General features: G+C 38.2%; 2 protein-coding genes across 2 annotated transcripts; both read right to left on the bottom strand.

The window, feature by feature from the left end:
* Nucleotides 1-14,223: 14,223 nt before the first annotated feature.
* LOC115759267 lies at nucleotides 14,224-14,550 on the bottom strand. The gene has a single exon (XM_030700168.1). The coding sequence runs from the start codon at nucleotides 14,548-14,550 to the stop codon at nucleotides 14,224-14,226; it is 327 nt and encodes a 108-aa protein (XP_030556028.1).
* Nucleotides 14,551-21,025: 6,475 nt separating this feature from the next.
* Nucleotides 21,026-22,424, bottom strand: LOC115759266 (odorant receptor 42b-like). The gene is made up of 3 exons (XM_030700167.1): nucleotides 21,649-22,424; nucleotides 21,225-21,582; nucleotides 21,026-21,161 (listed from the first exon to the last, which is right to left on the bottom strand). The coding sequence occupies exons 1-3, from the start codon at nucleotides 22,422-22,424 to the stop codon at nucleotides 21,096-21,098; spliced, it is 1,200 nt and encodes a 399-aa protein (XP_030556027.1). The 3' UTR covers nucleotides 21,026-21,095.
* Between the last annotated feature and the right edge of the window lie 37,234 nt (nucleotides 22,425-59,658).

Below are 59,658 nucleotides of genomic sequence, written 5' to 3'. Positions count from 1 at the left end.
GAGTCTTTTGTACGTTTAAATTAATATTAAAGATTTCCAAAAAAAACCCATTATTAAATGAAATTTAATTTAATATTCCATAGCTGATAATTAAGAGAAGTTCATGCGAAACTATATCAAATTTTTACTCGGAATATTGGCAATCAGCTCCATCGTCTGCTGTCCTTTGAAAATGTGCTCGCACTCGACAGGATATTGATGACTCTCCCCCTATTTAAATCCCCCTTGATCCTAATCACATAGTCACGTTGGCCAGGTTATTCATCGAAGTTTCGATCCTGTTGAATCTTAAGAGATTTTCGCACATTTTGTGGCCAGTTTCCGTTCAGTTGTTGTTTTAGTTGCAAATAATTAATTTGTGCAAATTGCAAAACTTGGCCTTTGATGGTAAATGCATAATGGAGCACTTTATCGAATTACATATGCGATGCATTTTTTTGTGTACGATGCAGCCTAATTGCACATTAGCTCAACTCGTGCCTCGTGTGGCATGCGGACTGTTAACTCGTTTATCCATTTCCCATTTAATATTCTCCGTGCCACGGCAATATCAATTCTCAGTTTTCGCTCCGTCCGGCGGGCCACAGTTTATGCAAATGAAGCAAATGCGGTTCTCTATATCAGGACTAAAGCTGGGCGTGTGCATTGTCCTTGTCTTCGACTAAATTGTCGGACGTCTGGCGCGTCCTTCGAGTTACGCCTCGAACTGTTTTCATGCCCAATGGGAAACTAATTATTTGTTAACATAAAACGAGTGGCAATTTAAATGCAATTAAGTTCAGCTGCCTAGGCGCAGACACAGACTCACAGACCCTGGACCTCATCTCTTTGAGGCTTAGCTGAGTTGAGTAAAATGGCTCATTAGGAGTGTGTCCTTCAAATGTTTAGTGCACAATTGAATGTGCAGCGACTGAGCTTCAATTCAGAGATAAAGGCAATTCAAATAGATTAAATATATTTAAATCACCGGGATTTGCCGTACTCGAGTACTTATGCGCAGCTTAAATGACAATTTACAATAATATAGCTGGAATACTCACAACGATTCGAAGTTACGAGCTAGCCTTAAGGCTTCAATTTGAAGGTTTTTCTGCGAAAGTTTACTTAAATTTTTTATCAAGGCGCAAGTATATGAATCAATTTCACGACTCTATTAAGTTAAGGTATTTGGAGACATATATATGCATGTCAAATATCTTAGTAAGATAGAATAATCTTAAGTTCAGTGTCTCTCGCTAAATAGAATGCTTCGCTTTTAAAAAAGGATTCTAATTTGCGAAAAGTATTCTTAAAACTTTAAACTTCTTTTAACTAAAACTATAATAATTTGTCCTTCCTCTCTCTACAAGGACTTAATATTGTTATAAAATATATTAGTATGATTCTAGAAAAATGGAATTTAGGTATTCATAAAAATATTTATTAAAGAATTAGAAGCTAGATGTAAACAAATAATTTATATACGAACTTGAGGGAGTTCCCCGGCTATTTAATATTTACAAATAATACCGATTGAGTTTTATAGAAATAAAATAATGTTCGAAGTGCGCATACTAAACACTCACAAATGCAAGGCCAATTTAATCTAAAGTTCTGTCTGGTGTTTACAATTTGAAATGTATTTTTGTAGATGCGAGAAGATAACGCTTTTGTTCTCATGAATTTTAAAAAGGAATTGCAAAAGCTTCTGTGCAAATGTTGAATGCATAAATGACAAATTTGTTAAACATGGATAAAGACTTGTGCTTAATTCAATCTAGAGTCAACAATGCGTGACTTGCAGGTTGCAGGTTGCAGGTTTCTGGTTTCTGGTTGAAATGCCAACTTGACAATTTAATTACCAGCATGCAGAGCAAAAAGCATAAGCTGAGACCTTGACCAAACTGTCTGGACGCAGCGCATTTTGTCCGAAATCCAAATCTAACCCGCAACAGGCACTTAATTTTCATTTTGGCATTGTTTGTTTGCCTTTAGAGCTCTTTTTTTGAGGGCAGAGGCGGCTGCACAAAATCTATTTAGACTACAATTGCTGGCCATGATTTTATTGCATTTGGCCTGCAACTTGGTTAGGCCGAGTCGACAAATGCGATTACAAGGCGGCAGCAGCACAAAGGATGCTGAATGCGAATGTCCAATCTCCGACAGTTGTCTGGTAAATCTTGGCTTATGAAATTGTTCTAGGCATACGATAAACAGGGTTATATAAATATTGCATGGAATTTGCAACGCATCTGAAATTATTTTTAGTTTTAGTATCCGTTTTGATTAGGTTGATTTACAAATGAGTTTAATTTTTCAGTTAAAGATCTATATATATATCTTAATGTTTTGCCAATTATTTATGTAATGAGACTCTCACTCTCAAATGTCTTACTGTTTTTACGATTTAGCTATGTTAAGTCCAGCAACATTCCTTAACGCTGTTTGTTTGTTGTATGTTTCTTATTTACTGCAGACTGGCTATTATATATATCTGGCTTAATTATATATTTTACTCTAACAGAGCCATTCGATTTTGCATGTTAACAGTTAACATCAAAAGCTCTCTCCTATTTTTCACAATAGAGATTAACAGCAATATTTATAGTATGTTAATGAGATCTACTGCGGTTTATTTTTTAAGGCAATCTTTAACTGACGAAAAGTTAAACCTTTTTTTTAATAAATGGAAAGTTTGTACCTGCCCAAGTACTTATAAAAATTTGTTTTATAAGCAGCGGTAAGGGCACACAACTGGCGCTATGCCAGAATTCTCGCCTTTTCTATGGTTTTGAATGTCAAATGCAGACCATAATGCAGATAAGACCCACAAGCTCTACCCTTTTGATGGCCAACAAAAAAAAGGGGGAAAAAAGTAGAGAAATGTGTGTGTTTGCCTGACATTAGACACCGAATGAGTTGCATGCAAATGAGCTGAATAATGAGCAGCCAGATCTGTCTGGCACAATGGCGAGCAACTAGACGAGACACATTTGCCCAAGACTAAACAACCCGTTTAGCTTAGGAGCAGCTTTTGTGCCCCTAATTTCCAGTTGCAACAACCACTCGTACATTATGGCCCAGTGGCAGTGTCAAAGTGTCAGTAAGTCAACAAGAATGCACTCTGGCAACGCTCAAAGTTTGTGCAAGGATGTAGGATGTAAGGCTCCGGCTCCGGCTCCGGGTCCGGTTCGGGTTCTGGCTCGTACTCGGGCATGGCCAACCGGCCACTCGACTTAACACTTTGAATGTCATTAAAACGTCCGTCGGAACGGGCTGCCTGCCCCCCACTCTGCTATCCTGCTGCTCTCCTGTTCTCCAGCTCCTGCCTGACACTCAGTCAATGTCTCACTAACAATTGTCAACAGGCTCAAGCAGCGTGCAGCTCCGAGAGTTTGCATTGTTGTTTCTGTTGTTGGCGCCTTTGTTAACCCTTTTGGCATGTTGTCTGCATTCGCCAGCATTTTGGCCAAAAACGTTTGTCAATTTTACGCTTGTCGACTTTCTGAGTTGTCCTTTTCATCCTTTCAGTCTTTATTCTCGCTGTCGCATATAGCTCAATGCCGGCACACTCTGTGCCAGCTGCAATTGTCTCGGACTCTTGTGCCACTCGTAGGTGTACAAATTTGAATCTAATCTAATTGTTAATCGACTCGCTTTTATTGCATAAAACGATTAGGACTTGCAACTTACTTGTTGGCAATACTTTAATTCCTCTTAAAATACATTTTTGTGCTTTGAAAAAAAAAGGAACATTAATAGGGAATACTCGAATTCCCTCATATACACACAAAGCGATTGGGCTTATTCTTCCTAGAGCCTTACACTATGGAAAAAGCGTTTGTTTTAACCGTTTTCAGGTCTTAAACATACACTATTTTTTTATTATAAGGGGATCGCTTTCAAGGCAGGTTGACTTTATTTGACTTAATTTTTATTTACTTTATTACGTCGGAGCTATTTCCTAGTGCACGTTACCAGTAAACCCTAATTACCAAATTTTAAATGGACATAAATATTGTAAATAAATTCTTGTAGAAAAATCGTTTTAAAATACGAATTCCGCTTCCAGAAAATATGTGACTATTTTAAGATACCAACATTTTGGGTTTATACGATAAACCCGCAGAAATACGGGTCAGAGCAAGGGTTTATCTTCTATGTATTTGGGCGATTTTGGTCGCCAACGTGTCCGCAGAGAGCTGGCGGGGCCAACGTTTAGGAGCTTATTAAATTGCCATTACCTAAGCCGGACATCAGCAGCGCGAATGGACGGGTGGCCGGCTGTAGCCGATGCTCGTCCGGACACTGGTGCGGCATTTGCCACTCAAACGAGGGATTAGCGGCGATGATGACAACAGCTTGACGTCGGCATTGGCGACGGAGCGCGACAGGCGGCAGCTCCATTAGCTGGGCACAAGGGCGGCAACTGCCGTCTGTGTGTGGGTGGTTGGGCCGGGGAAGGTGTCACGCACACAAATACACACACTGGCAGGATTTACGAGGTAAAATGTGCGACTGAATGGGATGTAGGGCGTGCAGGAGGGACGCAGGCAAGTGCATAAATCCTCAAAATATTTAACATTTAAATGGCCAAAAATTAACTGAAGCTGGCAGGCGATGTGGATTGTATAGGAGCTAAGGCACACAGTAAATGCGAAATAATCCACAAAAAGCTGGCAAAGCTGAAACGCAAGGAGCCGTCGCACAAGTGGACACGGACAATGTGCAGTAAAAGTCGAGCCAGCGACAACAAAAGCCCGGAACTCTTGAGTCGTAATATATATATATATACACAAGTATGGACCGAGGGCAAACCTTAATGTGCTTTAAATGGCAAAGAGAGCGAGCGAAAGATCTCTCGTTCGCTGCATTCATACGGCAAATATCAAGTGCATCATCATCAACAAGCGGCGACAGCAGCAACAAGGACGAGACCCAACTACATTAAGCAGCCCGGACCGGTGCCCGTTCCGTCCCGTGCCCTTCGCGACCCGTCTCAATCTCAATCCCATTGCCATTCCCAGAATTCGAATCACAAGCCAAAAGCCAGAAAGCAGTTCGTATCGCTCTCTCAACAGCGTCCTTGGCAGCATCATCGTTATTATCGCACTGAGCACTGTAAAGTACCGAATAATCTACAGGATAATGAGCATGAAGAAAACGTGAACCAGTTTTTTGTTTTCTTATTTTTTTTCTCTGTATTGCTAGACGGCAATTGGAGAGGCTGGGGCAGAAACAACCGAGCCATGAATAGCAATCCAATGAAATAACAGCCCAGTGGCTGCCCAAGTGCACTCAACTAAGCAGGCATGGCATATCTGAAGTGCCATGCTGAATACTTAGAAAATAAATTCTGTAAACGGCAACAAATTCCCAAAAAGCAACCAAAAACAAATTTAATGTGAACCAAATTAAATATCACAAATCGAGCTTGCAACTGGGGTCAACTCAGATTACAAATACAAAGATTAATAATTAAATTAAAATAAGTTTTTTTAAAGAAAAATACCAAAGAGATTGTATTAATTAATTCAATATCGATTGCAATATTAGAGGCACATTGTCTTGGCGCTATTCGAGTGGAGGATAGATCGTTGGCTGGGCAACACTCCAAGTTATCGAATTCCCAAGCACGTTGTTACGGCAAATGCTAAAGGGAAAGTGCACAACTGAAGAAAATATGTATGTTTTTTTACATTATATAAATAATTAGTTACTCATATTAACAAATATAAAAGAAAATTATGTCCTTGGTTGCTTGGGAAGAATCATTAATCCAAAATATATATTAAAGGCTCCTGGAATCTATAAATATTCGCTTCAAATAACTATGCAAACATTTACTAACCTTTTTTCACAAGAATAAGAAGGAATATGAGTTTTAAATTTCTGAAACCCATTGGCGAGTAAAATACTTTCGATTATTAAAATCAATTAACCGACTATTCAACTCGTGTGGGTGTGCATTTGTGATTAGATGCAGTTTTTCCAGTCCAGCTACGATTAAAGGCAATGTTCCCATCAATTCGCTGCTGAATTATGATCCAGTCGAGTCCGAAAACATCCTTAACCCAAAGTACTTCGAAGGGATTTCAAGCAGCAACATGTATTAACTGAAAATCACAAAATAGTTGAAGTGCACATCATTTTAATATGTAAGGAACCTTCCTTAAGGGACTTGTCTTTTAATTTGGGCAAGTAGGACATCGTTCCCAAGACCCTTGAGCCTGCTCCACTATATATATATTATTGCCGATGCAGCTGGTAGTAATTACTTATTGGAATATCTTTGTAATGTGCTTTCAGCAGTATGTCCTAATAACATGCTGGCTGACGCTGTCGGCAGTCGTGGGGACATGCATTGCGAACACAATGTCCTGTGGTCATAGATATTAAATTTAATTTTATATTTTCCATATTTATATAGAATATTTATGACAGGGCCGCTCACAGCACACAAAAAGCAAATGGAGGCAACATTTTGCCTCGTTTTAGCTTGTTTTTTTTTTCCTTTTTAGCATTTTGTCATTGGTTGGTGACCAGTGCGAAGCTGTCCAGAACGGAGTTCATTAGTTTGCCCCATTTTGTTGTTGTTGTTGTTTGTTTGTGGCAAAGTATCAAAGCTGCGCAGGAGAAGTGGCGCCTCTTGGCCCCTGGGTTCATCTCCATTGCAACTGCCATTACTCCGGTACGTCCCGGGATGCTCTGGTTCTATTCATAGCAGCTGAATGAATGAATGGCTCTGAGCTGTTGTAATGAAAAGTTGTGGCAACTTCATGTGTGCATAATTTGAGCCACTGGACTCATGTTGCATGTTGCATTTTTAAAGTTTCCACATGCTCCAGGGGCACGATTAAGTTACATATATCTAGCTGCAGGCGACATGTCCACCCAAAATCCATCTGTAAAACTGAGTAGGCAGAATGTGGCCATGGTGGACACTCGAGGCATGTGATTGCAGAGACAACGATGTCAACTGTTTAATTTATAAGGTTTATAAGGTCAAAGATAACGCATATGCAGACAAATATATGCACACTATTAATATTGAATTTCATATGCCATTTCACGGCTTTTAGGGTAGGGGTGGGTAGGGGATGGAGTGGGCACGCATGAGAATCAAAATGAAAATCTGATAACATCCGCTTCCGGCAGACAGGCGCACACGCACACATGCTGACAAATTCACGCACATCCTGTCAGCATTATCAAACGCACTTGAGTGTTTTTTCATGTTACGCATTTGCAATGTTTGTAATTTACATTAGGCGCCAATGATGATGTCGGCCCAGTCAGTTGCTGATGATGTCACCGCAGCATTCAGCTATGCTGAACGATTCCTGGACCCATTTATATACTCCATGCTGCGCAGCCTTATCTAGGTGTAGGAATCAATAGCTAATGCGATTCTGACAACCCGCTTTCATTGGGGCGAATTTGTTTCGTTTACTTTTTGGCAAAACATGCCCGTAACTTTTGTGGCATGCAGACCCCTCATCGGGGGCCGGCAACTAACTGTTACTGCAAGTCTGGGAGCTACTGACACTGAAACCGAGAACTGTTTACAGCTCGGTGCACACTCGCAGCGTTGCGCTCGGTTCTTTCACTTTGTTTTCAATTGCAAAAGTTTTGCTCGTAATTTTTTTTCCCAGCACCCCCTTACTCTCGCTCTATTTCTTTTTGCAAATGTCTGCCCGGAAGTTTTTTCTCTGACGCGTCCCCCGCCCAAAATGAAGTCGTTGAAACAAAAGTGGTTTAGCGAGGTGCGGTCGAGGGGCTTTTGAATGCCAGTGAATATTCCAAAATGTAGGTAACCTTTTCAATACAACAAATTTCAAAATAAATGATCAAACAATAAATGATTAATAAATAAATTATAAATAAGTATACAAATATTATTAAAATTATTTATAATTCAACCTTGAATTGTAAAAAAAAAATAATGTAAGTTTTTCTGGCAAATAATTATTATATGATATTGTACCCTCCATTATTTTTTTGCTTGAATGGAAATTGATTTAAATAATTATTTTTATTTTACTAATTTTTCATTCCTTAACTTTCCTTCTTTCTGCGCGGAACTTGCCGAACCGCTCTCTAATATTTTTATTTCAATGACAGCGATTGCATTAACTTATCTGAGAAATCATAAATATAAACCTACCGCATTGCATCATTGAGCAAATTGCTGAGTGGAAACAGTGGAGAGAACAAAATCAAACTAGCTGCGACTGTGCCTCGAACATGTGTCCATGGTTTCTAAAGCTAGCCCCGCGTTATCCCCTTACCCATCAACAATGTCCACACACATGCTGCAAACGGCTGACACTTGAAAACCTCAATTTATTTTTATTTCCCAGTTCGTCTCGCAGGAATCCTTTCGCTGGGTATTTTAGTGTCTTTGCGGCAAGTGTGGCGGTGGGGCATGCCCCCATCTGCCGCTCATACCCTAACCATTATGGCCCAGACGAGGGTCTTGCTTAGTCATTCAATTCAATTGATTCAATTGGGATTGTATCGGTTTTTTATGTGCATTTTGGCCAACACTGTCGCACATATCCTGTTGCCAGTTTCTCCCCAGCCTCAGATCCTTGCCGTTGTTGTTGCTGTTGTTGTTGTCACCAGCGGTTCCCGAGTGTCTCATTTATCTGCGGTTAGTGGAGGGCTCTTCCGCTCTGTCGTTGCCGCCTCGCTTTGCACTTTATTGTAAAAGGAAAACGGTTTTGCGTGCCTGGCAGCCGAACCATTTGTAAAATTTAATAATATATAATTTCGTTCTCCCTTTTTTTTCTTTTTGGCCAACAATTTTATGGGCCGATAATGTTATTAGCCTAGGCATGCATATCACCTAGTCAGACAGAACATTTTTGGCCTTCTGCGAGCACCTACCTTCCTCTTCTTTTTTTTATCTCCCCGAGAATGGCATCGATATCAGGCAATAGCCGAAACACTCAAGTGCCATGACTTTTGCAATTTGCATCAAAAATTGTGTCACGACTAGTTTCGTTACACTACATTGCGGCCGCTCCCCTCTCCCCCTTCTGCCAGTCCATCTAGCTGCTGGCTGTGGTTTTGCGGTATGGGCTGTAGTTGGCCCAGGCACGCCAGGAATTTTGTTCACTTTGAGCTTAGGAGCTGGGAGCTTGTTGCTTCTTTGCGTGCTTTTGTGTAGGTTAAAATATTTTGCGACTTGTGACTGGGCGCCAGGCACTCAATGGTTCAGAGGTGTGGGCTGGCACACAGCCTCCCAAGAAACGTGAGCTGGCAATGGGCGGATGGGGTTAGGTAGGCTTCGGGCCTCGGGCCTCATACTCGTATACATTGTGTCGGGTCAGTTGGGTGCCCAGCAATAAGAAGAATTTGGTCTTGCATGTAAAATGTTCAAAACGAAATTGTATGGGCCAAATTCTTGGATATTTCAAATATCTATGCAAACTGAAATGTGGCAACTATTTGTGTTAGCTTTTGAACTTGAAAAGCACAACATTTTAGTGCGTGATACAATTTTATTTAAATTTAATTTTATTAAAATAATTAGAATGAATGTATATGGTATTTGTGTAGTGAAGAGGGCTTTTATAGCAGCAAGATTTTTATTATATATGGCAGAAACAAAAAAGATGGAGCACCTCGTCTGCATAGCTATTTGTAGACCCTCCCGAAGAGCAGACTCTAGGTCTAGACGCTCATCGCCTTTGCATGAAACTTGAACATGTTGCGAATTATAGTCAAGTCGATTACATTTTAAAGTTTTCATATTCAATTTGGGTGTAAAGTCAACTCTTCTGTAAAGTAAGTTAATTTTATCTATAAATGTGCTGCTTTGGTTCCCACCGAAGCCTTGTTAGGTCCTAACACTTTATTATGACTATGCTCCTATTTAAATGAAGAACAAATACCCTCACTTAAAGATATGTCTTTCATAGAACTAAATTTCAATATTTTGCCCAACTGCAATACTCTGCGTATGCGCAATATTCACATGCGACGCACACGAACTCGACACGCATCTGTCAGTCGCTGTACGCTGATAAATTTCTGTCATTGAGCCACTTTTTGGGTTCCAACTTGGTCCATTGTGAACGGCGGCAGCAGCAGCCAGCCAGTTTTTCTTGTTTTTGTTTCTGCATGGGGGTCCTTTTTCTGGCTTAGACCCTGGACAGAAGTGCGCAAAGTTTTGCGCTTTCAACTTTTTGCAGTGAACTTTTTTGTGCATTAATATTTTTCTTTCGCTCTTGCGTCATTTTCTATTTTCTATTACATGCATTCCAGTGCGCTTCGCTACGCGTATTTGTTGCATGGTTTGGCCACTTGAAATGCAATTCCCAAAGAAATATTCAACTCAAGAATATCAAAATACTCGCCAATGGCGTACACAGCATGTACAAGCTCTGGATTTCTTAGCCTAGCTTGAAGTATTTTTTTTTATTTTACTAAACTCGTTCTGTCAATCCATCAGACAATCTATCAGCCATTCAGTCAGTCAATCATTCAGTCAGTGTGTCGGCCAGTTTAGCTCTAGCTCCCTCAGTAAGGATTACACAAAAGAACTTCAAAGTGCTTGAATAGAAAACTTTGGTTTAAGAATGAAACATCGATTATCTGAATCGGAAACAATTTAAATTCCAATAAAAATTAAATCAACTTTTAAAAATATTTTTCAAACAGTGATATTTAGATAAGCCAGATAATATTTCTGAGATGTATAATAAAGTCTTTCGACTATTGAAACTATCAAACTCAAAGCTGTACGCGAACCTAGGGAACTAGTTTAAGTTTGAAATAGGCCCCTTAATAAATGTAAACCGTTTGTTAAGACAGTTCAGTTCCTTTTGAGAATTAGTTTCAGTTCCCAATAGTCCTGCTAATAGATGCTGATTCTCAATTGAAATAGATTCAGCTCCTTTTGGGAACTAGTTTCAGTTCGAAATAGACCTGTTAATAAATGTTTATCCTTAGATTAAAAATGTTTCAGCTCGTTTTGGGAATTAATTCAGTTCGAAATAGACCTGTTAATAAATGGTAAACTTTGATTAAAGATGGCTTAGCTCCTTTTGGGAACTAGTTTCAGTTTGAAATGAGCGTGTCAATTCAAACTGGTTCTAGTTCCAAATAGGCCTGTTGATAAATATTAACCCTCGGTCAAGCTGGCTCAGCCCCTATTAGGAACTAGATACAGATCGAAATAGGCCTGTTTATAAATGTTACCTACTGAGCGCTGCTTACGCATATAACCAAATTGTTAAGAGATTGTGTGGCATTTGCATAATTCTCTAGCTGCGTTGAGTACGGGGTTTCACATAAGAAATGCGTGGTGGCATGCCACATAAAGTGCGGTTGCAGAAGTTGCACACACACCGCAAAACAAAAAGAGAAGAGAGCTGAAGAGAACGGAACCAAACCGAACATCGCGTAGTTTTGCATGTTAACATGCCATTGCTTATGCTCTGCCCGCTTCTCTCTTCTACGCTTCTCGCGTCGCGTTCTCAGTTGCTTCCTTTTTAACAGTAGCGCGAAAAACGACATTTCAAATGCCGCACTAAATTACTAAAACACGCACCGCCACATCCACTGTCTGCCCCGCCCGCCAAGCACCCTCCTCTATTTACTTATATGCGAAAAAGCCAAAAAAAAAAAACAGCAAAAAACACAGGGAATAACTTTCAGCTGCGACTACAATTTACGCTTTGCCTTGCATTTTTCATGTGTTTTGCTGCAGTTGCTGTTGTTGTCGTTTTGTTGACAAAGTTTTTATGGTCGCAACATACAGCAACGGCTTGTGGGTGTGGTTCGGCATGTAATGTGCATCTGGCAGAAAAACTTTGCTAAATCATTAAGAGCTGCACTCAAATGCAAACAGCAGCCCACGCCTGAGGCTGTTAAAAACTCCAAAGCTGTGCCTGAGAGCTCATCAAAGAGCTCACAATGTTTTCCAAAGCACCTAAATTATGGCTAGGGCAAACAATATTTGTAATTCTTAAGATATTATACAAGAGAGCAGTTCAACATAGCTTAGCTGGCCGGATGGGCTACAGGAATTTCCCCCATCGGGTCAGTTATTTCCAATTACTATATCTCTGCCCGATCCATTTTATAAAGTTTCATTTAATTTTAAAATTAAAATTTAAAATTATTATTCTTGTCGATGTTATAAGATTTGTTTGTATTCTGATTGGGCCTTAAGCATTTTTTATATTCTTATACTTCGTTCTGTCGACCATAAGCAAACATGAAATTGATAAACAACTACTAAAAAAATAAATAAATGAGTAAATAAATAAACTATTAAATATATAAAAAGAAAATAGTAAATAAAAAAAAAAGAACAAATAAATAAATATTAATACTAAATACATACAAAATAATAGTAAATAATAAATATATGAAAAAATATTATAATATATTTCCGAAATAATTCTGCCTATATATAATTTTGGCTTGTCATAATTAAAACAAAATAAATAGGGATAAACACAGAATAATTTATGCCGACATTTTTCATTTATCTACTACACATTCTTAATATAATAAATTTAGTTTTGATAAATTCGTTTAAACGTAGTCTTGGCTAATATGTAAATTATATACATTTATTTTTCATTAAAAAAAAAGTTGTATACTAGGAGCTACAGACCTAAAATGAACATACGTCCATACGTGTTAAATCATCGATACCTTGTCCCGTGAATATCTTTAAGGGATTTTATTAAGCTAACAAATCAGGTTCCTTGCACAAATATTTTCTTCCACCTCAACTGAATACAGACAAAACAAAATTCGGCCCTTCTGCTACGGCTTAACAAATTATCTAAATAAGGTTAGTTCTCTTTCATCCTCTTTCGCCTCTCTCTTTCTCTGTCTTTCTCTCCCTCTCTCTCTCTCTCTCTCTCTCTCTCTCTCTTTTTCTCTCTCTCTCTCACTCTCTCCCTCTCTTTCTCCTTTGCCACTTTTAACGCTGACCCATTTTCACGAAAATCGAGCTCTACTAATGAAGCCTTTCGCTCTGATGTCTAAAAGCCTTCTGCCAAAAGTGAAGCTGTATCTGCGGCACACACATACATGCACGCCCCTTAGCTTTGCCACGAAGTCTATTAGTGGCTGCAGTGATGCATCAAACACCATCCTTGCCGCATGCCTCTCTTTGTGTGCGTATGGACGCAGATACACAGTCTAGCACAGATAAGGCCTGGCAATTTGTAGTTTGCCTGCGTACCTGAAAGTGTAATCGACAATTAACCAAACTGCACTTAATTCCACGTTGCAGGCATATGTGACTAGGGTATACCCTATATTTCGCTCTCAAACGTTGTGAATATGTGACAAAATTGATATAATTATATATTTATAATATATATTATTTATTATACATGTATTAAGCAAAAAACAACAGAATATAGTTGTAATTAATTCTTTTGGTTATACGAATTGCGAACTTATGAAAATGAAAATGGTGTGAAGCAAAGTGCTAATGATAAATAAATAAATACCAAAATTTATACAGTTGCTAAAATTGGTAATTCTCTAAGATTTTGTTACCAATGAATATTATTATTGAACTGCGGAATCTGTATAGAAGCACTTGGATCTTTATATATATTTATAAATATTTTCTATATTTAAGTCATTTTTTCCTAACTCTAGAATTCAAAAGGTCTTGCTCTAATCCTAAGAAAATTTATGAGTGTGAAGTTCCTTACTTTTAAAAACAACCTTTATTTCCATATTTCAGATTTCATGTTTCTAAAATATAACTTTTTAGGGTAACACATTTAAATTTAGATAAATATTTATGATAATTGAACAGTTTTCAAGAAGCACTCAAATTAAAAAAAAAAAGTTTCATTTTCTTAAGTTATGGTAATATCGCAGAATTTGAAGTTTGTAAATTCAAAAAATGTTGTTGCAGTTGAATCAGAATATTATTATTTCTGAAGGATACGAATCAAGATCGTAGAAAACTATCAGCAGAAGAACACAATTATCACATTTAAAGAAATAGCACAAAGAATTTTCAGTTTAAATTTGTATTTGTATTTTAAAAAAATGTTCTTTTTTATGTATTAAAATATTAAATTTCCATTTAATTACATATTTGATATAAATTCAGCTTACAACTGAGTTTTAGAAACTTGCGATCTTATTAACTAAGTTGTTGACATGCTTGGAGTATGTTTTTTTGTTTGTTTTTTTTTTTTTTTTTTTTTTGTTGTACACAGTTATCTGCTGCTGTTCTTCACGGGCTTAGTCCCACTGCAAATCATTGAGCTGACGCGGATCCACATTGAGTCCCATCTTCTCCAGCTTGCGCACCTTCCGCATCTGCTTGGTCAGCTTGCGCTTGAAGACAATCTCGCGATTGAGGTTCATGATCTCAATGGTATCCAATAGTCGTATATTTTTAATCGTTTGCAATATCAGATTATCGGTTAGGTGAAGCTTGATCGTGGACATCTTCATGAAGGGCGCGTCGCGACGTCGCAGCTCCTCGCGATAGGCGAAGAGCGTGTAGTGCAAGGACGGTAGCTGCGGAAGAGGTCGCTCCAGACCAGGGAACAGTTGCTCTGCCATATCTGCCGTATTTGATTCTTCTTTTTGTACTAGCTACTAAGGAACTCTAGGCTGCACTTTCGGTTGTTTTTGGTTTGTGCGTACGAAGCGGAATGCGTGCCCTGCTCGTAGAACCTTTGATTTTTATAGCCAGCCTCTCTTTACCTGACTTTACAGCTCGGCTAAATCTGTATTGTTTCTGGAAAATTCCAAACAGTTCCGCCTGTTCCTTTTCGGGGGAAGTTTGAGCAGCTGGCTGACTGAGCTACCTGCTGCCAGGCTGCATCCTAGCCAGCTGCAAGTGTCATTTGTTTCGGCCACGCGATTAGCTCGTGTCTCAGGCCAAAGTTCTTCTGGTCTCTGCTGGCTGGTCAAAAATTCTATTAGTTTCGCAACAATTTTCAGCTCACGTCTAGCACATTCATTTGTATTTTATTTGGCGAACAACTATAAACTCGTGTCGCCTCATGCCCAAATGCGATGCTAAAAATTTAAAGAGCTCGTGACCCACAAAATTCCACCTCTATGCTATACAAGAATTTATATATAGGGTATATATATATATATATATTACTTTTTTATTTTTGCAGCTACCGTTTTTGGGCATTTTACAGCCATTTCAAATGGTTTTCTTTTAGGTTCTTTGAATTTGGCTGCCGCAGTGCAATTAAAATGAATTGCATTCGCTCAAAGGACATTGCAGCACGAATTCGGCTCAAAGGATTGAAATAAATTCACTTAATTATACAAATTAGCATTGGACGCCCTGCTAATTATCCATTTGGGCTTTATACGCTCATTTCTGAATCAAAACATATGATTCTCACTATGAATAAACGGATTGCATTTCGATTCGACTGCAAACGGAAAACAGAGTAATGAACGGGGGTATTACGCAAGGGTATTAAGCTTCAGCTTGCAGCTGTATGTTATGTATAACCTGAAAATCGATTCAGTTGTAATATAGTTATGTGAGCTCTAATGTGACAAAAATGTCATTGACCCTGATAATTAGTTCAGTTTTAACAGTTCTTATGTGAGCTTGAAATCAAGGAAGAACTTGTGAACTTGACATATCCGATTTCATTGTCAAGATATGCCAAATTTTTTTTGATTTTAGATAATACTTCAAGTATCAGTATATACTCAAAGAGAACAAACATTAAGGTACTTTAAGACTTCGACATGGTTTTCTATGTCTAAGCCACTCTCTAGAACGTTTCATAAAATGAGAGACAGTCAATCCTTAGACATTTCCAAAGAAGGACAATGTATATATGCTTGTTTGCCTATCCAAGCTTTTTCTACCTTATCTTTGACTCTGCTCCATAAATTCTCATAGTCTTATGTTGCTGAGGATTGAGTTCTAATGTGTGTTTGGCAAGAAACTTACGCACACATTCGTAAGAGTTTAACATTTAGTTAACAGCAGCTGTTAAGCCGCTTCGGATGTGCCTCAGTTTGGTTCAGCTGCCGAGTTCAATGTGTTAATCACAGCAGCATTTGTGGCATGCAACCCGAAATGATTGCCAAACACATTATCTGTATTATTAATGAGCTGCATGCCGCACATGCCACACGAGGTAAGCATGCTGTTTCCACCGAATGTTGCCGTTTTGTTGTTGTTGTTCTTGTTGTTGTTATTCGTGTTGTTGTTGTTAATGTGGTCCATATTTTTGTTGGTGTTGGCTCGATGTGCTGGGATGTCCGTGAGTTCATTGGTTATTTCAACTGGCTGCCTGGTCATTCTCTTTACGGGGCATTGCATTTTTATTATTGTGTCGCTTTTGGGTGTTTAATTAATTGAAAGCATTTTTTATCGCCGCATTTTTTGTGGCTGACACCATCAATGCTCCTTGTGTATCGCATTGACCGTAATAATATTGACTTTCTGCCGGCCGCAGCGAGGATGCGCCAGGACTCGCACTGAGTGTTTTAAATGCATTCAATGAATGAACCTGAGCTTCTTTTGCAGTCATTAATTACTTGAAATATGCATTTATTTATTTATTGTATATACAAATTTATTTTTCTCAATCCAAATTTGTTTCATCTCCATTTAATTATTTTTGCTCCAACTTAATTTACTCTTTTTTTCTATCTTGTATTCGATTCATATTTATTTTGCATTGTGTGCATCTTTGCACCTTGTATTTAACGCTTACGTTAAAAAAAAGAAAATATTCCTTTATTTTTATTCCCCATTTTGCATATGCATTTTTCCCCCGCTTGCTTAAAAGGAGGAATTTAAACCAAATATTTTTTCAAGGTTTTAGTTTGTTCTTTAGTACAATTTTATAAAATACTTTTCATAAATTCCTGGCAATTTTTAAATAACTGCCTTAAAGCATTGAGGCCCGCAAATAAAAATGTTGAATTGCTTTAAAAGTCATTCAAAACATTTTCAAACTCTTTATCGAAATACTCCGAATTGATTCATTTATATGAAAAGCTTAAATTACTTATTATCTCTCTTATTTTAATAATTTTTATTGAGTGTGCTTTTGTTAATGCTCTTGGAATCTTATGTGCTTAAGAACTCTATCTCCTAGATTATTAAGCTGCATTGTATTAATGTCCTTACACTTGCTTTGCATTTAAACACGTTTCTTATTTATGCTCAGTAGCTACGCAAAGCTTGTTGAACCCTTGTTAGCTACATTCCATATTTGCTTGTATGTAAGCCCGAAATGCTAAGGCATCAACATTGAGTATTTGCTGCTGACTTGGCCCGAACCGAATGGCAGGCAAACGAAACGGTAGCTCGAGGTGGCCAAAATCCCTCACTGCTTGAGAAGAGAAGTTGCAAAAGTTGCTGCATGGAGATCAAAAGCGTATTGGTCTATTTGCATACATTGATATTATATAAGCCAAATGAACAGCAACCGCAATAATAATAATAATATTGAGAGCTCTAATAACTAAGCCTTTTCGGCAAAAGCTGTTTATTTAATGGCCAACTCGCAGGCAGTTCCTTCAACAGGCTAACAACATTTGAATAAATACATATTTCAAACAGTTTTTGCTCGGCCTACAGGCAGCTACCTGTACAGCATATTGAATGAGCATTTCGCCGAACTGTGCACACACAGTTACACACACAATGCACACATACACACAACAGCAGCCGCGACCGCCACCAATTGAATTACCTGGAAATTGACTGTTGTGCGGAATGTGTAAAATTGTCTCGTACTGCGAGTCGAGCGGTTTTTGGCAATCGCTTAACTCGCATACACAAATCCATCATCCAGCAGCGAGGTAAAAGCGTGCCGCAAAATGCAAACAAAAATTGTGTAGCACAGTGTAGCGCATTCGTGCAGTGCTATCACCACAAATTGCAATTAGTGTCTCTCTGTTGATTGATAGTCGAGATAAATTTCTCTGTGCGACATGTTACGGAATGTCAAACCATACAATATTACGTTATATTGTATGCATCGCGATTTACGTATTGCTCCCTTCCATACTTATCAAATTTTAGTAGCTTAGCACAATTAGATCGTATGTTAAAGATTATGATTTTCTCTCGCTTCGAGATTCTCAAGCGCATAATAACATGCATAAAAAAGCATAAAAGCTTTAAATCAGCTGTTTAGATGATAAGCTTGCAATAAAGCTTCGTAAAGCTTGCTGAACATATTAAGCAACAGCGTTAAAAGCACTTGAAAGCGTAAGGATGGGTTATATAAATTAAATGCTGAGCTTCAAAAGCAACTAAAAGCTTTTAACACGGAAGTCTTTTAACAAAAAGCTCATTAAACACTTTATGTAGGTAACGAGATATGAAAGCACATGAAATGCTACCAACGTAGGACTTGTATAAAAATCAAAGATAGTGTTTTAAAATATCAGAAAATCTGCATGCATAATATATGAAATGTTAAATCAAGTGGACTTACAAAGGCCAGCATTTCTTCATTTCTCTTATTATTAAAGGTCCTTGAAGCCATATCTTAAAGCTTCATATTTCTCATTGAATCGTCAATTAAATACGCTGAAAGCCGAATTAGTCAATTTCACAAGTCACTTTGAGTGCTCAGTATGTTTATCAGCTCTTCAATTAAGTGAACTGAATTTTCATGTTTGTACATACATATTTGGTATGTTATATCTAACGTATAAGTTATCCAAAGAGCGGTGCTCACATTATTTAATTAGGCAAAATATTTCAATTGGGATTTGTTAAATGGCAAATGCAAATGCCAAAATTAGCTCATTACAAGCTGCAAAATAAATGCGCACAAATTGACTATTATAAAATATATGTTTATGTAAATACATATGTTTACATATGTACATAAAACACTAATGATATTAATTTTCGGGTTTTATGTTTCATATCCTGCGGCGAGTGTCCTAATTTAGTGGCCCACAACACAAATTGACAAACGAAAATATGTGAAATATGTTCAATTTGAATGTAATAGTATTTGTATGCATTAAAATTATTATAGCTGCATACTTTTTGCTGCCACCGTACAATTGATTGTGTTCTCTCTGTGGTGAGCCAACTAGTGTGCGGCAGCTGTGGGGACACTTGGCTAAGAATATTAAAGCTTAAAATAGCCTTTAGATATAAAATATAAAAATACTAATATAAGCAGCTTAGATATATAATAGCAACGCATTATATTCTAATTTTTGAATATATATATAATATAATATAGTCAGACGTTCACTTTTTAGAATTAATTTGGAATATCTGAAGCTTATTTGTCAAAGGGTAATCCATTTCGAATTTGGCTACTTAAGAGTTTTTAAATTACCTTAGAGATAAGAATTTTGAAAATATCGATAAATTATCGAGTTGCATCAAATGGAGTTGCAAATCAAAAACAGTTTAGCGAAACAGCGTATTGAGAACCTGACTGTAAAATGGGAAACTATTGAGTATTCCCACTGGATGTTTCCATTCGAGCATAATGAATAGCCACAATGCATTTTCATGCAAATGCGTTTATTACTTGGAATATACATTTTTTAACAATTAATCAATATCAATAACTGTGAAGAGCCCCAGAGATAATACCAATAAAATTTTACAGCCGCCTGTAATCAAGAGCCAAAAATAAAACAAAAAGAAAACTTTTACCCTAAATGGATAAAAGTAAAATTCCAGTTGTGTGTCTGTGTGAGTGTGTGTTTGGTGTGTGTGTGTGCGTGTGCGGGTGCGCGTGTCCACTTTTGCTGTCCGTGTGCGGCCATAAAGCAGCTCGTAAATTTCAGCACACTTGGCACGCGGACCAGTTGCAAGCTACCAGTTACCAGTTGCCGGTTGTCTTCGCCTTTTGCAACTGCAAATCGCCAGAGTTGCCACCCAGCGCGGCTTTTTGTCCGTGCCGGTACGTGGGCAGTCCGCTCTGTCTGGTTTTTGTGTTCATTGTATAACTGTAGCTTGTTTTCTTCTTCATTATTTTTTCTTGCCTTTTTTCCTCAGCTCAACAATGAAAATTCACGGTGTACAATTTTTCGCGGCGGTCATCGCTGCTGTTACACACTGTTACAGTGAGTGCTTTAAATGTGTGACGCAGCATGTAACGGATTTGTTTGAGTGTTGCATAAGGGTATTTTTTATTCGATGAGAACATTTTTATCAACTCTCATATCTTGCTGGTGTGGAACAATTCTGCGTGTATTACGCAAATCCTTAGTTACGCCGCCGGTCGCCATATCCTGGCTATATTCCAGTCGCTGTCCTGGGTCACGAGTCACAGTCTGTTTGTGTGTGTGTGGGTGTGTGTGTGTGTGGAGGGAGGGTGTTGAACAATAGCTGTGAAATAATCACTTGCTTGTTTGCACTTTATTAAGTGGCAGTGCGAGGCGGCATGTTCGTTCTGTAGTGCAGCTTGTAACGCTTGAGGTGGCCAACTATGCGAAACGGAATAATAAAATTGAAACAACTCTTCTACTCTACTACTTGAGCGTTTTGCAACACTATTAGATAATAAATTTAAATATTGTAATTTTGTTTAATAGGTTAACTAATAGATACACTTTAATCATTTACAATTACCAAATTTATGTGAAAACCTGCTTTTGAGTTGGGATTAGATAGAACTCACTCATTAAAGCCAAAAAGTATGCAAAAGGAATGCACATTTTAAAAATTTTAGATTGAAAAAAATTACTTAATAACCATGAATAGACTATTATGGCTTATAGGCTTAGTATTAATCATCATACATATTCATACATATTATTTTAGCTAAGCAAAGCTAAGAATAAAATATCTTTATTTATATATGAATTTGTATAAACTAATAATGTTCTAATTTATGTTAATCTAGATTTTTTAATTGTTTTATTTACATTTTTAGTTTGCTTGCTTAGCTAGGTTCATTTAAATATCGTTGTACAACAGAGATTTTTTTAAATTCATAGTGTATTGAAATATTTAAGAGCATGACTTGAGCGTAGGTATTCAATGGCATATCACACTTTTCGAGTCTTTCGCATACATATTTTGCTTAGGTCTTGTGTGATAACAATTCTTTTAGTGGCCTCTTTGTTAGTGGCATACAATAGGTTTTTGTTAATGAAATCTCGACCTGAAATTGCCAATCCTAAAACTTTTCGGCAATATTTAATTGCTTTACGAATGTGACCACGGAAAATGCCAATTTAGCGACCTTTAAGAACAATGGGTTAATTTGAATGATATTAAAACCAAAAAAGAAAATGTCTTTACTCACGGTTATATTTGAGCTCATGGAAATATCGAATACTCCACCTGCAGAAAGAACGATGGGTTTCTGCACATTATGAAGAAAATAACGCAATGTGGTCTTATAACGACGATCCGCACTCAGCCAATTTGAGTGAAAGAGACAGTTTGCTAGCTCCTCGCAATCATCCATGATCATGTTGCAAATGAAGCAAAAGGGAAAGGTCTGCAGCACCAGATCAAACAAAAATATAGCAGTGCCTAGGCCAGTCCAGATATTTGAAAAGAAGAGTAAATTAATCATGGACAGGCCCATGACAAGGCCACAAAGCAGAAACTGTATAAAAATTGTGGCCGAAACAATGGGTCGCAGTGTGTTGCAATAACTGAAAAGAGCAAAAATTAAAGCGAACACATTCTGCCAAATAGTTCACTCTGGAATATAAACTTACTCCAATATTACACGATGGTCATCAATGCACTTGATAAGCTCCTCATAGTTCTGCTCCTCGCTCATTGTTGGATCCGTGCGCAGTCGTCGCAGCCGCTGCTTAAGCAAACCTATGTGAGCTCTCAGTATTACAAAGTATATAACAGGATAAACGTCGGCCATTAAATCCTGCATCACAGCGGTTGTCATCAAAATGTACTCCATAAAGCCAGCCAGCCAAAAGTTCCGTGTACTCGTTTGCCAGTCAATCAGCGGATTATATAGCTTCCAGGGCAGGCGACCGCTAAAGGTGTTAGATAGAAATGTGGAGAGCGTATACATGAGGTACATGGTCTGGTAGGCCATATAGAACCGATTACAACGCATCACAGCTTCTTGCACTTGGGCGTACTCCTCCACGCTGTTACAGCGCTCGTCGAGGCGATCCAAGAGCTTCTTGGCCAGCCCGAAACGCTTGGTGCCCGCAAATGTGTAGATGGCCTTAATGCTGGAGCCATAACAATTGAAGGACACCTGCAGCGAGGTGAGAAACTGACCCGCCGAAAAGGTGCTCAATTCCTTGAAATAGCTAACCAACAGTGACACATCCAGCAATATTATTCCAAGCAACGTTGTGAAAACTGTCCACAAAAAATATATCCAGCGTCCGTAGTGGTGTTTCGGCGGTATCCAACCAATCGATTGCATGCCACGATCCATATAAATGAACGCATCGCAGGACCTGACCGGCTCCGCGGCGGCTGGCATACGCAGTCGTGGGAATAGCTTGAACAGCATGTTGCCGCCTGAGACTAGGATATGGCAATGATTACCATAATTTGACGCACAAAGCGCTTTTATACCACAGACTTTTTTTCATCTTCTATATATATTTGTTTTTGTTTTTTTTTTTCATTCTTTAATTATGCATCAGAAGTTGTCAGGAATGGTTTCTTGGCCTGCATTATTTAGTTGAACACAATATAAGTTGGACCTGAAGTTTTTAAGCATTAGAATGGGAATTTTCTTTAAGTTTTACAGTTAGTTTGACTTGAGTTTGAATAACTTTTTTTTTTACTTTGATGAACAATTAATTTATTATTGAAGAAACAAAAATGTGAAGATAACTTAAAGCTTTTAGCCTGACAATTTCCTTGAGCGGAAATAAACAACATTTTGTCAAATAAGAAAACCAAAAATAACAAATTAAAATATATTTTATCTATAAGCGACCGTCTAATATGTAGAAATATAGTCTTATATCGAAGGCTTGTTCTGCTTTAGCCACAATTTTAAGGTCTAGCGCCTGGTATTCTCTTCCATGCTCCACATTGATGATAAATTGATTTAATTTTTCTATTTTTTATACGCTTCTAAATGGTCAGAGCGCCAAATAAAAGAGGCATCTATTGTTAACCAATATTGTGCGCATTGAGTGCACCAAGAAAAGCGGAAAAGCAGAAAATATGGCGTCGAATGGACACAGCTACACAATGTCAGCATTGCAGTCTCATCAGACAGCTTTTGTTTGGAATGGAAGTCGGATCCATTTGCTTTGCTGACTGAGTTAAATTTGTGGTATTTGAAATACGCGCCTCACGCGGCGTATAAACTATTTTCTTAAGCTACGCCTTCGAGCAGAAGGAGCCAAAAAGGCTGCGGCTGCTTGAACTTTGCAAGGATTTCGCATCCATTGCTGCTTCCTACTCACAAGCGCACAAGTCTCTCTCTTTCTGTGTGTGTGTGTGTGTGTGTGTGTGCGTCATGTGTGCCCTATTATGTATCTCAGACTCTGTTCTTTTTTTCCTCTTATTGAAAGCATCTGTGAGTTATTTTTATAGAGCTACTTTATATAGTATGTATGCGTGTGTGTGTGAGTGTATGTGTGTACTTCCCCAGCTAAGTCCTTAGAATAAAAATAGAAGAAGAACAAGCACAAAATGCGCTGTCAACTTGAGCGACGGTTTATTTATATAACCAGCCATTAAAAGCAACGCGCTTTGATCATCTTTTGTATACTCTAACAAAGCAAGTCATCATGTAGGGCATTCGAAAGTTATATTTAGATAATACTTATAACTAGCTTGGAGGAACTGATTTGTGATTCAGAATATATCTCGTATACAGTTGTATTGAACTCTAAGTTTACTTTACATGTGCTTTATGAGAGCTTTTGTTGTGAAACCTCCATGCTAGAAGTATATTAGCTGACTATACGTATGAACCGAATATCCTAGATTCCAGCTTAAAAATTAATTTGAAAAGCACATTAAAGATGTAAGTGTGAGGTTCAACATGAACAAAGTTTTAATCTTTTTAAGGATCTTTTTCTGGTGTCAAAGCTTGCATTTTATGGAATTTAAATCAGCTCAAGTAATACAACATTAGGTAAGTCAGCCTTTTTAGATTAATCTAAATCAAGCGCTTTTAAGCAATGTCAATGTCGTTAGGCTATAAAACTCTTATCAGAATTAATGTGCTTTCAAAGCTCTTCGCGCAGTATAATCTATTTTTAGTGTTATGAAACGACTAAAAAGCTTTCCGAGTTAATGTGATTGCGGCAAGGGTATATAAATAGCGACTATTTGTTACTCGGAAAACTTTGTTGTTTTGCTGTTACCCTAATTTATCGCTTGCTGGCAATCAAATAATTCAAGTGCTGCAATCTAGAAAAATTACACGCTCTCTATGCAGCCATCTATTTTAGTTTTTTAATTAAAGAGCAACAGCAACGGGGAACAAAAAGGTCGCGCTGCTGCAACATTTGCCAAATACACAGACATAAATCAAACAAACGAGACGCCGTCTCAGTCTCTGTTCGCCGTCTGGACATTGGACACGGACATGAGCCTGGACACGCTGCAGTTTTGATGTGAACCAACAGCTGGCAACTGGTTGGAAATTTGTGAATTGCATTGCCCCAAAATGCCCGTGGCCAGAGCGTGCGAGCGGCAACGGCTGGTCTGCATGGAGCTTAGGGTAAAGTTTTAGCCAAAAAACTAACGAGCATCAGTGTAAACTGTCGCGTCGAGTTCTCATTAAACTTGCAACTAAAATGAAGCAAAAAACCCCAACGCATTAGTTTTGGTGCCCATATTGCCGCCGGGGATTTGTATGCCCCCTCTCAAGTAGGATCCCTCCTTCCCTTTACATCATCTTACTTGCCATGTCAACATTTCGCACCGACTACAAATTAGTTAAGAGTCTTTTTTGCGTGGCACACTTTGCGGCATCTTCGATTGGCGAATGCGCTGCTCGAAAAGCAAATAGATTTTTGACTCAAAAAATAAGAGCTTGGAGTATTTGAGAATGAATTTGAATATATCCCTATAGTTCGTTCGTGAACATGAGAAATAAAAATCTATAAAAAAAGATATTTTCTGGGTTCAATATACGTAAAGTTAACTCAGAGGACTTATGAAAATCAATTCGAAACATAAATAATGGTGTTCGTATAAGAAAAAATATGACAATCGCGAATAGATATGAAATATACGAAATTGTGTTAGAGTAAATCCAAGCTTAAACAGCACAGAGAGAACAAAGAGAAAATTTATAATATTGCTGAAATTACGAAATGGAGAATGGAGGTTCATAAGCTCATGAAAATGTATTTAAAATTATCATTAGCCGAAAAATGTTCAAATAAAACAAAAATATATATATATATATCAAAATATCAAAAAATCTGAAATATATAAATTACTGGATGTAAGAAACAGAAAAAAAGCTTATTAGGCGCCTGCTAATTTATTAAAGAAAAGTGAACGTCATCAACCACAAAAATTCTTCGATATATATATATATATATAATTATATTTTCGAATATGACATCATCTGAAACTGTGATTAAGGCAAAAATTTTATGAAAAAAAGCTTTAAAAGAATTAAATTGTGTTCCCATTATATACAAAAGTATGAGGCGAACCTTAATGTATGGAGAAGGAGAAGTATTAAGCAAATCTAATAAACAATATTTTCAGGCAATTAATACCGAATACCAATTAACCTTAAGGTCGCAAGAAATCATTCCGTCACGCCCTTGTACCCTACAAAGCAAACTCTATAAACTTCTTAACAGAAAAATCTCTCCAACTTTTGTTTCTACGCATAGTTGAGAACATTGTCATTGTCTATAGCGTGCTCTTCCCCCCTCCGTCTAGCTATTACCGAAGGTTCCCCTGCCCAAAAAGTATGCAGCACAATGCAACTAGAAATGGCATAGATGTAGGGCTTGGTCCGTGGTACCATCTCCCCACTGCCCTGGCCGCTGCCCATGGGCGTGTGTTGTGAGCAAACTTTTGTAACATTTATCTTCGTTATTATGACGCCCGAATGGGCTATCAGCGCCAAGTGGAGCGACTGTTAAATATTTGGAGAACAGCGACAGTTGCAGAACAGAATGCGTTCTGGCCCTAATGCGGGGCATCCAGCGGGACAGCATAGCTACTGGCTAAGCATGTAACCCCTCCTTCCCCCACCCAACCAGGCCGTCCTGTGTCAAAAAATGCTACAACTTGTCTTACAGCAGATACAAGGACTGGCCGGAAGGTGGAGGGGAACTCCTAGCGACAGCACCACGTTGCATTCAGCGCGCCAGGATCAGGAGACCGGCAGTTGTAAACGGGAAGGAAATGGTAACTTTTTCCTGCACTTAATTAGTTTGGGCATAAGTGGAGCAGAAAAAGTTCTGCGCCATGTTCCAGCAAAGCAGAAGACGACGACGACGAACGACGAGCAGTACAGGACATGGCTGTAGGGAGGAGCAAGACTTGGGCGAGGCGATGTTCACGTTGCCAACGGTTTGTCATCTGTCTCTGTGTGTCCCTTGTGTGTGTGTGTGTGTGTGTGTGAGTGTGTAAGCGTGTGTGTGTGTTGCCAAGGAAATTGCCTCATAAATGTTCATTACACAGTTCTGTGCAACTGTCGAATGAATGGGCGGCGCCGCCCATTGGGTGGCCAAAAGGGCGTGGCCGCGATTTCAAGCCAAGCATTATTGCAGCAAATAATTTTTGCACTGATTTATTAACGCAATTCAAGGGAAACAATACATTCGCCCTTGCCAAGCATAATAATAACTAAATGGCAATTTATATGACATATTGTTGCGATAGGAAGTGCAGCTGCAACTGAGCGCAAATTTGAAAGCGGTTTGTAAAAAACTGAATTATGATATGTTTTTTTGTCAATTTATTTCAATAAAATAGTGCTTCAGTAAAAAGCTGAAAAGGGCGTAAAATGAAGTAATTGAAATATAATACATTTCATAGATTGAAATCTGCACGCGCTTTTTTTTTATTATTAATTAACTTTAAAATGCTTCCAATTGACGAGAGACACTTCTCGATACTTTGATACTAACCATTGTAGCTTTTTTACAGCCACATTTAAATTTGTTCTTCAATCACACAAACCTAGGTAAATCGACATGCTTACCTTTCCGGCTTGACAGCCTCTGAAGCCCATGAAGATGGTTAAGAAAGGGTATATTGCTTTTGTGGAGATTAATGTAACAGGCAGAAAGAACCATCTTCGACGCCATTTGGTGCAGAAGATTCAGGGTATGGCGAAGTCAGGCACTGCCGATTAGGGCTCTTACTTGTTTGTTTTTGTATCCTTGGTAAAATGTTAGTTTGGTAAGCTTAGCTTTTTTGAGTATTCTTCAAGGTAAGCCTTTATGCCTAATATGCGCATATATTATATTTGGGCTATAAATTAGCTACAATTTCAAATATATATTGATCTATTAAATAGTATTAATATTTAACGCTATATTATATATCATTGGAATGCTCTATTAAAATATATAGTATATAAATGCTCTATTATATTGTGCTATGCACTATTTATAGTATATTTCATTAATTAACAATAATTTCTGAAACCCAACTCGTCAATTCAAATCACATTCCATCACCATTGAAGGCATTCATTAGGAAACAAAGCCTGCTCAAATGAAATAAGATTTGTAAGGGAGCCTGCAGCTGGGCATGTTTATGAGCACCTACCACATTCAATACCTGAATTTAACAAACCCTTTTAAGCAGCATTTTCTCACACAATGTTATCTGTTTTGTGTGTTTGGGTATTTTATGGACGCCACTGACTGACCCCAGCGCGTTAATTAAACACCTGCACTTATCACAGCTACAGTTACGGCGAGTTTATACTCGCACAGCGTGCCACACAGTGCCTGCCAGAATTCATTCGACACACTTGTAATGCACATTAAGCGAAATTGTGTAAAGGGGGCGTCAAGGGGGGCTGCTGCCATCATTTGTAGCAATAAGCAAACAATAAAACATTAGCGCCAGCTGATAAAGTATACGCTTCCCATAGTTGCCAAGCGTTTCTTTTGCCACGCCTCCCACTGCTGCGTCTTTTTGCCCCTCCCTCGGCAGTCGTGCATGTGTCAGCGAGCTGCTTAGCGCCCTAATGCGATTATTAAGTGCCAAGTGCGATGGCAGCGTGAAAAATTCATTATATTAGCCCCGCTGGGCGGAGTTCATTGGCCCCCAAGCCCCTTCCCATCAGTCGGTGGGTACACTCGTTCATGCATTACGCGTACTCAATATCCTGGCGCTGGCTACAGACTGCGTCTCGCAGCCGCGACCGCCTCTGCCGGCTGTGGCGCAATAAATTAAGAGCACAAATAAATCATCCATTTTAATGTGACAGTTCCGACAAACGCGCAACGCATCGCTCGAGGCGCCCGAATCCCCGCCAAAAATTCGATGTGCGGCGGCGTCAACAGGACATTGTTTTGAATGCGCCTTTGTTACACGCCCAACCGAACAGTCCGCACCAAACCCCAACCAGCCAGCCCATTTCTCATCTTGTTTGGCCATATTTAGCGGGTTCATTCTCTTCGCTTGGCTCATTGTTTGCACATTGTGTGGCCTGACGCTTCCGGAGAATCTCCCTCGGCCCAGCACCGGCTCCGGCTCTGGCTCGTGCTCCGGCTCCTTTAACTCCGCCCACGCCTCTGCTCTGCGCCCTGCCTTGTCGTGGCATTTTGTTCGCGCTAAGTACTTGGCCTAACTGCGGCACTTAATATTTTCGATTCGCGCGTGTTTCTGTGGGCTAGTTTCCAGCTTTCCCAGTTTCCGTTGGGCGGAAGTGCCGCCATTACACAGTAAGAAAATGTGTTGTGAATTTGTAAAAAGACCTTTTAAGTTGTTCGACAGTGCGTATGATTAATACGTTTTCTTTTTTGGGGGTAGAGGTTATTGCCTCGTTTTAAGGTCATCGATTGGCTCCGTTGTGATTGGAAATTAACTTCCTGAATGAGCTTCAATTGGATGGTTGGATAGTTGGAATTTGCCGTAAATTTATGGCCCATATTAAACAGCAGTATATTTACACTGATAAATATGTCATCTGTATGTTTAATATTAGGGATAATAATGTGCGCTGCGATAGGAAGGTTACTGTTTGTACTTTGCTAGAATAAGGTGACTTCTCTGATTAAATCATATAATTTATCTTGGGATTTTTTTCTCATCTTCTCTAACTGGTGTTCTCTCTGTTTGGACTGTGGTAGACCTAGCTGACTTCTCAGATTACAAAAATATTAAATATAATTAAAGAACGAGCATTTTTTTGGCTCACGTTTTTTTTTTTATTAATTCTTATATATAATTTATAAAATAAATTTGAATTGAAGTTGGAGCTGAGATGATATTAATTTTAATATCAGAATCCTTAACCAGAAATAATTGTAAGAAAAATTAGGCCCGGGGCCTAATTAATTGGAAGCGAAAAACTTCTGCTTAAAGAGCTTCAAATGAAACTTTGCAACACTCCTGATGTTCTCCGCAAAATCATTTCATCTTTCCTTGTGCCTACAAATTTATTTTCAATAATTTTGACTAAAAACAAACAAATAAATTTAATCTGTTGGACAATTTATTTCTATTATGATAACTCGAGAAGACTTGTATGAAAATATTTATACTTTAATCCGCCTATATTCATGGAAGTATAATATTTTTATACCCTGAACCCATTAAAAATGGGTATAAGGGTATATTGTATTTGTGCGAAAGCCAAATGTATGTAACAGGCAGAAGGAAGCAACTCCAACTCCATAAAGTATATATATTCTTGATCAGCATAAATAGCTGAGTCGATCTAGCCATGTCCGTCTGTCTGTCCGTCCGTCCGTACGTCCGTCCGTCCGTATGTATGAACGCAAGGATCTCAGAACCTATAAGAGCTAGAGACTTGATATTTTAGATGTTGATGCTCCTAGCTCCCTCGCAGATCGAGTTTGTTTCCGATTATCAATAACTTACTCCGTTTCCAATCAATCGATAAAAATCGATATCAATATCCTTTTTTGGGCAATTTTGGTAAATAATAAGAACTAGAGTCACCAAACTTGACATATAGCTTCTAAAATTGAATATATATATGATATAGGATTTTTCTTCATGATTTTCCCTCTAGATTAATCTGGCATTCAAATCTCGACACCGATTTTTTGGTCGAAATTCATGTCCAAATCTTACCCCAAGATTCGTATATAGACATGTGTACAAATTTATCACCCCCATATCTCGGCCAAATCTTATCCGATTTTCACGAAGTTTGGCTCTTTCTTCATGGTTTTCCCTCTAGATTAATCTGGCATTCAAATCTCGACACCGATTTTTTGGTCGAAATTCATGTCCAAATCTTACCCCAAGATTCGTATATAGACATGGGTCAAAAATGACCACCCCCATATCTCGGCCAAATCTCATCCGATTTTCACGAAGCTTGGCTTTATCTTCATGGTTTTCCCTCTAGATTAATCTGGCATTCAAATCTGAACTCCGATTTTTTGGTCGAAATTCATGTCCAAATCTTACCCCAAGATTCGTATATAGACATGTGTACAAATTTATCACCCCCATATCTCGGCCAAATCTTATCCGATTTTCACGAAGTTTGGCTCTTTCATGGTTACCCTCTAGATTAATCTGGCATTCACATCTCGACACCGATTTTTTAGTCAAAATTCATGTCCAAATCTTACCCCAAGATTCGTATATAGACATGGGTAAAAATTTACCATCCCCATATATCGGCCAAATCTCATCCGATTTTCACGAAGCTTGGCTTTATCTTCATGGTTTTCCCTCTAGATTAATCTGGCATTCAAATCTGAACTCCGATTTTTTGGTCGAAATTCATGTCCAAATCTTACCCCAAGATTCGTATATAGACATGTGTACAAATTTATCACCCCCATATCTCGGCCAAATCTTATCCGATTTTCACGAAGTTTGGCTCTTTCATGGTTACCCTCTAGATTAATCTGGCATTCACATCTCGACACCGATTTTTTAGTCAAAATTCATGTCCAAATCTTACCCCAAGATTCGTATATAGACATGGGTAAAAATTTACCATCCCCATATATCGGCCAAATCTCATCCGATTTTCACGAAGTTTGGCTTTTTCTTAATGGTTTTCCCTCTAGATTAATCTGGCATTCAAAGATGAACACCGATTTTTTGGTCGAAATGCATGTCCAAATCTTACCCCAAGATATATAGATATGGGTCAAAAATTACCACCCCCATAACTTGGTCAAATCTCATCCGATTTTCACGAAGTTTGGCTTTTTCTTCATGGTTTGCTCTCTAAATTAATCTGGCATTCAAATCTCGATACCGATTTTTTAGTCGAAATGCATGTCCAAATCTTACCCCAAGATTCGTATATAGACATGGGTAAAAATTTACCATCCCCATATCTCGGCCAAATCTCATCCGATTTTCACGAAGTTTGGCTTTTTCTTCATGGTTTTCCCTCCAGATTAATCTGGCATTCAAATCTCGACACCGATTTTTTAGTCAAAATTCATGTCCAAATCTTACCCCAAGATTCGTATATAGACATGGGTAAAAATTTACCACCCCCATATCTCGGCCAAATCTCATCCGATTTTCACGAAGTTTGGATTTTTCTTCATGGTTTTCCTTCTAGATTAATCTGGCATTCAAATCTCGACACCGATTTTTTGGTCGAAATTGATGTCCAAATCTTACCCCAAGATTCGTATATAGACATGTGTAAAAATTTATCACCCCCATATCTCGGCCAAATCTTAACCGATTTTCACGAAGTTTGGCTCTTTCTTCATGGTTTTCCCTCTAGATTAATCTGGCATTCAAATCTCGACACCGATTTTTTGGTCGAAATGCATGTCCAAATCTTACCCCAAGATTCGTATATAGACATGGGTCAAAAATGACAACCCCCATATCTCGGCCAAATCTCATCCGATTTTCACGAAGTTTGGCTTTATCTTCATGGTTTTCCCTCTAGATTAATCTGGCATTCAAATCTGAACTCCGATTTTTTAGTCGAAATTCATGTCCAAATCTTACCCCAAGATTCGTATATAGACATGGGTCAAAAATTACCACCCCCATATCTCGGCCAAATCTCATCCGATTTTCACGAAGTTTGGCTTTTTCTTCATGGTTTTCCCTCCAGATTAATCTGGCATTCAAATCTCGACACCGATTTTTTAGTCAAAATTCATGTCCAAATCTTACCCCAAGATTCGTATATAGACATGAGTAAAAATTTACCATCCCCATATCTCGGCCAAATCTCATCCGATTTTCACGAAGTTTGGCTTTTTCTTCATGGTTTTCCCTCTAGATTAATCTGGCATTCAAAGATGAACACCGATTTTTTGGTCGAAATTCATGTCCAAATCTTACCCCAAGATTCGTATATAGATATGGGTCAAAAATTACCACCCCCATAACTTGGTCAAATCTCATCCGATTTTCACGAAGTTTGGCTTTTTCTTCATGGTTTGCCCTCTAAATTAATCTGGCATTCAAATCTCGACACCGATTTTTTGGTCGAAATGCATGTCCAAACCTTACCCCAAGATTCGTATATAGACATGGGTCTAAAATGACCACCCCCATATCTCGGCCAAATCTCATCCGATTTTCACGAAGTTTGGCTTTTTCTTCATGGTTTTCCCTCTAGATTAATCTGGCATTCAAATCTCGACACCGAATTTTTGGTCGAAATGCATGTCCAAATCTTACCCCAAGATTCGTATATAGACATGGGTCAAAAATTACCACCCCCATATCTCGGCCAAATCTCATCCGATTTTCACGAAGTTTGGCTTTTTCTTCATGGTTTTCCCTCCAGATTAATCTGGCATTCAAATCTCGACACCGATTTGTTAGTCAAAATTCATGTCCAAATCTTACCCCAAGATTCGTATATAGACATGAGTAAAAATTTACCATCCCCAAATCTCGGCCAAATCTCATCCGATTTTCACGAAGTTTGGCTTTTTCTTCATGGTTTTCCCTCTAGATTAATCTGGCATTCAAATCTCGACACCGAATTTTTGGTCGAAATGCATGTCCAAATCTTACCCCAAGATTCGTATATAGACATGGGTCAAAAATTACCACCCCCATATCTCGGGCAAATCTCATCCGATTTTCACGAAGTTTGGCTTTTTCTTCATGGGTTTCCCTCCAGATTAATCTGGCATTCAAATCTCGACACCGATTTTTTAGTCAAAATTCATGTCCAAATCTTTCCCCAAGATTCGTATATAGACATGGGTAAAAATTTACCATCCCCATATCTCGGCCAAATCTCATCCGATTTTCACGAAGTTTGGCTTTTTCTTCATGGTTTTCCCTCTAGATTAATCTGGCATTCAAAGATGAACACCGATTTTTTGGTCGAAATTCATGTCCAAATCTTACCCCAAGATTCGTATATAGATATGGGTCAAAAATTACCACCCCCATAACTTTGTCAAATCGCATCCGATTTTCACGAAGTTTGGCTTTTTCTTCATGGTTTGCTCTCTAAATTAATCTGGCATTCAAATCTCGATACCGATTTTTTAGTCGAAATGCATGTCCAAATCTTACCCCAAGATTCGTATATAGACATGGGTAAAAATTTACCATCCCCATATCTCGGCCAAATCTCATCCGATTTTCACGAAGTTTGGCTTTTTCTTCATGGTTTTCCCTCCAGATTAATCTGGCATTCAAATCTCGACACCGATTTTTTAGTCAAAATTCATGTCCAAATCTTACCCCAAGATTCGTATATAGACATGAGTAAAAATTTACCATCCCCAAATCTCGGCCAAATCTCATCCGATTTTCACGAAGTTTGGCTTTTTCTTCATGGTTTTCCCTCTAGATTAATCTGGCATTCAAATCTCGACACCGAATTTTTGGTCGAAATGCATGTCCAAATCTTACCCCAAGATTCGTATATAGACATGGGTCAAAAATTACCACCCCCATATCTCGGGCAAATCTCATCCGATTTTCACGAAGTTTGGCTTTTTCTTCATGGGTTTCCCTCCAGATTAATCTGGCATTCAAATCTCGACACCGATTTTTTAGTCAAAATTCATGTCCAAATCTTTCCCCAAGATTCGTATATAGACATGGGTAAAAATTTACCATCCCCATATCTCGGCCAAATCTCATCCGATTTTCACGAAGTTTGGCTTTTTCTTCATGGTTTTCCCTCTAGATTAATCTGGCATTCAAAGATGAACACCGATTTTTTGGTCGAAATTCATGTCCAAATCTTACCCCAAGATTCGTATATAGATATGGGTCAAAAATTACCACCCCCATAACTTTGTCAAATCGCATCCGATTTTCACGAAGTTTGGCTTTTTCTTCATGGTTTGCCCTCTAAATTAATCTGGCATTCAAATCTTGACACCGATTTTTTGGTCGAAATTCATGTCCAAATCTTACCCCAAGATTCGAATCTATATATAGACATGGGTTAAAAATTACCACCCCCATATCTCAGCCAAATCTCATCCGATTTTCACGAAGTTTGGCTTTTTCTTCATGGTTTTCCCTCTAGATTAATCTGGCATTCAAAGATGAACACCGATTTTTTGGTCGAAATTCATGTCCAAATCTTACCCCAAGATATATAGATATGGGTCAAAAATTACCACCCCCATAACTTGGTCAAATCTCATCCGATTTTCACGAAGTTTGGCTTTTTCTTCATGGTTTGCTCTCTAAATTAATCTGGCATTCAAATCTCGATACCGATTTTTTAGTCGAAATGCATGTCCAAATCTTACCCCAAGATTCGTATATAGACATGGGTAAAAATTTACCATCCCCATATCTCGGCCAAATCTCATCCGATTTTCACGAAGTTTGGCTTTTTCTTCATGGTTTTCCCTCCAGATTAATCTGGCATTCAAATCTCGACACCGATTTTTTAGTCAAAATTCATGTCCAAATCTTACCCCAAGATTCGTATATAGACATGTGTAAAAATTTATCACCCCCATATCTCGGCCAAATCTTATCCGATTTTCACGAAGTTTGGCTCTTTCTTCATGGTTTTCCCTCTAGATTAATCTGGCATTCAAATCTGAACTCCGATTTTTTAGTCGAAATTCATGTCCAAATCTTACCCCAAGATTCGTATATAGACATGGGTCAAAAATTACCACCCCCATATCTCGGCCAAATCTCATCCGATTTTCACGAAGTTTGGCTTTTTCTTCATGGTTTTCCCTCCAGATTAATCTGGCATTCAAATCTCGACACCGATTTTTTAGTCAAAATTCATGTCCAAATCTTACCCCAAGATTCGTATATAGACATGAGTAAAAATTTACCATCCCCATATCTCGGCCAAATCTCATCCGATTTTCACGAAGTTTGGCTTTTTCTTCATGGTTTTCCCTCTAGATTAATCTGGCATTCAAAGATGAACACCGATTTTTTGGTCGAAATTCATGTCCAAATCTTACCCCAAGATTCGTATATAGATATGGGTCAAAAATTACCACCCCCATAACTTGGTCAAATCTCATCCGATTTTCACGAAGTTTGGCTTTTTCTTCATGGTTTGCCCTCTAAATTAATCTGGCATTCAAATCTCGACACCGATTTTTTGGTCGAAATGCATGTCCAAACCTTACCCCAAGATTCGTATATAGACATGGGTCTAAAATGACCACCCCCATATCTCGGCCAAATCTCATCCGATTTTCACGAAGTTTGGCTTTTTCTTCATGGTTTTCCCTCTAGATTAATCTGGCATTCAAATCTCGACACCGAATTTTTGGTCGAAATGCATGTCCAAATCTTACCCCAAGATTCGTATATAGACATGGGTCAAAAATTACCACCCCCATATCTCGGCCAAATCTCATCCGATTTTCACGAAGTTTGGCTTTTTCTTCATGGTTTTCCCTCCAGATTAATCTGGCATTCAAATCTCGACACCGATTTGTTAGTCAAAATTCATGTCCAAATCTTACCCCAAGATTCGTATATAGACATGAGTAAAAATTTACCATCCCCAAATCTCGGCCAAATCTCATCCGATTTTCACGAAGTTTGGCTTTTTCTTCATGGTTTTCCCTCTAGATTAATCTGGCATTCAAATCTCGACACCGAATTTTTGGTCGAAATGCATGTCCAAATCTTACCCCAAGATTCGTATATAGACATGGGTCAAAAATTACCACCCCCATATCTCGGGCAAATCTCATCCGATTTTCACGAAGTTTGGCTTTTTCTTCATGGGTTTCCCTCCAGATTAATCTGGCATTCAAATCTCGACACCGATTTTTTAGTCAAAATTCATGTCCAAATCTTTCCCCAAGATTCGTATATAGACATGGGTAAAAATTTACCATCCCCATATCTCGGCCAAATCTCATCCGATTTTCACGAAGTTTGGCTTTTTCTTCATGGTTTTCCCTCTAGATTAATCTGGCATTCAAAGATGAACACCGATTTTTTGGTCGAAATTCATGTCCAAATCTTACCCCAAGATTCGTATATAGATATGGGTCAAAAATTACCACCCCCATAACTTTGTCAAATCGCATCCGATTTTCACGAAGTTTGGCTTTTTCTTCATGGTTTGCCCTCTAAATTAATCTGGCATTCAAATCTTGACACCGATTTTTTGGTCGAAATTCATGTCCAAATCTTACCCCAAGATTCGAATCTATATATAGACATGGGTTAAAAATTACCACCCCCATATCTCGGCCAAATCTCATCCGATTTTCACGAAGTTTGGCTTTTTCTTCATGGTTTTCCCTCCAGATTAATCTGGCATTCAAATCTCGACACCGATTTTTTAGTCAAAATTCATGTCCAAATCTTACCCCAAGATTCGTATATAGACATGTGTAAAAATTTATCACCCCCATATCTCGGCCAAATCTTATCCGATTTTCACGAAGTTTGGCTCTTTCTTCATGGTTTTCCCTCTAGATTAATCTGGCATTCAAATCTGAACTCCGATTTTTTAGTCGAAATTCATGTCCAAATCTTACCCCAAGATTCGTATATAGACATGGGTCAAAAATTACCACCCCCATATCTCGGCCAAATCTCATCCGATTTTCACGAAGTTTGGCTTTTTCTTCATGGTTTTCCCTCCAGATTAATCTGGCATTCAAATCTCGACACCGATTTTTTAGTCAAAATTCATGTCCAAATCTTACCCCAAGATTCGTATATAGACATGAGTAAAAATTTACCATCCCCAAATCTCGGCCAAATCTCATCCGATTTTCACGAAGTTTGGCTTTTTCTTCATGGTTTTCCCTCTAGATTAATCTGGCATTCAAATCTCGACACCGAATTTTTGGTCGAAATGCATGTCCAAATCTTACCCCAAGATTCGTATATAGACATGGGTCAAAAATTACCACCCCCATATCTCGGGCAAATCTCATCCGATTTTCACGAAGTTTGGCTTTTTCTTCATGGGTTTCCCTCCAGATTAATCTGGCATTCAAATCTCGACACCGATTTTTTAGTCAAAATTCATGTCCAAATCTTTCCCCAAGATTCGTATATAGACATGGGTAAAAATTTACCATCCCCATATCTCGGCCAAATCTCATCCGATTTTCACGAAGTTTGGCTTTTTCTTCATGGTTTTCCCTCTAGATTAATCTGGCATTCAAAGATGAACACCGATTTTTTGGTCGAAATTCATGTCCAAATCTTACCCCAAGATTCGTATATAGATATGGGTCAAAAATTACCACCCCCATAACTTTGTCAAATCGCATCCGATTTTCACGAAGTTTGGCTTTTTCTTCATGGTTTGCCCTCTAAATTAATCTGGCATTCAAATCTTGACACCGATTTTTTGGTCGAAATTCATGTCCAAATCTTACCCCAAGATTCGAATCTATATATAGACATGGGTTAAAAATTACCACCCCCATATCTCGGCCAAATCTCATCCGATTTTCACGAAGTTTGGCTTTTTCTTCATGGTTTTCCCTCCAGATTAATCTGGCATTCAAATCTCGACACCGATTTTTTAGTCAAAATTCATGTCCAAATCTTACCCCAAGATTCGTATATAGACATGTGTAAAAATTTATCACCCCCATATCTCGGCCAAATCTTATCCGATTTTCACGAAGTTTGGCTCTTTCTTCATGGTTTTCCCTCTAGATTAATCTGGCATTCAAAGATGAACACCGATTTTTTGGTCGAAATTCATGTCCAAATCTTACCCCAAGATTCGTATATAGATATGGGTCAAAAATTACCACCCCCATAACTTGGTCAAATCTCATCCGATTTTCACGAAGTTTGGCTTTTTCTTCATGGTTTGCCCTCTAAATTAATCTGGCATTCAAATCTCGACACCGATTTTTTGGTCGAAATGCATGTCCAAACCTTACCCCAAGATTCGTATATAGACATGGGTCTAAAATGACCACCCCCATATCTCGGCCAAATCTCATCCGATTTTCACGAAGTTTGGCTTTTTCTTCATGGTTTTCCCTCTAGATTAATCTGGCATTCAAATCTCGACACCGAATTTTTGGTCGAAATGCATGTCCAAATCTTACCCCAAGATTCGTATATAGACATGGGTAAAAATTTACCATCCCCATATCTCGGCCAAATCTCATCCGATTTTCACGAAGTTTGGCTTTTTCTTCATGGTTTTCCCTCTAGATTAATCTGGCATTCAAAGATGAACACCGATTTTTTGGTCGAAATTCATGTCCAAATCTTACCCCAAGATTCGTATATAGATATGGGTCAAAAATTACCACCCCCATAACTTTGTCAAATCGCATCCGATTTTCACGAAGTTTGGCTTTTTCTTCATGGTTTGCCCTCTAAATTAATCTGGCATTCAAATCTTGACACCGATTTTTTGGTCGAAATTCATGTCCAAATCTTACCCCAAGATTCGAATCTATATATAGACATGGGTTAAAAATTACCACCCCCATATCTCGGCCAAATCTCATCCGATTTTCACGAAGTTTGGCTTTTTCTTCATGGTTTTCCCTCCAGATTAATCTGGCATTCAAATCTCGACACCGATTTTTTAGTCAAAATTCATGTCCAAATCTTACCCCAAGATTCGTATATAGACATGTGTAAAAATTTATCACCCCCATATCTCGGCCAAATCTTATCCGATTTTCACGAAGTTTGGCTCTTTCTTCATGGTTTTCCCTCTAGATTAATCTGGCATTCAAATCTGAACTCCGATTTTTTAGTCGAAATTCATGTCCAAATCTTACCCCAAGATTCGTATATAGACATGGGTCAAAAATTACCACCCCCATATCTCGGCCAAATCTCATCCGATTTTCACGAAGTTTGGCTTTTTCTTCATGGTTTTCCCTCCAGATTAATCTGGCATTCAAATCTCGACACCGATTTTTTAGTCAAAATTCATGTCCAAATCTTACCCCAAGATTCGTATATAGACATGAGTAAAAATTTATCATCCCCATATCTCGGCCAAATCTCATCCGATTTTCACGAAGTTTGGCTTTTTCTTCATGGTTTTCCCTCTAGATTAATCTGGCATTCAAAGATGAACACCGATTTTTTGGTCGAAATTCATGTCCAAATCTTACCCCAAGATTCGTATATAGATATGGGTCAAAAATTACCACCCCCATAACTTGGTCAAATCTCATCCGATTTTCACGAAGTTTGGCTTTTTCTTCATGGTTTGCCCTCTAAATTAATCTGGCATTCAAATCTCGACACCGATTTTTTGGTCGAAATGCATGTCCAAACCTTACCCCAAGATTCGTTTATAGACATGGGTCTAAAATGACCACCCCCATATCTCGGCCAAATCTCATCCGATTTTCACGAAGTTTGGCTTTTTCTTCATGGTTTTCCCTCTAGATTAATCTGGCATTCAAATCTCGACACCGAATTTTTGGTCGAAATGCATGTCCAAATCTTACCCCAAGATTCGTATATAGACATGGGTCAAAAATTACCACCCCCATATCTCGGCCAAATCTCATCCGATTTTCACGAAGTTTGGCTTTTTCTTCATGGTTTTCCCTCCAGATTAATCTGGCATTCAAATCTCGACACCGATTTGTTAGTCAAAATTCATGTCCAAATCTTACCCCAAGATTCGTATATAGACATGAGTAAAAATTTACCATCCCCAAATCTCGGCCAAATCTCATCCGATTTTCACGAAGTTTGGCTTTTTCTTCATGGTTTTCCCTCTAGATTAATCTGGCATTCAAAGATGAACACCGATTTTTTGGTCGAAATTCATGTCCAAATCTTACCCCAAGATTCGTATATAGATATGGGTCAAAAATTACCACCCCCATAACTTTGTCAAATCGCATCCGATTTTCACGAAGTTTGGCTTTTTCTTCATGGTTTGCCCTCTAAATTAATCTGGCATTCAAATCTTGACACCGATTTTTTGGTCGAAATTCATGTCCAAATCTTACCCCAAGATTCGAATCTATATATAGACATGGGTTAAAAATTACCACCCCCATATCTCAGCCAAATCTCATCCGATTTTCACGAAGTTTGGCTTTTTCTTCGTGGTTTTCCCTCTAGATTAATCTGGCATTCAAAGATGAACACCGATTTTTTGGTCGAAATTCATGTCCAAATCTTACCCCAAGATATATAGATATGGGTCAAAAATTACCACCCCCATAACTTGGTCAAATCTCATCCGATTTTCACGAAGTTTGGCTTTTTCTTCATGGTTTGCTCTCTAAATTAATCTGGCATTCAAATCTCGATACCGATTTTTAAGTCGAAATGCATGTCCAAATCTTACCCCAAGATTCGTATATAGACATGGGTAAAAATTTACCATCCCCATATCTCGGCCAAATCTCATCCGATTTTCACGAAGTTTGGCTTTTTCTTCATGGTTTTCCCTCCAGATTAATCTGGCATTCAAATCTCGACACCGATTTTTTAGTCAAAATTCATGTCCAAATCTTACCCCAAGATTCGTATATAGACATGTGTAAAAATTTATCACCCCCATAACTTTGTCAAATCGCATCCGATTTTCACGAAGTTTGGCTTTTTCTTCATGGTTTGCCCTCTAAATTAATCTGGCATTCAAATCTTGACACCGATTTTTTGGTCGAAATTCATGTCCAAATCTTACCCCAAGATTCGAATCTATATATAGACATGGGTTAAAAATTACCACCCCCATATCTCAGCCAAATCTCATCCGATTTTCACGAAGTTTGGCTTTTTATACTCTGAACCCATTAAAAATGGGTATAAGGGTATTTTGTATTTGTGCGAAAGCCAAATGTATGTAACAGGCAGAAGGAAGCAACTGCGACCACATAAAGTATATATATTCTTGATCAGCATAAATAGCTGAGTTGATCTAGCCATGTCCGTCTGTCTGTCCGTCCGTCCGTCCTTATGTATGCACGCAAGGATCTCAGAACCTTTAAGAGCTAGAAACTTTAGATGTAGATGCTCCTAGCTCCCGCGGGAGCTCCCGACTAGAACCTCTTACTTGTTTTTATTAATAATATTATTTATTTCCGTGAAATCTTCAATGTCGCTTTATGATTGCCTTAGTCAATCAAGGCCAAAAGAATTTGCGCCCAAAAGTACGCTGCAATTTTGTGAAGTCGTTTCAAAAGATTAGCTACCCAGAAAAAAAAGTTTGTATGCTTACAATTGTAATTAATTGAACAAATCATTTCATTTTTTATTTAATAGCAAGCACTCACTTTAACATACTACAGTCACCAGTTGGGTTAACTTTTTTAATTAGAAAACCTTTTGCTCCTGAAGTGTTTTCCCCTTGTTTTTTCGTGGCACATCGAAAATGAAACGACTCCTGATTGCTGTCTGCCTTTTGCCGGCTTCTTTCTGCTCTGAGAGCCTGTTAGGCAGTGCATTTGGTGCATGCAACAGCAACAATAAGATGACGCTGTCAGTGGACTGTCCAGGTTACTGTCCAGGCGCCTGGGTTCAGGCTAAGAGTGCCGGGCACATCTTCATCAGCTGACACCTCATATCCTTTGAACATTTTCCAATTGAACTGGCTCTGCGCCCAGTTTGCCCCCATTCGTTGTGTCTATCTTTCTCCCAGGTGCCATTAGAAATATTGCGCGTCCTTCGATTCGATTTCTTTATTAGAAAAATCTTTTTGTTGCATTCACTGTTCTGCCAAGTGGAAAGCGGGGAAAATCAATGGAATTGCCAATGCCAATGCCAATAGCAGGTAAGGCACTGTGATTGTGAAACACAGATAGACTCTGTAAATAGATGAAATGTTGCCCAGCTACAAGCACAAGCACACACACACACACATATATACGGGGAGAAAGAGGGGTTGGCATTGTGTGTGTTGCCTCAGAAATTCAATTGGCTTGAGCACTTTTCAAATTTGATCGAGTGAATAGCGTTACAAAGCAGCAAATAGCAACTGCAGTTTATTTAAATCAAATACAAACTCTTAATAACTCAACTATTTCATTACTTTCATTGCAATTCTTGTGTACATTAAATCAAGGGCTAAAATGTGTATATTTCGTTAAGCATTGATTGAAGCAAAGTTTTGCAATACTATTCACAAACCAAAGGGTAGTCAAAATTTTGTGGAATGTGCTATTTTGTGATACCATGCAATAAATCCTTAAACCAACGTTCAAATGACATTCATACTGTGAGCTGCTTTTATGCGTAATCAAAATAACACAAAGTATCTTTAATATTTTATCGGCCCTGGTATTGGGACTATCGTTCATCGATATATGCCACACTTCCTTATTGATCTATTACTACATAATACCTTTCACTGCCTGGAATGTCGTTCTGGTTATCCTTTCCAAGCAAAACTTCGCTTTCTGTCTGTAATTCGTATGCATTCCAGTAAATATTCGTGTATCGCTGTATTGATACCTACTTTTTTGGTCCTCTCTGTCTTCTTATATCGACACTATTTGACATATGATCACGTCCTATAAGTTTACAGCCCGAAAAAGTAATATATATATGATCTTAATAAATTTGGTCCCTATATTAATCGATATACTTTCCTTCTGTACACTTGCATTGTACACTCCACAAGTATTCCAAAGGAGCTATGTGACTAAGGCCTCTTATCTGACTGATTCTCTTATTTAACACCATGTTCATCGCTCATTCAGAACTTTCCATTCCAACCAATCGATATATCGAAAATCAGTTACTTGGCAACCCTAATTAATATTGCCCTGAAGCGAGAAAATACGTTCGAAATAACATTTAAGCTTTGATTCGGCTTTTAAGCAACTCAAATCAAATCAGACGGCTAATAAATAAAATGGTTGAAGCCACGTCATGGGAAAATGCTGCACAATTGTGGCATAAATTGCAACTGTTGATTGCACCGCGGGAAGGATGGGAGGGGGGGTCACAGCCCTAACAGCCCAAAAACATGCCCCACAAGCGGCCCAAGAGCAACCACAACATTGTCCGTTGCTGACGCGCTAATCAACATGAATTGCTGCGTAGGGCTGCCTGGTTGGCATAGACTGCGCGATATTTTGTAATTAGACACAAAAACAAAAAGAAAAACAGAAACAAGGCATTTTCATTTCTCGCTGCTGAAATTGGTTGTGATGGCAGCTCCCCAGCTTCCCACACTCTCGGCTTTCTACCCCCATTACCCCACGTTGTTAACAGCAGCATCAGCCAAAAACCATGGCAAACAATTTGACCAAAAAGCAAACAGCAACGAATATGGTAAAACTCATTAGTGCCAAATGCAGCCGCATTGCCAAGGTTGCCACCTAACGTTCGCCCACCCGCTCGCACCCTCCTTTGCCATCCAGCTCTTAACTATGCCAAAGAAATTCATGCATACTCGCATGACTCATTTTTTATACTCTTGCATATGGCAGGCTATAGGAACGACACTTATCTATCTGCGAATTATCCTATCTATTCGTACATAAGGCTCGTCGTAAAAGACGTCTAAATAAGTCGTAGTGTTGAAATTTGTTGCTGGCATTAATGAAATTATCTCTTATGATCCATATATAATATATATATTATTTGGCTGTATCATATATAAAGCTCCCTTTATCAAAACTATAGTTCAAAATTGTTTTTTTCCCCTGCAGAGGGCATTATAATTTGTCATGAAAAGCATAGAAGGAGACATATCCGACGCCATAAAGAATATATAACCTATTTTAGATCAGCATCAACAGTTTAGTTGATATAGCCATAAAGTGCGCCTGTCCGTCTGTCTGTTTATATGTGAACGGGTATTAAATCTTCAGCGTGCCGAATATGTGTCCAGTTTCTTTTTTTTAGTAGTAAACTTTCAACTTGTAAGATTAAAAACTACTTTACCATTTTAAAATTATAGCAGTAGAATGTCTTCAAGGGTATTCAATAGCCGACAGCCTTTTTTTTTACTTTCTGTTGTTATCATTTTAGCATGCGATGTTGCTTTTCTGTGAATTTCAACGCATTTAAAAATATGGCCATAAATTGCCTAACAAATTATTGATAATTAGGCTACGGTTGAAGTTTCATTTTGTTTTGGGTGTTTTTTCGTTTTTTTGCAGATAGTTCAAAACAGGTGCTGATTAAACATTATTTGGTATTGGTCGAAATTTTATGAGCAATTTGCATGCAACGCTGATTTCTATGGAACTTAATGAACATTTCGGTTTACTACGAGAGCCAATGAGCTGGAACTGGTTGCATTTTATTGCCATTTCCTGTGGGAGATGCAAGCAAAAATGAATGCATTGCGAATCGATGTGATTTTGTTTTTGCTGTTGCAACTATTTGGTTCTTACTATGAAGCTGGGCAACTGTTATGCATGCATATCATCAGATTTCGTAAGATTGCTTTCGGGTTTTACTGTGTGCAAGCTGTTGAGATTAATTCCAAAGGGCCCAGTTCTTTATTCTTGTGTTTTTATTATAGTTCACAGTGAATTTCAGTAGAGATTTGGTTTGGACATTTTTTACTTAAACACTGAATGAATTTATTGCACAATATTAAATTAAAACTAATTAAACTAGTTCCTCTGGGCCTTCAACATATGCAACCGTCAGCAACCAGCCCTAAAAGCTCTGGACCTCCACAGAAATATATGCATGTCCATTTTAGTGGCTTGTGTGCTTTGAAAATGGTTCTAGTGAGACTTTTAATACTTTAAACGGCAATTGTGAAAATGTTCAACATACTTTTACTTTTATAAATACAAATTAAAATGTAGCACATAGTTTGTGGGCTGCTTTTGCCAATCTTTAGTCCCTAAGCTGTCAATACATTCTTCAGCTTTTCATGTAGCGCTCACATTTTTCAGCTTTCAGTGTCATTTTTTTTTTTACATAATTGCTAAAATTAGTCAGACGCGCACACACACATACCTAGACACACCCACACACGCACAGTCTGTGCAAAACAAAAGCTCATATGCGCCGTTTAAACTCCGCCTTGTTCACAGCGTTTTTTCATTAATCAGCTTTTGAGTTTTCAGTCTTTGACGTCAGGTTTGGCTGCTTCTTACCCTTACCTTTGGATTGCTCCTGTAATTTTTAACTTTGAACACAGATGTCAACTTGATGCCTCAGTCCAGCATCAGGCGGCGCCACGCCCACCAAACACCCAAAAACTTTAGCAGCTAATTTGCTTTGCGAGACTGGGCCAAAAAGGGGCGTGTAAGCCAGGGGCGGCGTAGAGAAAAAACCAGGCCACTGACGTCATTAGCGTCTATGTAGCAGAATAAGAAGAAGAAGAAAGAAAAAAAAACAGAAGAGAAATAGAAAAAGTTTCGAAATGGCGTTTTGTCACATGCAGAAGAAGATGGGACGAAAAAATTTGTTAATTGAATATTTTTGGGGCGCTTGCAATTTCTTAAGGACACGCTCACAAACACAAACAGGAGCAGCCGCCCGATGAGCTGCTCGAAGAAAATCAACGTCAAATTGGGTTAGCTGCTAAATTTGCCGGCGCTGTTGATGTTGAGCTAAGCAAATCGAATCTGGGACGCATTATCCAAGCCAGGCACTTGGCCTCGATGCCAGCGCAATGTCCTGGCAGGTCGAACGGAAAGTTGTTGGGGGGGTGCGAGGGAAGGGGAGGGGCAACTGCAGCGAAAGCAAAATCATTAAAATTAGATTACAAAATCCGTCGGTGGTGTCACATTTCCGCCGGAAATTGCACTTTGCGTGCGGCGGGGCCAGCGCTGTGTCTGTCTGGCGCCAGGATTTGCATCTTCAAGCCAAATGACAGATTAGTTAATAAAATCTTTTTACCCAGCATTCGTTTTGTCCGTGGCAAGTGGCTCGGACTCGGGGCAAAAAAAAAAAAAAAAAAAACACGAAGAAAACTAGACGAAATTTGTCATGAGATGGGCAATAAAATATGAAAATTTCCTATGACAGTTGTAGAAGTTTTCGGTCTTGTTTCGCTGTTTTTTGCGTGCTTTTATTTTTAGCTGCTTTCTGTGGCAGAGCATCTTTTATTTTTTATTTTTTGTGGCTTGCCAACACTTGCAGCGGGCAAAAGTGTCGAAAAGTTCCCTTGGCCAAAGCCGTCGTGTTGAGTTTTCTTTGTCAGGGACAAGTCAGAAACTTCAGACAGCCAACTACAGCATACAGTACAGCTCCGAGCTATTTGGGCTGGCAGCGTGCAGTTGGAAATCGTGAGAAAGTGCAGTACTTGGGGCTTGCAACCTTAGCATATGGTAATAAATTTAAGAAGTAAATTCTATAAATAAATGAATGTGTTTACAAAAATTATATGCAGTGCTGCCAGCTGTGGCCTCTACTAAAGAAAATTTATATAAATATATGAATAAATATAAAAAAAAAAAATAATAGCAAAATGATAGAACTATGCCTAAGCGGTACAATAAGTCTTTAGACTCTATAATTAGGCTTCAGATTAGTCTTTTCAACAAAATTATCTTTAAACAGTTTTTGTTAACCAATGTAATGCAAGCAAGAACAATCTAGCTTTATTGTTTGATTGGGCTATTAAATTGAAAGATTAAATAGCTCGTAAAGGTCAATCAAATATAATCTAAAAAATATATATAATCATGAATAATTTATGGTTCTATTGAAGCCTTAAGAAAGTAATTTGTGGGATTATAAACTTTTGCCAAATAAATAGTATAATAAGTATATATGTTTTATACTAAGAAGCGGATACAACTAAACTAATTTTCCAGAATATTAATACTTGAATGACTATAAAAGTAGAATGGTGCGTAAAGTCAAAGAGAAACTAGGGATTATAAACTTCTATCTATATGTCTCGTGTAATAACAAGTAAACAAAAATAATCGAATTTGTCTGAATTATTTATGATTATATTATTAGGATATTGCGTGAAGTCAAAAGAAGACCTTAAAAGTTTGTCAAGTAATTTGTGGGATTAAAAATCTTTGGTAAATAAGTATATTTATAATATAGATTTTGTATTAAAAGTGGAAAAAATAACCTACTTTACCTGAAATTCAAAATTCAATTTTTCGGATTATTTCTTTTTTTGGTAAAATTCCAACTTAACATATACGAGTGGCTCACGCTGTCATCTCCGGCAACAACAAATGCACACGAAAAAAATAAGTAAATAAATAATAAAAAATTTGTGACAGTCAGACTTGTTGCATTATTTGCAGCTTTTGCATGGCTCAAGTGGGCCACGGAAAAAGAGACGGCGAGAGCAAAAATAGAAAATAAAAAGTTTGGGTAGTTGCGGCGTTTTAGGGGTTTTAGGAAACGCATAAGCATGTTATAAAATATGCACATTATAAAATGCGATGCGAAGCTAGACAAAAGCCGAAAGGAATTTGCACACTCATGCAACAAGAGCAGCGCAGACATTTTTGTACACATACACACACAAAAGCGAATATTTTGGGCAGAATATGTGGTTTGTTGTTGCTGTTGTTGAAGTTGTTGTTGCTGGCTTCCATAATTTCCTTCCTTCTTCTTTTTTTTAGTTTTTTTCTCCGTTGACAACTGGCTGCAAAATGTATGCTGGCATTTATTTATTTGTGTTTTTTCGTTTTGACAGTTTTATTTCTTGTTAGGAGCTTCTTGAAACATATTTCCGAAAACGTTCACAACACGAGCCGCAAAAACTTGCTCAAGTGCAGACAACGCTGCGTATGCGTAATATATATAAATAGATGGTTATTGCAGCTTATGCAATAAAGGCTATAGAAAAACGTCATTCAAATGTGCAACGAGTGCGTTCCAGAAATTGATACGAATATTATACAGTGTCTGTTCATGAGTGTAATCAAATGAAATCTTTAAGAAATCATAATTTGTATACCTTGTAATCAAGTGAGGCGTAAAATTCATCATGCCTTATAGATTCGATTTATCGGTTAATGATTAAGAGTGCCAACTGTCGACAGATTTGCGTCATTTGTGCATACATAAATAGACTTATATCCTTCTTGAGTTCCTCTTGCAACTCAGGCACTATAGGGGCAAGATTTATTCAATTGGGTATAATTGAACAGGGCTGTGTACACCTCACATTTAATATGGAATCGCTAGTGCCCTCTGATCTTTACCATGCGAAAGACTGGTATAAAGTAGCTTGTATGGTTGCTTATATGAAGATATCATCGAGGTTTATTTACTTATTAAAATGAAGTATTCATGTGATTCGCCTCTTGGGACCAACAAATTTGAATACGATCAAAATTTAAGCTGTTCTGAAAATTAAGCCAAAATACAGGGTACCTTTGAGTCAAACACTCTTCAGCAAAACAATCTAATTTGTTGAAGTTTATTTACTCGTCTGCTTTAAATTCATTTGACACTCCAATAAATTTAACAATCTTTATTAAGCGCTTCAATAAACCTATAACAACTAACTTGCGAGAAGAAAAAAAAAACAATTTACTATTGAATTAGTTGGTCTCTTGTGTGGCAAAACCGAAAATCAAACAAATCGCACATAAAATTTAACACACAATGCAATCAAGTCAAACAAGCTGAAGCCAAAAATCCAAAATAACAATGGAAAATGGCAAATAGCAGCACGACACGAAGTCTCGAGCAGAGAGGAGCGTTAGGAAAATTGAAATCAAATTAAAGTGCAACACCATTTTGCAATGAAAATCGGAAGAAAATCATTCGACATCGTTAGAGTTGCAGTTGCTGCTGCTACTGCTGCTGCTGCTTGTTGCAGTTGGGTCGAAAGTACGCGCAGCCAGAGGCAATGCGAAGTGCAGTGAACTGTGCGCCCTGCCACAACCTCATGCCACATACTGTCCCAGTGGCAGCCAAATTGCCGAGCAGCAATCGTTGATGAGATGAGCGCGCGACTCAGCTGCTCGTTGCTGTGCACCACAGTGCGTATGTGCAATGTGTGCGTCTCTCTCTCTGTGTGTGTGTGTGTGTGTGTGTAAGAAAGTCACACAAAATGCATCCGGCAACTGCTGCTTTGCCATTTCCGAAACATTTAGCTTCTGCTCAGCTCATGTGTGTTAGGTCTGTGTATTTCCTGAAGTCATGCCAGCAAATCAGTTGAAGTCAGTCTAAAAATCCAAAGCTGCCTGCAGGCTTACATTTGTCAGACATTTTATTTATGAAAAATATTGTGAATGGAAAAAAAAAAAACAAATTCCCCCAAGGAATTTCGTTCTTATTAAGTAACAGGCGCTTAAGGTCATGCATGGTCTTTAAAATAAAGTAGTTTTCTATAAATGAATTATTGTTTCAATTAAGGTTTTTAACTTCGCCAAAATACCTTTGGCGTTTATAAGTCTCCTGCTCAGATTAAAGTCTCAGATTTACCTACTGTTAATAAATTATAAAGGACAATTTAATGGAATAATATGTTATAAGAGGGCTAGGCATCTCAGTTCAAATCACTTTTCTTGATGGGGTTGACGACCTTATTCCAACTTGCCTTATGGCCCCCCACTGCCTGTATATGTTAAAGGAAATTGGGATGTATTTTGGGCTGCTTACAGGATATCTCGTATTGAGCACTCTAGACTTTAACTGGAGATTTTTGGGTGTCTGTTGTCATCCATGTGCCCATTATTACTTTGTTACCTACCTCTCCTTTAGTTTGATTCCTTGGCTAAACTTTTAGGCTTTAATTACAGCCATATCTGCATTGCCTTTGAGTTTTTGCCCAAGTAAACCATTTTATTTATTTGTAGTTAACCTACACATCGAATTCCTTTGAAAAATAATAATTATTTATAAAATATTTTGAATTTCTCAATATAAACAAAGCTTACATTTAATAAGAATATTACTTATATAACATGCAATAGTTTTCAAACCTTTTTCCCTGTTTCTCTCCATGCTAACAGTTATTGTTTAACAGCAGCTCAACAGTCTGTTAATCCAATAAAATATTGTAAACATCATGTAGTTAGTCAGCGTTAATTTTTGTTCTTTTAACTGAAACAATAAAATATTAAATGTCACGTTTACATTTTTTATAGTTTCGCCCAACTGACTTTTTAACTTTGCATAAGGAAAAATTCTATAAAAAATGTTGGAATTTAACTTTAAAAATCAAATATGGCCATTGAATTCAACACGTTGACACATATTGACAGTACAAATAAGTGTTCAGCATGTGTGCTAAAAATAAAGAAATATTTAATATTTAAACAATTCTCAACTGGGAATTGTACATTTTTAATGGCAACTTACTAAACTAATAGGCTCGACAGAAAAAAAAACAAACCAAAACTTAAATAACAAAAATCTGGAGGTTTTTGTGATTTTATTACAATATTTTCACTTGCAAACTGGGAACCCAGGAGCATAATGATTGATTATTTATGGACCTATAAAAAGTGGAATGTGAATTCTTTAACCATGTATAACGATAACGACATGCAGCACAGAAAAAACACATTCTTTTATATATTGTACATTCTGCGGCTACTCCCGAACATTTTCACGTAGTCTACATAAAAAGTCAATTTCAGTTTTTGGGTCTGACACGATTTAATGGTGTCTGCGCTTCGCTGACAAATCGTGCACGAGGTCCAGAACGTCGCAGATGGAGTGGAGACCATGTCCATGTCGTTCATGTCGTGATAAACGTCAGTCATTCCGTCTGCCGGGGCTATCCTGCTCATTGCTGGGGTTTGACTTTGACGAAATCTAATCAAAACGACGATGACAAAATAAATTGCCAACAAATCAAAGACAAGAAATTGTAAAAAAATACATGAAAAAATAAGGACCGAGCTCAAGTCACACACATCAGAGGATATTGCAAGCAAATCCGGTTTCTAGGCTGCCTAATGATAATGATGACGATTATGTTTTTGTTGATAATGATGATGATGATGATGATGATGCTTCTGTTGGGGTCACTTTCCTGACACAATTAGCCTTAGCAGCTGGCGACTGTCGTTCACTCCGTCGTCTGCTTAATGGCATTTAAGGCATTATAAATAAAATTTAATAAAAGTCAACTTTTGACTGCCGCTTAATTATAATTTAGTGCCCTGGCACGCGCCCGCCAAACCGACAGGTGTAATTGTAATTACTCCGCACAGCCTCCACAGACTCCACTGCGAAGTCCACACGCACCGTTTTCATTGCAAGAAATGTCCATTTAAATGGCTTGATTAATGCCAGCAACCAACTGCCAAGTGGAATAAAAAGTAAACAGCCAGCTGCACAGTGGAACGAAACAATAATTTATCAAATTTCATATATCTTTTAAGTGAAGAAAGTGTGTTTCTTTCACTTTCTCGTTTTTACTAATATAATTTATTTATTTGCAATTAAACAACCTTTCTTTTATCCGATGGTCACTTTTAGATTTCGACTCGTAACTTTATAAATTTACTTGTGTTTCCGTAGTACTTACATTCTCGGTTATTTTTAAAATCATGTGTTGCATAAAGCTCTGTCCAACCTCACTTTATTTAGCCCAACATCATTGCTTAGTTTACCAACACTGATACGACTTTTTCTTTCACAGTCTGGTAACACTGTGCAGGCCACAGTGTGCGGTGACCTAGTCGCTTTTGAGGGCGCCAACAACTAACCGACTCTTCTTCCGTTTTAAGTTTATTTATTTGGTCTTTATTTTTATGACTGGACCCCGTGTAATTGACGCGGTGCGCGCTCGAAAGCGCATTTTGATAGTCGTATAGCAGCACTTGGGCACATAGGCAGGGCAGCTGGAGGGCTTGTGCAGACAGCCATAAAGTGCATGCTGCTTGTTTTTTTTTTTATGTCCAGCATGCTTTTTATTTATTTAAAAAATATGCTGTATAAGTGTGTGTGGGTGTGTGTGTTTGCTGTGAATTCTCAGCTTTGCTCATTTAAATTTTTAATTAAATTTAAAGTGCGGATGGTACGGTGTGCACTTATTTTGTGCACTTATTTCTGCGTCACTCAGTGGGCTTTTAAATAACATAACTTGACCAACAAAAATGAAAAAATAAGTAATAAATCAAATTAAATATATTGCTAGCCTAATTGAAGCAGCTGTCAATTGTTGAGAGATTTAATATTAAAATGTCGACCATTATGTGCTTGGCAGAATATGTTGCAAATTGAGAAATCATTTAAACGGAAAATGACAAATTTTCGAAATACTTGAACAGAATGCGAATGGGAGCAAATCATAGAGAAATGCTAAATAAAATACTGCAATTAAAATAATAAATTAATAAATAATTTAATAAGTTGATAAATAAACACAATTTTAAGAAAGTAATTACGTCCAAACTAAATGGAAATAAATTAATAAGTAAACGCAATAATAAACAAGAAATTGAGTCTTAAGTCTAAATAAAAACTAAATTATATAAATAATAATTTTCAAAGTCGCACATAAGTATCCAAAAAGTTAAATATTTCTTCAACAAATTAAGAAAATTAAAGCTTCCGCTGTCTGTACCGAAAATATTGTTTGAAAATTACAATTTTAAATTTTAAACTGCATTCCAATTTGTTGGCATAAATGTTGGAATAAACACACTGATTTCCATTGAGTTAATGTGCATTGCACGTTTCGGAAGAGTTTTGAGCTGAATGCAGCCTATTGCTGTTTGGCGACGGCAATTGAAACGCCCACGTTATAAATCAGGATGGCAGCAAACCAAATAACAACGACAGCGACAGGAACAACGACAGCAGCAACAACAATGAGAACTAAAGCTGGAGAACATGGAGCATTCATTTGCATGCAACACGTTGCCGTCGACGACACAAACGAGAAGCGGTGGTCGGTGGCGTATGAGCGACGTGCACAACGTGTCGCATGTCGCATGTGCAGCAGTTTGTTGCAGTAGCAGATGCAGCAGGGCACAGTTGCCTGGCCAAAAAATATGCAGCTAACAAGACTGGCCAACGGACAGCTGCTGCTGCTCTCTATGCATAACCAGGGCTGAACAGTCTCAATATGATTACAAGCTTACAAGAACTAAATCGAGAGTTAAATGAATAGCTAACTAAATAAAACTTATTCTTATTTGCATATCGTTTTCTAAACCTATTTCCAAGTAATATTTGAATTTCTTATTACAATTTTCATACTCCATACTTTACAATTGTACTAAACTCTTCAGCCCTGGTCTGGAGCACTACACACCGTAATCTAATTTGTGATATTGCCAGACGACAGTGAATAGGTGGCCCGGTCTATGTGAATGCGTAACAGTTGGAGTTGACAGCTAAAACGGAGACGACGGCCAACAGCGAGACCATGACCAAGAGAACCGGATATGATGAGTGGTAGTTGCAACTCATTCGGTTGACCCATTCGAAAACACGTTTTGAATGCTGCACAGAACCAGAGTTATATGTATATGAGTTGGTTAATTTAAAGCCGGGCAGAAGCACTGCCTATTGATTGAAGCGGGCCACAGCAAGCCCCAGTTTTAGGGGCAAAGTCCTTAGCCTGGCGGCGGGCAGAGCTAATCTGAAATTAAATTTTAATGTACCTGGCGCACGAGCTGAACTCTTAAATTAATTCGCTGCTCGACTCTATCATTGTGCGAGCGCATGAGATACGCTCAAAATGTACGGGGTGGCACTTGTAATTGCAGCAATGTTGCACTCACGTGTGCACCGCGTTCCACTTGCTGTGAATCATGAGCTGAATTTATTAGATACCAACAGACAACTCAACGTTGCTTTAGTTAGTTAGTTAGTCCACAAAACCCACACAACACTTAAATGCGAACTGTTGACCTTCTGTTGTGGATGGGCGTGTGTATACACATGCAGAGTGTTTGTGTGTGTTTGTTTGCATCTGACACGAGCACACTTCAATTTGTTTACTGTCAACGGGCAGCTCGAAAAGAAGCCAGTCAGCCATTCAATCAAGTCACCTGCGGCAACAATCACAACTATTTCAATCTCCAATGGAGAATTTAATTTAATAAAATCATATTTGAAAAACATTAAAATGAAAAAAGAATTAAATATGTGATAATTAATGCCGTTCTGGAATAATTCCATTTCAGGTTGTTTTAGCACCTTTCTAACTTTATAAGTTAATAATATACTGCATATAATATTATATATTGCCACATTAAAGCAGCACTCGAAAATAAACCCAACATACACGGAGACACACTCAAAGCTGGCACTTAAAAAGCATTTTGATGCCAAATCGTTGGGCAATGCCCCCCGCGCAGTTATCACAATGTGATCTCATATCTCAGTCCCACCTACCGCAGTTACATTTCGGATTACAGCAAACACATTACACGTAGATATATTTTAGTTGCCAACTCACCGTCAGAAGTTCATGTGTGGCTTTGCCTTCTAATGAGAAAACTGCACTGCTCTGGGTCTCTGCTCTCTGCTGTATCTTATCAGCTACATTTTTCCCCTTTGCCACGACGTGAGGGTGTGTGTGTGTGTGTGTGTGTGTGTGCTTTCTCTTACACTTTTACTTAATGGCATTGCTTATTGCATTTTATGCTTAACTTTTGCTTTCTCATAGAGACTTAGAGAGAGGTGAGCTAAGCCTCAAGCTCATTACGGCGATGACAAATCAGTTTTCTTGTCAAACACATACTCGATGTCAAGTTTGCGGATGGCATTTTCCAATTTCATACTCAGCATTTGGATTACTTTTCGGAATCCCCTGTGCAAGCGTGCGAGGATTTCTTTTGAAATAGAATTTTAGATCGTTTCAAAAATGTCTCTAAATTCTGACAGGTGCTCACAGTTTTAATTAGAGTTGGGTTTACTAGAAGTAGACGTCAACTATCTCTCGTACAGATATCTCTCTCCGATGTCTAAGTATATTAATAAATATTGTTCTATACTCTTATGCCATTGCGTAATCTGTTCATAATTCCTTGTTACAACAAAGTTCTGGACCCACTCACAACATGCAGCTTTATTCTGCCCATGAAGGTGGTTGAGGGTTTTTTTATTAGCATCTGGACAAACAGTAATCTATTGCTGAATGACAGTTAAGTAAAGTTGGCCGAGCGAATAATGCTGCCTGGAATCAGCTCCAATCTAATTGAATGGACGAACATTTCATTTTATTCCATTTCATTTCGTTGTTGTTGTTGTTGTTGTTGTTGGTATTTTCCACTGGTTTTTCCTTCTTTTTAACGTGGCTTTTATGCGCATTCAAATGATTTTAATGACAGCAATTTGTGTCTCGAAATCGCGCAACATTAGCTTTTGGCTCGTCGAGATATCTTTGCGGCCTAAGCTGACAAGTGTGGGTAACATGGGGGAGGGTGTTAAATGAATGTGTTTATAACGCTTAACTTTGAAATTGAGGCCGCGTTCCCAGGCAACATGCGGAAGTTTCGATTTGTCAGTGGGTCACCCGAGGGCCTTTGAAAATGACGCGACTCGCGTCTCACGTCTCGCAAAGGATAAGCCGCAGAGCGAGAGCACGTCGGACACACGCTCCCGTTCCCGTTGACGTTCCCGCTCCCACTGCCTGTCCCTCTCCCACTGCCAAGCAGCTGGGCTACAGTCACAGGCAGACAGTCTGTCCGTTACGTCATTATCAACGCTGCGGCTCATCATGGGCAACGTCATCGTTTTGGCCAGCAACAAATTCATTTAGACACAACAAAGTTGGCCAACAGCAAAGCATGACAGCGTCCCCCGTGGCAACCCATATCCATGTCCTACCCCCGCTACCCCCCTTTTGCAACGTTCGTCGGCATCATCGTCGGCCAAGTGTTAACTGAAATGTGGGTTAGTGGCGTGTGGCGTGGTGGCATGGCGCTCAGTTTAGTTGAAAGAAATGTTTGTGATTTCTCGTGGCATGCTACACAAAATTATCACACGAAGATTTTGATTGATGAGACTTTTGGCTGCTGCCGGCTGTCGGCTGCCGCCTTCCAACACACACCCACACACCCACACACACACGTACATCCTACACCCGTTGCCGTTTGCGTGGGCGTTTTAACCAAACGCTTCAATCGCGGGCAGCTCGAGTTGATGCGCCCAAAAGCCGCGGGCTTTGATTAGTTTTTCGGGCTCACGTACTCGCCATTTCAGGCCGCTTTGTTGTCCTTTGAATGCCAGTGAAACGATGCTGTTTATTATCTGAACTGATTTAGCGTTTAATGTTATATAATCGTGAACAAAAATAATATAAATATATAAATCGGGAATACATTTGCTGGCTTACTAAATCTATAGAATGATTGAAAGCATATATTTTACTATTTAGAAACTTAACTAAAAGAGATTGCTTTCAAAATTTGATATAAATATATCCTTAAAAGAAATTTCAAGCAGATTAGTTTCTCTCAATGTCAAAAACGAACATTTTCTTAACATATTCAGTTATTTAGTCTCTGATGAATACCCTATCCAGATTCAAAATTCACATAAATTTTTTAAAACCGAGTCAATACGTCGTTCTTAACCCATAGATTGATTTGCTTAATGGGCGTAAATATATGACAATACCTTGCTTTTATAGTCAATTCTGCAGTCACAAAACTGAGAAATAATCAAGGTATTAAGATTACAAAATTCATAGGCTCTGGCGGGCGATAATTTCTGAGTGTTTCGAAATCCATAACTTAACCGAAATTACGACATAAATAAATGAAAATTTTGCAGACGCCCCACAGACACCAAAGCCTGTACGCATTGTGGCTGTGGCTATGGATGTGGCTGTTGTTGTTTGTATTGCAACAACAATAACAACTTATCACACAGCTGGCAGTCATAAAAGAGCCGTAAAAAAATTATCCACATGGCTTGCAACATCAGCGCAATTTGCAGCAAGCCAGAAAGAAATAACCTGCAACTTATCCTAAAAAAAAGAAACACCAAAAAAAAAAAAAAAAAAATATCCAAGACAAGATCTTGGCCGGCAAAAACTACTTTAAATTTTACTGTGAGTGTTTCTTTGCCTTTTCCAACATGTACTAGACAGGCCCGACAACAACAATAGGGCCTAAAAGTCTGTATAACGTCTGTTTTTTCTGATTTAATATGGGAAAATTGTTGGGTGGTGCTGACCAAAAAAAGCAAACCAAATAAAAACAAACTGAAATCTGTGGCCAGCGCTGCGAGAGGGGGAGGTGAAGTTGGAGCCTCACGTGAACAACATAATCGCACATTTAAGCGGCTGGCAACATTTGGCCAAAACTCCCGCCACCGCATACCCCTACCCCTCTGGCCATAGTCCTCTTAGCTGATGTCGTTGCCCCGCAAGTGGAGAGCGCCAAGCGGTTGGGCCAGTGGGGCAACAAGTGTGGACAGAGGGGCTGTGTATGTTGTTGGAGACGTAATAGCCAGCTCTGTGTATGACGCCAAAAGCATTCGAGCTGTTTACCTAAATATGAAAAACAAGTAGAGAGAAAATAAACTGTCCGGCAAGTGAAGTAGCTCTTATATAACTTTTTAATATATTCAGAAATAACAAGAATTTGTAGATATTAGATGGAAATCTTAAAGGTCTTATGAAAGTTTTAAGGCAAATTAACTTAAAGCTCAGATGGGCCAAGAAAGGATAGTGTTTTTTTTTTCTGTGGCAATATATAAGGAAAATCTTAATACAACTTTTAAAGTGTTTCTTTGCAGTTCGGCCCAAATGCTGCCCTTCTATATAAACACTTTTGAATAAATCTTTAAAGTAAATATTGTTGCATACCATCAATATTTTTTCATATACTCATTTAAACAATTGTTTCAAATTTATATACATCAATTTAAAATTTTATTTATTGTTGCATACCTTCAAATTGCCAGTTTCATTTCATGTTTTCTGAAATTGTGAAATATCACAAAAGTGCTATATGAATAAAATTCAAATAAATTGACGGACAAAACAGACAAAAAACTACCCTTTCAGATCGTTTAAAGTCATAAACAATATTTTTGTATCAACAATATTTTTCCGTAATTACTCTTGACATTTTGTAGTTTATATTCGTGCGTTTGTTTTCGTATTTGTTGCTTAACAGTTTGTGTTGCATTCAAGTTTAACTGAAAGTTTTGCCATGTCAAAGTTCAGGGCAATTAGTGAGCAGCATTTAAAGTTGCCGCCCAGCAGCAGAGAAAGAGCGCCTCCCTTGGGCTATTTGAGTACCTGATATGACAAATCACAAAGCTCCGGCATATTATTAGAGGCTCCAACACTTGCCCGCTTTACAGCTTGTCTGGCCAAAATATGCTAAGAGCGTCAAGACGGTGGCTGCTGCTGCCTACGCACTTAATGAACGCACCTTGTTGCGAGCTCTTTAGTATGCAAAATTTCCAAGGCTGTTGCATTAATTAATTCACACGGAAACTGGGTGGAGTCGTTGCGTCTACCCAGCAATTGTATAATTAGTGCTCTCTCTATCCCTGTCTGTCCCCCTCTCTGTCTATCTCCATTTCCAGCTCTTGCACTCTGGCAATTGAGCACAATTTTCCACTTCCTAGTTAAGTAAACGCCCACTGGCTGAGCATCTCAGTTGAATTTGTCAATTTTAGTTGGCGCACAACACGAAGGTGTTCAATTACACAAAGTACAATAACAACAACAAACAAGGTGCAGAAAACGTCAAAAGCATTTGTAGAAATATTTTCCACAATAAAATACTTAGCTCGAGGCGTGGCTGTCGTGCCCAAAATACAGAAAATTGTTCATTGATTGAAGCCAACTTTGGCCTGTGGCATTGGCCGAGCTTTAAATGGAAATGGGCTCGGATCGTTTGTGTTTGTGTCATTTGAGAAATGTATTTTCAAGCACAATTGACTTGGGGCCGAACGCCTTGATAAACGAAAGACTAACTTGCTATAAAAAGATTTCGTCCTTGAATTCATGCAAATGGTATTGAGTTTCGTTTATCCTGTATGCTTATCTTGTAATATTTAATGTCTTTCTACAAACATTAGCCATTTAGTTTATAAATTCTACATTGCTCTGCATTCGTAAATATTTCACTTGCTGAGCTATAAATAACTCTGTTGAGCTATTCTTATACCTTACCTCTTACTGTATTTGTTGCTTGATTTTCGTAAACTTTTTACTGTGCAGATAAAATATTGTGATCGCATTCAATCCTCTCTTTCACTTTCTTTGTCGTAATCGATTTGCTGGACTGATTATATGTAGCAAGACATGTTCATGAATATAATCTCTTTAGGGAAACTTTTACCTTGTTATTCCCCTATTATTAAAGTTCATAAAATTTTCACTGGGCAGATAAAATATAGCAAGCGAATTTCTTGCTTTTAATTTTCCCTTCTTTTATTCTTATCATTCGTAAACGTTTCTCTGTGCAGAT

The sequence above is a fragment of the Drosophila novamexicana genome, unplaced genomic scaffold, assembly GCF_003285875.2.
Source record: "Drosophila novamexicana strain 15010-1031.04,08,12 unplaced genomic scaffold, DnovRS2.1 tig00000193-arrow-pilon, whole genome shotgun sequence".
Taxonomy (NCBI): domain Eukaryota; kingdom Metazoa; phylum Arthropoda; class Insecta; order Diptera; family Drosophilidae; genus Drosophila; species Drosophila novamexicana.
This window is presented reverse-complemented; position numbering and strand designations above follow the sequence as displayed.

Coding starts and splice junctions, on each gene's coding strand:
- LOC115759267 (XM_030700168.1), bottom strand. CDS start 14,550: ATGGCAGAGCAACTGTTCCCTGGTCTGGAGCGACCTCTTCCGCAGCTA.
- LOC115759266 (XM_030700167.1), bottom strand. CDS start 22,424: ATGCTGTTCAAGCTATTCCCACGACTGCGTATGCCAGCCGCCGCGGAG. Junction 21,583..21,648: donor GACCATCGTGTAATATTGGA/GTAAGTTTATAT, acceptor TGCTCTTTTCAG/TTATTGCAACACACTGCGAC. Junction 21,162..21,224: donor CCATGAGCTCAAATATAACC/GTGAGTAAAGAC, acceptor TTGTTCTTAAAG/GTCGCTAAATTGGCATTTTC.